The sequence below is a fragment of the Anastrepha obliqua genome, chromosome 1 (assembly GCF_027943255.1).
Source record: "Anastrepha obliqua isolate idAnaObli1 chromosome 1, idAnaObli1_1.0, whole genome shotgun sequence".
Taxonomy (NCBI): Eukaryota; Metazoa; Arthropoda; class Insecta; order Diptera; family Tephritidae; genus Anastrepha; species Anastrepha obliqua.
The window spans coordinates 110,981,027-111,053,115 of NC_072892.1; the positions used below are offsets into that span (position 1 = coordinate 110,981,027).

The 72,089-nt window shown below is 37.1% G+C and overlaps 2 protein-coding genes across 2 annotated transcripts; one reads left to right on the forward strand and one right to left on the reverse strand.

The window, feature by feature from the left end:
- The first annotated feature begins 782 nt into the window (after positions 1 to 782).
- LOC129236162 (uncharacterized) lies at positions 783 to 2,107 on the forward strand. Its single transcript, XM_054870394.1, has 2 exons — positions 783 to 850; positions 1,597 to 2,107. Exons 1-2 carry the CDS (start codon positions 827 to 829, stop codon positions 2,083 to 2,085), a joined length of 513 nt encoding a protein of 170 aa, XP_054726369.1. The 5' UTR covers positions 783 to 826; the 3' UTR covers positions 2,086 to 2,107.
- Positions 2,108 to 14,052: 11,945 nt separating this feature from the next.
- Positions 14,053 to 53,570, reverse strand: LOC129236489 (ras-associated and pleckstrin homology domains-containing protein 1-like). Its single transcript, XM_054870917.1, has 2 exons — positions 53,337 to 53,570; positions 14,053 to 15,162 (listed from the first exon to the last, which is right to left on the reverse strand). The coding sequence occupies exons 1-2, from the start codon at positions 53,568 to 53,570 to the stop codon at positions 14,053 to 14,055; spliced, it is 1,344 nt and encodes a 447-aa protein (XP_054726892.1).
- Positions 53,571 to 72,089: the final 18,519 nt, after the last annotated feature.

Consider the following 72,089-nt stretch of genomic DNA (forward strand, 5'->3'; position numbering starts at 1 on the left):
ATTTGGTTTCAAGTTTGAGAAATGCGTTTAATTTATTAGCCTTTACGCCGGCGTCCACCTACATATGCACATGCCTGTTCCGAATGAATGCTGAATGCCGTTTTTGAATGTCGTTTACTGACGCGTTGCGGTCGCGTAGAGTTCACTGCAGAGGCAAACAGTCCACTGCCCGACTGTTAAGCGGCCGTCACTTAACCGAGGTGCGCTACGCAAGCGCCGTGTAATACCTACCAATCATTTGCATTTGAAACATCAAATTCTGGGCATTTCCCTTGGCGATGTGCAAACAAATTATGTATTATGTATTTACATACATATGCACATACATATATGGTATGTCTGAATTTACGAGCCACCGTTCACGTTCACTGTCTCATTTCACCCAAAACCGGATCTGTGGGTTTTACTTTGAATTCCTTTTTTGCTTTCTTTTGGGTTCTGTGATGCCGAGAGGTTGATCGATTTTGGTGATGATGATGGTACATATTTTATTAATTTTTTCTTTATTCCTTTTTTGTGTTTACTTCACAACACACTCGACTCCCAGCTGAGTGTATATGTGTGTGTATGCGCTGCTTGTGTGGATATTTTAGTGTGGACTAATGCGAATTTTCGTTCAAAAGTTAAAAGACACCGGAATCTGCAGTTAGATGAGACATCGTTCTGGCAGCATCAACAACTCAAGCAACAAACGAGCGTTTAACAGGCGCTTAGTGAGAAAAATAAAGTGACAGTGAAAACAAATAAATATTGAAAGGATTTAAGTAAAAAGAGTTTTGTAAAATTTGTACAGCAAACTGTAGCTACATTAATATTGTGGAAAAAGATGCAGAATATTTTAGTGAAAATGGTAATTTTTTAAAGATTTTTATGTCCGAGTGTTAGAAGCAATGCGTTGAAGAAATTTATTGATTTCATCAAATAGTAAATCATAAAAATTTGATGTGAAAAACATTTTAGAATTGAATATATGAGTTGAGTTAGTAAAGAGGCAAATTGAGTCGAGTACAGATGTGTGTGGAAAAAAAGATTGCATCAAAAATTTTTACATACATTTTTTGTTCACAATGTTCTAGGAATATTTTTTACTGAATTAGCACAATATTTTGAGGGCTTTTAATTGCAGTTAATTCAGTTAAATAGGACGATTATATAATTCACATTTTGATGCTCATAGTTATCCATAGATGATGGCCATAGAAGCCATAGCTACAATTCTATTTGTTGAAATTAAAACAGAAAAAAGAACTAAATAAATAAATAAAATGTTTTGCAATAAGAGAAACAATAATTTCTAACATAATAATACGTTTGTAAAAAAATATAATAAAATTTCTTAAAATTTTTAGATTTCTTAAACTTTTCAAATCTTTTTTATTTTTATTGTTTTTTTTTTTAAATACAAAATTTCCTATACATACATAAATTCGCTTAAATTGCCCTTTATTTTTAATATTGAATATAAAGTGGTTACCTGCCATTTTATAATACAATATTTTTTTTTTTTTGAATAAAATTTGATAACACAATTTACCTCTATTTTGCCATCCATTTAACTACGAATTTTACACTACAATTTTACTTTATAATTTACAGCTTACCGCGGCAGCCCTACTCTGCCTATCAGCGCTCACAACCACGGCCAGTCCTCTGTACTATAAATTCAGTAAATACGGAAGAATTAATATTGACCCTTTGCTCGCTTCCGCTTCCGATAATGTGCCAATGGTGCAAAGCAATAACTATGACATGGTTATGGCCGATGAAAATTACCCCATGGAATCAATGCACTATCAGAATTTCGAAAGTTTTTCCGAACCGAAAATGGCGGAAGATTCCGATTTCAACATGGACGAAGCACAGTTTCTACCCAAAAACACCCCTTTGCGTGCACCACAATCCCTATCGAAACAAGAGCGCGAAATTCGCCAACTCGTCGAAGTGGCTGACCCCAAATTGGAGAAGAAGAAGATGCTGAAGTTAAAAAAAGGCTCCTCAGTACCGCGTGGACCAGATGCTTATCCATGGGATCAGTTTGATTACGATCTGTATAGCGTAAATCCGGCAAATCAAAAGAAATATTAGTTTGCTCTTTGCGCACGGACTCTTCTTTTACGTTTTTGTTGTTTAGTTATTTATGTTCATGTGATATTTTCTAATATGTAGAAGTTAAATATATTATTTATTGAAAAAAAAATTAATTAATATGCTGAAAGTTTGTTTGCTTACGCTTCATTTGTCTAATGCCAGTTTGCCAGAATGCTGCAAATAGAAGAAAGTTTGGAATTTCAGCAAAATAGATGCGCAATAAAGTTTGTAAACATTTGGGCACACACAAACATACATACAGATAAACGACCGCATAAATTAATTGCAAAGGAATTTTAAAAACAAAATTAGCGACTATGACTAGAGTCCGCGACAAACGGTAGCACATTCATATTTTTACCGGTTCTGACTATTTTAATTTTTTTGTTTTGAATGCTCATTGGTTTTTTGTTTTTAAGTATAGCTCGAAGTCTAATAAAAACCATATAAATCCAATTTCTAGCTTTATACGAAAATTCGAAAAATTTCATAAAATTTTCATCACGCGGTTTTTAACTAGAATTTCTAGAAACATTACTGGTATGCAGTTTTATAGCTAATTAAATTTTAGTCTAATAAAGTGCAAATTTGAAGTTGTTGAAAAACCCTATTGATTTTTTTCTTGACGGTGTCGCATATTTTTTCATATAAAAATATTTCTTGCATTTGTCATATGGAGGAAAATTTTTCGTCGTCAGGGAAAAAAATGATAAAAATTTGATCGTTTTGACGCCGAGTGTACATATTCCAATATATTGGCGCCTGTGATTAGCCAGCCGGTCACAATGCAATAAAAAATCTGTGAGGTATTTAAGTGGCTTTCACAAGAAAAAAATATAAAAATCATTAAAATTAGGAATATGACACATACTTACGCACGTATGAATCTAAAATGAAACTAGTGGCCGGTTCTAAATTCAAAACATCATTAATTATAATCGCATTACGTGTCACGTCAATAACGAAACCGAGCGAATAAAAGTAAGGGATAACCAATAATTTGACAGCAAATACGTCAACGATCTATTAACCAGCTCAAACTAATTAGAACTGATCAAAGATAAAAAACCCGATTTGGTAATTGTTTACGAGCACAAAGGAATTCCAAATAACGGAATAAAAAGAGAAGGTTCGATAAAAATGTGTGAATTAACAAGTAAAATAATACCAGTAGCAGTGTGACTCATAAATCTTTGAAAGGTGCTCCGGTAGATGGACGAACAATCTTCGCTAAGTTGTGGTATTCGACTTGGTGTTGTTTTATATACAAATTGCGAGGGGTATATAGCAAATAGTAGTTTAAAGCCATTTACAAATGGCATAAATGTACTCGAAAACTGACTATTGCATGTCAGGAGAGCGATCGAGATTTTAATACTTTTGCTATTATGTAGATGGTTTTTTTAATTTCATAAAAGAAGTTGCCGAAAAAAGTCTCTTTTTACGCCATATTTTTATACCCAAACATTAAATTAGTTTCTTCTTGCTTAAAAATATTATGTGATAAGTGGCCGTCATCAGATTTGATAGAAATTTCGTCTCTTTTCATGCCATTTTACTTCAAGTTCATGAAAAAGTCCGTTGGACGATTTCTGGACGAATGTTGTTGTTGAAGGCCTAGAGCGAATGTATTATAAATTATATACGTACAGGCCCTTTAAGCAAGCGCGCATAATGTCGTGTGGAACTATCCACTCGGATGTTTTTGAGGGCCAACTAAAATCCAAAAATCGAGAAATCAAACAGTCTGCAACAGTCGATGGTGTTCGATATGCATGAAAAAACACCTCGTTTGGAGGGAAAATATTTACACGCACAGCATAAACAGCGGGAGGAGCTCGGTCAAATATGTTACCTAATAGAGGATGTGAGCGTCAATTACTTATATTTATAGTACTAATAATAACATTGGCTTAGTTTCTTAAAAAATTTGTATTTTCATAGGTAATTAATAATTGACCCTTAACGCCCGAGAGCTTTTTTTGTAATACTCGCTCATAAGACGACGGAAAATTAGGTGAAATTCTAAAACGTTTATAAAGATGAAAATTAAACTAAACATTTAAACTGATTTATTTAGATATGAGTTCAATATATTTACTTAATTTAATGAAATTAATTTTTAAAATTAAAAAAAAATTTATATTTTTCGAAGCAATTGCCAATGTGTAGTGATGGATTTGCGGGACATGTTGAACAATATGTGGTTGTTCGTTTACGGCTGCTTCCAAGCCGAGGAATATGCAATTTCCTATCAAGTCGATTTTCAGTTTCAGAGGTATTACGTTTCTCTTGGGGTTGAATTGTTCTTCGAATTTCTCCTCTTAATTAAAGAATTAATAAACATTGATGGAATGGTTGCAATTTTCAAAACAAAATTTTAATTTTATTTGTTTGATAGATATTTTCTATGGATATAGAGGAGGAGGTAAATGGAATTGCAATGGAATAGGTCAAGTTACATTTACACAAACGTGAAAAATGACGAAACACTTATCAAATTCATGAAAGATATCTTCAATTTCGATTGTGCATCAGACGTTAATAAGTCAACAACACTAAGAGGCACCATCATCGATTTGCCTTTTTCAAGACACTTTACACTCGAAACACTCCCTTTCATTTCCTACTTTTTCTATCATCGTCCTATTCTCAACAGAGAAATGGTTCATTACCATGCACACAGGAAGAAGGCATATGCAAATACAAGTATGTGAATTTATATACCTACATATGCGCATATACATACGTATACATACATATATATGCTCACTCAAGTAACGCGGGGGCCGATTGTGCTCTTTGTCGTTCGTTCCGCGCTCTCGCTTGCAGTTCATTTAAGGTAACGGCAATGAGCATGGTAACGACAAATGAGCAAGGTAACGACAAATGAGCAAGGTATCGACAAATGAGCAAGGTAACGACACATTTTTTCGTGCGTGCAACCGGCTAAATCGAATTATAAGACGTTATCACGTCAAAATTCACCTTCTAAAATTGGTGAAGGAACAAATTTATAAATTTTTTCTAATAAAAGCTATGAAAATTTGAATGCAAACTTTTAACTTTTAACTTTAAATTAAAATATGCCTAATTACGAGCTTAATGTTTTTTTATTGAAGGTGATAACCGTTGATGCACAGCAAAGTTCTACAGAAAATCCAATAGAGCTTCAACAAATAGGGATTTTTGAATCACTTGCTGAACATTTCATATGCAAGTAGATAGAATAAAACGTCAACCTCGCTAACAAATTTTGGAACTGCATGAATTAGTTAAAGAAATGGTGGTTGATTAATACATTGTTTCTATATTTTAGACTCGGTTTGATTATCCGTAAACGAGAAGATTTATAAATCTTTACCATGGGAATAAAGAAGGTACTTTTTATTATTATAATTGATTGGATGTTTGTGCACTGCGATCTGAATAGATCTATTGTGCAGCCATGTTGTCTACTCGAACAGTTTTAGGCTATTAATAAATTCTAAAACTTCTGCAGGCTTAATTTCTACCAGGTAATTTAGTCTGCGTCGTACCACTGCTGGACAGTCGCATAGAACGTGTTCTGCTGTTTCTTGTGCCTCTTTGCAGAGTCTACAGTAATCGTTTTCTATCGCACATATCTTCTTTAATGTGCTAATTAAGCTTACCGTGCCCTCTTAGAAGTTCAGAGTAAAGTTTTATGTCCTTTCCGCTTAGGTTAAGAATTGCTTCTGCCTTTATCCGTTCTGGATCTTTGAGTCTTTTCGATTGCCGCATGCCTGATTGGGTTCTCCAGTAATTGATTAGGCCTAATTGTTCCTGCTCACGTAGAAGGCACTTTTGAAGAAGGTACTTACGAGTATAGTGACTGACCTATTTCAATAATTTTTTATTTGTTACTTTGAACTAATCAGGCATTCACAAGTATTGAAGCTTCTTTTTCAAATTTCGATGCAGTCAAATAGGAACAGTATTTACTGCATCTCAACAAAGGGGGAGGGATTTTAACAACAGGCTCATTTAATTCTACTACTAGTGAAATACTAGGAGCATTGGGGAAACTAATTGGCTATGAGCAGTGGGCTAAATGTGAACTCAAACAAGACGCAATTAATGTTGTTTACAACTAAAATCAATATTCCTCAGTTTAGACTATCATCAATCACTGGGATTGAAAATCCTCTTACAGACACAGCGACATAGCTGGAGGCACAATGTAGAAAAGCGGATAGAAATAGCTTATGTAGCTCATTACACTTGCAAAAGGTTATCAGCAGAAACCGGTGTTTAAAGCCTAAACTCGCACTGCCATAGTAAGAGCGATTATGTCATGTGGAGCATTAGTATGCTGGCCTGCATTAAATAAATAGAACAACGTTAGGCGGCTAAAACGCATACAGCGAGCAGCCTGCGCAGAAGTAATGTGTCCAGCAGAGGCACTTAATGTCATGCTTTATCTGTTAGGAATATATGTACTTACAATCTTGACTAATAGCAACGAATAAAGCCTTTAGAATAAAATAATGTGGTTGCTGGAATACTAGGATGTTTGGACATAGTGATATCTTAGACAGCTAAAGGTTTACTAGCAACTCATCTGATTTTTTCTCCACGCAAAATAAATGGGATTTGAGTTCTGTAGTCAAAGATACTATATACAATGGCGGCGTCGGCGCCGGTGTATATACGAAAGTCCTCGAAACTTCCAAGTCTTTTCGCCTGGCGAATTGGAGGAGTATTTTTCAAGCAGAAGTTCTCGGTATAAGGGTAGCGTGCAGGATAATTAAAAACCATCCACAACAGCTATCAGATAGTCAAGCACCCATCTTAACTTTAAAGTCACCTACAACCAATTCAAAAATCAAAAATTCTCGGTGGCTAACTTGAAAGAAATTGCAGAAAAGAAAATATACGATATACGCAGATTCCTAGTCATGTCAAAAAGTTTCGACTAATAAAAAGAAGTGGTTCTACAAGTGATGCATCAAATCGCCTTTTTTGTGCTAGTTGGTCTGGACTGTGTCACTCAGACAACACCTCCACCACCACCGCCACCACCATAGGAACCTCAGAGGTTAATCCAAAATATCGAATTTGGACGATTTTTTTTCTAATTACAGAGATATTCATTTTTTGTGTTTTTAAAGTATCAGGTCAGTCCATAAGTTTGTGCGTCTTTTAAAGGTTGTTTTAAAATTAATAAAAAAGATGTATTAATCAATAATATATTTTCCTTCATTATTTACAATGTCTTCCCAACGTTTCGGCAAAATTTTAATTCCCTGCTCAAAAAATTGTTTGTCCTTGGAGCCAAAATACGTTTCGATATCCCTTTTTATAACTTCTTTTGAGTTCTTGTTACTCATATGGGATTGAAGTCCACGGAAAAGGAGATAATCACAAGGTGCAATATCCGAAGAGTATGGTGGATGCGGCATTAGCTCCCATCCGAGCTCGTTCAGCTTGCCTAATGTTTGCCTTGCGGTATGAGGTCTTGCGTTGTCGTGGTGAAACAAAACTTTGCCTCATTCAGGTTTGATAGCTGATGGGTATAATAATCAGCAGTTATCATCTGGTTTGGTTCCAGAAGTTCATAATAAACAATACAGGCCATGTCCCACCAAATAGACAGGAGAATCTTTTTGGGGTGAAGGCCATCTCTAGGGGTCAGTTGTGGTGTTTCAGCTTTATCTAACCATTGGCGTTTGCGAACAGGATTATTGTAAAGGACCCATTTTTCATCACCAGTAACGATACGGATCAAAAAAATTTCATTTTCAAGCCGTTGTAGCAGCAAAACACACATTCACTCTGTGCTGAAGATTGGCGACGGAAAGTCTATGCGGAACCCATTTTCCCAGTTTTGAAACCTTTCCCAACTGAACTAGGTGCCTGTGAACTGTTCCACGCGATGAATTTAACCTCTGAGCTTTCATATCGGCTGTGAAATTTGGCTCAGCTTCCACGAGTTCGAGTAAGGTGTCGGAGTTAAAGACTTCAGGACGACCAGCGCGCGGGGCATCCTCCACGTCGCAGTTATCATTTCGGAATTTTGAAAACCACTTTTGCGCAGTCCTTACACTCACGGTATCCTCTCCGTGAACAGTGTTTATTTCTGCAGCAGCAGTTGTTGCATTTTTACCACTTTTATAAAAAAAATACAAAATATGCCTCTTATACGCGTTCGAAGTTTTCATTTTATTTTTTAACAACACATGCTTCCATCCGGGATTAAAATAACTTGTTGAATGCATAATATATCAAAGAAAATATAAGTAGTTCCGTTTTATTCCGCGAATAGTTTTTTGTATGCAAAAATCGTACAAAAGTGAAATTATGGGTAAAATACGCACGAACTTATGGACTGACCTGATATAACGCTGTATGAGAAGTAAGCGTGGTTGCTGCCTGATTTCGCCCATTTCCAATATCATTGGTACCTTTCACAAAAGTAATTTATGCGCCCAGTTTCGTTCAGAAAATTTCTATTTTTATGCTCAATGTATTGAAAAATTGCCAGGAGAGAAACCCCTAGGTAATGACTAATTATAACCATTTTTGAAATATAAAAACTAAACTAGATTAAACAAAACATGCATACAAAATTTCATTTTCGTAGGAGCACTCCTATTTTTTTGTTATAAAATGTATTAAATCACACCACTGCACAGTGGGAGAAATGGTCAATCTAGCGGCGCTTTAGCGAAATTTTTAAATTCAGAATTCTCCAAATTTTGTTTGTTTTATTGAAAATTTATTTCCTAACGGGGTCTTTTCCAGTTTCCTTTTTGGTTTTGTTCCAAATATTCGCATATCTGTGAGCTTTCGAATTTAACACATGTTTTAACAACTGCAATATTTACTATTTACCTATTTTTAAGTGCAATTTTGTTGAACTGAAAAACTTATATATAAAATTTTTTAATAAGATTTGCGACTTAAATATTATAATTTGGTATTTGTTAAATAAAAAAAAAGTAATTGTGGTCTTTTAATATATGTTTTAGATCTTTACACTGGAAAAAGAAATTGTCCTATATCAAAGTGTTTTTATATATGTAATCCAATGTTCCGTAGAAAATAAGCGTGGTGGATTCGATGGGATTCGATTCAGTGTTTGTATAATTCGTTAAAATATGTTGTGGTCTACGTCTTGTCAAAAAATTGGCTGCAAGTATTTGCAAGTTACTGATTTTTTTCCTTTTTTAGATACTATGGCAGAGTCTAAACGCACCCTTTTTTTAATATGGCACAGTGAAGCAGTACCAACCAAAAAAATTTCTAATGGTTGAAAATCATATATTTTCTAAAGTCATTGATCGCTCAAAGTATAGTGAAGAGCAAACTTGCAAAATTCAAAAACATTTAAGAAATTTCATAAGCAAACTTGTAGAAAAGTGGAAAGAATGTCATAGGGTTATGTCAGTGTTCGAAGAGCGAAATAAGAAATAGTTGGATGAAAATATAATTTTTTCTAAGCCAACTATTGATCACCGTATACAAAAACCTTTCTCAGATTGTACAATGAAAACCCAAAAAAAAAAAAAAAAATTGCATCAATTGTTAACGAAACACCTAACCAAGAGTTAATGGTAGCGGCAAGCGTAAGTCTTTACAAAGCTGGAAAAAGAAATGCTTCACAGGTTGTTTCAAAATTGTTTGCAGAAAATTCGACGGCTTCGAAAATGCTTAAGTCTGTAAACTCTGAACAAAAAACCCCAATTCCGTATACACCTGAGGAAGCTTTATCTCTTTATATTGATGGCGGATACTCAAAAAGGTCGTACAAAATAATGCAATATGGTGCCAAAGAACGAAACGGCAATATTTATCCAATCTACGATATTTTACCTAAGGCTAAAACAGAGTGTTACCCCAGTGACATACACGTAACTGAACTTTCAGCGGAAGTTGCCCTGCAAAGTCTTGTAGACCATACTGTTGCAGGTATAGTACAAGAATTTTCAAAATCTTTTTATGACAGCATAAAAGCAATATTTAAATAGGGCCGTGACGGCAGCAGTGGTCGGTTAGTGCTTCTGATTGTGAAATAACTGATGAGTATTTATTTGCTGTATGTATTGTGCCTTTACAAATTAAAAAAAGAGACGCTGTTCTATGGCAAAATAACAGGCCTTCTTCAACTTGGTTCTGCAGACCAATTAAAATAATTTTTGAAAAAGAGTCAGCGGAGTTAGTTAAGGTTGAGATAGATAATATTAAAAGGCAAATTGTAAGCATGGTTCCGACAAAGTTGAGTTTTTTCGAAGTAGTACATGAATTCCATTTAACAATGATTGATGGGAAAGTTTTTAACACTTTAGCGGGCTCATCATCGCTGGCCTGTGGAATTTGTGGAGCAACACCAAAATTGATGAATAATCTAAATAATGTTCAATTGAGACAACCACAGGAGCACTTGTATGAGTACGGATTGTCAACACTTCATGCTTGGATACGGTGCTTTGAGTGTATAATTCATATCGCCTATAGAATACCCATACAAAATTTGCAAATTCGTGAAGAAAATAAAGAAATCGCTCAGCAAACCAAAAGAAAGATTCAACTTGAGCTAAAAGAAAAAATGGGTATATTGGTGGACATTCCCACGAAAGGATCAGACAATACAAACACTGGGAATACTGCAAGAATATTTTTCCAGCATCCAATTTTAGCCTCACAGCAGTGGTCGCCAACCTTTTCAATGTGTTGAGCTACTTTCAAGATTTTGAAATAAACAGCGAGCTACTTGCACAAGCCAACATAAATTAAATAATACACAGTTATACTCGACATACTATACATGTATTTATTTTACTAATATACGTTCTATATATTATATAATAAACTTATGACTTATAGTGCTTATACTTATGCATAACTACATCCATGTTCACTCCTATCAATCGTAACAAAATTTTTTGCAGTCATAATGGCAAATCACAAGCGACTTAAAAAAACAACAAAACAGTAATAGTACATTATTACAATATATAAATAAAATATGGGCAGATAAAAAGAGCATATTTAATGAGAAGGTTGCCATTCTGACTCATCGATAATTTTTTTAATATTTGCAGTATAATTTGATACAGTCATTCGAATACAGTTACCCAAATGTATATCTGTAAGCCGATTGCGGTATTTATTTTTAATAAATTTCATATTGGAAAAAGGAGATTCACACAAATAAGTTGAACTGAATAACGCTTTCACTTTCAACGCAACACGACATAAAACTGAATACTTATCTTTACTTACTAAAGTCCATATACATTTTGTATTTGAACCTAAAGATTTTAAAGTCAAGTCACTTTGAAAAGCAATCAGTTCCATTTCTTCCACAGCAATGTCTTCGCCAAAGTTGTTCATAACATAAGTTGCAAACTGTTGTATATCAATGTCCATGAAGGGTGAAACAACAAATTGCGTCACTAAAGCAATTTTGCTGAAATCCTTGAAACGATTTTTGAAGTTTTCCTTCAAGTTAGAAACTATTTCCATATGATATTTAGTGTCATAGGGCTCTAATAGATTTTTGGATATCTTTTCGGAAAGAATAGGAAAATGCTTAGTATCGCGGTTTTTTAGGTTTTGTTCCCAAAATTCAAGTTTTGTGATAAATGCATTTATATCAGAAATCATTTCTTTATCCCTGCCTTGAAGCTGCAAGTTAAGCTTATTTAATTTCTCTGTAATGTCCACAAGAAAACCAAAATCTCTGAGCCAAGTCGAATTTTCCATTTCAGGAATCGGTTCATCGCGTTCTTTGAAAAATTGGAGTATAGCAGGCAGGACATCATTAAAACGTTTGAGCACTCGTCATCTGCTTAACCATCGTACTTCAGAGTGAAGAAGTAGCTCTCCGTATTGACAGTCAATTTCATCAGCCAAGGTTTTAAATAATCTTCTTTGTAACGCTTGAGCTCTAATCTTGTTCACAATTTTCACCACCAGTTTCATAGCTTTGTTCAATTGTGGAAAACTTTCATCCTTATGACATAGCGCCACGAGCCCCTTATCACAACCCACCATAGCTGGAGCACCGTCAGTTGTCAGGCCTACCATTTTTCATATTGGAGTTTTCTCAGAAGAGATGAGATTTTTTAAATGAGAAAACAGCTCTAGCCCAGTAATATGCCCTTTGAGTGGAATAAACTTCAAAAGATCTTCTTTAATTGTAAAATCACTAAAAGCCATCCTGACAAATATGGCCATCTGTGAGGTGTCAACTACATCTGTTGATTCATCCAGTTGCAGTGAAAAATAAATACAGTTATATAAGTCACTTCTTAACTGTAAAAAAATATCATAAAATATCATTGCTCATTACTTCTATTCGCCTCATCACTGTATTAGCAGAAAGTTGCATAGATTTTATAGCAGACACTATTTCGTATTTATTTCTAAAGTTGGCGAATAAAGAATCTGCAGCTTCCAAAAATGCTTGTTTTATGATTTCCCCGTCTTCATAAGGTTTTTTATTTTGTGCAATTATCTCTGAAACACGATAAGATGCTTCAGTTGCAGCCTTATTTTTGTCGATTGTTTTCAAAAATATTGACTGTTGTCCAATTAACTGGATTTTTAAATGTTTCAGTTTTTCTTTTCTGGTGGCAGAATTTCACGGGAATGCCTTCTCAAAATTCGAATGTACAGTTTTATGATGCGTCTCAATATTTCCTTTTTTAGGAACTGACACAGATGTATTACATAACAAACAAACACTTTTGCCTTTAACTTCTGTGAAGAAGTATTGTTCTTCCCATTCCGAATGGAAATGGTATGTCTTCGCCTTCTTACTACTGCTTGCCATAATGTTTCGAACTCTAACCCAACCGCAACGTGAGCAGCGCGAGCTACCAGAATGGCCTTTGCGAGCTACCGGTAGCTCGCGATCGACGGGTTGGCGACCACTGCTCTACAGTAACTGGCGTAAAAGTAGAACTTATAAAAAGGCTTGGTATAATTTTGCGTACTATGGCTTGTGGGTATGCAGTTAACATAGAGGCTTTTCGCATATATGCTTGGAATGCAGCAGAATTATTTGTTTCCGAATATCCTTGGTTGTATATGCCTCCATCTGTACATAAAATATTAATACACAGATCAGATATTATTGAAAAAGTTTCGCTACCAATAGGAATGATGTCAGAAGAGGCATTTGAGGCAAGAAATAAAGATTTTCGCAGTTACAGACTGAACCATACGCGAAAAACTCAAGGTTGAAAACAATGGAAGACTTAATACACACTCTTTTAGTTTCTTCAGATCCTATTATTACATCTAAGTCTAAAAGCCCCGCCAAGTACTCCAAAAATCACATTGAAATAGATGATGAGGTCAAAAACCTTCTTTTACATATAAATGATCTACCTGACGGCAGTAATTCTGAGAGCTCCGACTCTGAATAGTTTTTTTTCTAATAAAACATAAAAACATAGAAATAAATAATTAACACATATTTTTAGAATAAATTAATGTATTTTTTCATTGTATTTAAGAAGCTATTTAGAAAGCGCCGCTAGATTGACCATTTCTCCCACTGTGCACTGGGGGCGCCGCACAACAAATTAAGATATTCGGCGATAAGTGAATCGATGACATGTTGCGCAACAATGCTGCTAAGCAAATCATGGATGAATCGTATATCACAGATGTTGCGCAACAATGCTTCTAAGCAAATGATGGTTAATTATGTAGCAAATGGCAATGAGTAAAACTGTGGCATACATTTCGGCGGTGGAAGATTTTGACTCACTAACTGATATGTACAATACCTATGCATTTGTATATTATTTACGAAATGTAGAACACGATATATCACAAAAACCTTCAAATTATATTATGCCACTATTTTAAAATTTATTCATAATATCGTAGACACTTTTTAACTTCAAACTTAATGCTAAACAATTAAATAAATGCAGTATGAAAAGAAAAAAAAAACAACTAATTATCTAAATTTATTTTGTGCGCTCAGTTGAATGTGTCGCGTGGTATCACCGCTTCTGTGTATTGGAAGAGTCGACGATTTGGTGGACGATTCTGTGTATTTAGTAGCGGATTACTCTGGCTAAGTGATCCCGAGCCCAGAGCGGTTTGTACGCCGCCTTGAGCAGCCAATGCTCGACACTTATCTGAGATGGGTTGCACGCGCGCACGAGCCGTTAATACAATCTGTTGGTGTCTTGGATCCGTTTGGTCTGCGCTCAGTTGTTGACGTTCGCAATGACCGTCGGGATAACAGGTGTGAATGAGACGCGAATAGGGGCGGGTGTCGCCCACTGGATTTTGCTTTTCGACATAATGACTCAGTTTACCGACTTCTGACTGTGAAATGTAATTGCCCGCCACACCATTCACGGAATTGGCAGCAGGAGGTTGGTATTGTGCGCCCGAGTTGGCTACCCCACTGCTGATACTTAGAGCTTTGTTTTCTTGTGCTGAAGTAAAAGATTGATGCTGTAGTTGACTGCCTTGATTGTAGAATATTTGTGATGATGGTGCTGGTGCTGGCGCTGGCGGTGGTGGTGGTGGTGGTGGTGTCAATGAAATTGGTGGAGTTGGTTGGGAATATTGCTGTGGTAGCAGCGGATTGTAGTTGGGTGTGTAGGGAATGTTGGCACCAGCAGCCACGTTACTATAGTGCTGACCAGGCACACCAGTGAGAGGCTGGTAATATGGATTTGGCTGTATTGGATGTGGTGGGGGCAAGTATTTTTTTGGACCACCTGCGAATTGGTTATTGTCAGTTTGATGAGACAGTGGCCCATTTATAACTGCTGCAACTAGTTTGGCTGGTTCTGAAATTGGTAGCCTACGTTCGAGGTTGAGTTGACTTGACTGAGAGAGTTTCACTTCATAATTTTTGCCTATAGGTCCAAGTGGGCGCACTACAGCTGTCAAGATGGGGACGTGTGTGGGTGCTTGCACAGGCGCACGATTGGCACAAGGCGTCTGTTGCGATGGCGGTGGAACGCCGTATACGGGATGTGGCCAGCTATTTGTATTGAAAGGCGGCTGTCCTGGCTGGAAATTGTGTGCTAGGCACTCGTTGGCGATCGAGGTGAGAAATAGTGCTGCGAACTGCAAACGTAGAGAATTTATGTTTTAATTCTGTTCAACTGATTTTTTTTTAATTATTTAGTTACCAGTGATGTATGATGCATACTGCTTTGAATATGTTGTTGGAAAAAAACGGTTTGTTTTTTGTTGGTACTAAAATAATAACTACCGCTCCGAAATGTACGATGGTTTAGCTTTCGTTGTCTGCTCACAAATGTTGCTGCTGCTGGAATTGAGAAGACGGCTTTGACCATTGACGTTAAGTCAAATATTGGTTTTGTCGTTATTCGTCTTGGTTCAACAATTTCGCATGCTTTTTGTTTTAATAAACAGGTTTGCCTACCAGTATGAGATACGATTTTGTTTAATCAAATTAAGACAAAGCGAAGGCATAAATAAAATACCAAAATATGAGAAACGGCATACGGAAATGTAATGGGAAGAAAATTGACTGGTTGTATTGTAATAAAACAAAGCCATCACTCATAGAAATGAAAATGAAGACAAATAACTTATGGTCATCACGAAAAAGTCTATTGTTGTTGCAATCGAATAACAAGCCGTGTTACCAACAGCTGCCAGATGCGCGCGCCAGAGAGAAATGTAATCTTAGAGTTTGCATGCACGTTTGTGTGTGTGTGTGTGTGTGGTCAAGTCCACAGTAGTCACGCAAGATCTTAAAGATCAACATATTATTATTGAAAGCTGAAGATGCGACAAATGAGTGGAACGGTTGGCTGGTTATGATGAATGAAGTTTGCACTACGACCGCATTCGCGTATCGCTGGAGGCGTAAAGTTGCGCAGCTGTTGACGAGATAGCTGTCGACGAGCTATCAGCCTATCTGTTTATGTGCAGATAGTCGATTGTATTGCAAGTTGCAAGTACAAAGAAAGTGTTATGTAAAACTAATAGAAAAGTAGGTCTAAGTTCGTGTGGAAGCCAGCTTATTATACACATTCGATGAATGTTGCCCAAAGTGTTTAAACAATCGCATAAATTCATTTGAGGAAAATTTTGTGCATATAATAGCATCTAGAAATAATAAAACATGGCAATACTACAAAAATAATAATGAATATTTATACTGAGTCTCTTTAGGTTAGCTTAGATTGAGATGTCGTTCCTAAACGGGCGCTCTTGGACTCTATGCGCTTTGGGAAGCCGCGAGGAATTACGAATTACTTCTGTTTCCTAAAATCAAACCGCCCTCAAAATATGTTTCTTTAAGTTCACAGTATTCACGAAACTGATATCTTCAAGTATTTAAAAAAATATCTATCGAGTGTTTGATAATGTCAAACAAAAGCAGAGAAAGTCTTTTTTAAAATTGTTGGACTGGGTGATTATTGCGAGGAGCCTTTTCGTGGCAGAAATGCACTCGAAGGTTTATCATTGCCTGTCGAGGTGCGACCGCTTTTCTATCAGTTGGTGTTTCAAACCCACAAGGGGTTACGAACTCGAATCCACCGAATGGTGCTCGCCGCAAACTTTTTTGTCAAAGGCGGAGACAGTTTTAGGTAGAGCAAAATGTGGAGACATTTATGCAAGTTGTATTCAAAGTAGCCAAGACTTTTTAAAAGCAAAGACAACAAAAACCCAGGATGGCATTTAAGATGTCGTTACAATTTTTTGAAAGGTTTTTACGTTTACAAAACATTGTCCGTTCATGGGACCTTCATATCTGTTGGTAAAAGTAAAAAGGTAAAGGTAGGCATCGTAGCCGAATAGGTGTGTAACTATCATTCGGGAGTGTATAGGTTCGGGTCTACATAAAACAGCAAAATGATAGAAAAAGTTTTTTCTCATAGTGGTGGCCCCTCGGCAGGGAATAGCAATCATCCGGGTACATTTCGGCCATGAAAAAGCTCCTCATAAAAAAACCATTTTGCGTTCGGAGCCGGCTTGAAATTATAGGTTCTCGAATTGGTGGAACAACAACAAGACGCACGCCACAAATTGCACGAGGAGCTCGACCAAAACCCTAACAGAAGTGTAAGGGCGAATTATTTACTTATTACGTAAAGTAAAAGTCACAAAAGCGTCAAATCAGATGGATAAAAACAAGGCTTGATTGCTAAAATCCGAATTGCGAAAAGTCAAAAAATCATCAAGAGTGTGGATTAAGGAGATGTTATCTTTTTGTGCAACAAATAAAAGAGTTTTTCCATATAAAATTTATAATATAACGACTAAAAAGAATTGAAACGAGAAAAATTATTAATTTTTTGATGCAACTAATTTAAATTATTGTATAAGAATTTAAATAAAAATATTGCCTAATCTTAGTTGAATTGATAACTAGTGTTGATGGAATTAGCGGTGATCAGGGATTTGGTACAAACAATCATCAATAAGAATGTGGTTTACTGATGGCTCCAAAATGTAAGACGGCAGTGCCGAGGTTTGAATGGTCGGACAACATTTCAAAAAGGCAATGGGAAAAACGACTTCCATTTTTCAAGCGGAGGTCCACGTTTTAGAGCTATTTGCCAGAGAATGTCTTCATAGAGGCACGCGTAGTGTCAATATACTCATTCTCTCTAACATCCCAGCAGCTCTAAAATCGCTTTTTAGCTTCTCATTCCAATCAAGGTTGGTCTGGGAATGTTTTACAATTTTCGAAATTCTAGCATCAAGAAACTGTGTTACTCTCATGTGGGTACCGGGACATAAGGGGAACGAAGGGAATGAAATTATACTTTAATGAAAAAGGGTGTAAATGCTCCCATAGGTCTTTACAGGAGCGGGAACAACGAGGCTCAATCGAGTACTATCGAAACTACTCATTGATCTGGAATATATAAACCTAGTGGCAACCCTAAACCTCAGCAGAAAAGACTTAAAATTCTACACTGAACTACTAACAGGACATAGTAAATTCAGTTACCCCATGAAAAAATTGGTGAGGCCGAAAATGATTCTTGTAGACTCTGTAAAGAGGCACAAGAAACAACAGAAGATATTCTATGCGACTGCTTTGGACCTAGCAGTGGCACGACGCAAAATAAATTATCCGGAAAGTGGGGTTAGACATCCAAATCTCCTGGTAGAAATTAAGCCTACAGCAGTTTAAGGCCGGCCGCCGTAGCCGAATGGATTGTTGCATGACTACCATTCGCAATTCATAGAGAGAACGTCGGTTCGAATCTCGGTGAAACACCAAAATTAAGAAAAACATTTTTCTAATAGCGGTCGCCCCTCGGCAGGCAATGGCAAATATCCGAGTGTATTTCTGCCATGAAAAAGCTCCTCATAAAAATATTTGCCGTTCGGAGTGGGCTTGAAACTGTAGGTCCCTCCATTTGTGGAACAACATAAAGACGTACGCCACAAATAGGAGAAGGAGTTCGGCCAAACACCCAAAACGGGTGTACGCGCCAATTATGTACATATATATATATATAGTTTAAGGGTTTATTAAAAGTCTACAACTGTTTGAGTAGGCTTCATGGCTGCAAAATATATTGTTTTAGGTCGCAGTGCATAAATAGCCATTATAATAATTTTAATTATGGTATTTCACCATCGTTCATGCACCGTTTTGATGCAAGCTAAATAATGAAGAAATATACATATATAAGCCAAAAGTTCTGCTTATCTTAATAACTGTACCTGAATTTAAATATCGTGTAAGGTACAACATATGTAAATATGCAGAAAATGTATCAAATAATTTCCTACAGGGTTATGAAATTTTTATACTAATGCGTACGCAGACATACAGCTGTGATCAAAATAATAGGAGTGGGTGTAATAAATATTTTTTATACGATTGGAAATAAAATTTGATCATGAAACAGCACGGACCCCCAGAAATCGCCTGCCAAATCCAGGAATAATAATAAAAATTATAGTAATTGTAAGGCAGGAAGTTGCAATTTCGCTAATTATCGCGTTGCCATTCATTCATTTCAGTTCGCAATTTGATTGCGCACGATCATAATAATAGGAGTGTGGATTTAAAGTTAACAAAAATGTGTGGAAAATGGAAATTAATCAAATAAATTAGAGCTGCTTCCAATACATCGAAAAATTTATGCTCTTTCTTAGTTTCCTATGTATGAGAACGCGTAGTCAACAGTAGGACAGCCAAAGCATGGAACATCTTAATAAACAAAGCCTTGCAAAATCAACGTAAAACATCCAAAAAATGTTCAAGAAACCTTGGGATGCTCTGAACAAATGATTGCAAAAAACTCGAGAAATATGGAGTTAATGGCTGTGACTACCATCACGACCGTGGATGGTCACAAGACTACAGATAAAGTAATAATTCATAGATGGTTGCGAGAATCAAATTTACTGGAAGTTTGGCAACAGTTCCCTTGCTTTCTAGGAAACATGGCTGCGCTCCTTAAGTGTGCATGTGAACACAAAAATAAGTCGTTTTCGAAATGACGTTGCATATTGCGAACGGACGATAGTGATATTGTATTATATGGTAGTATGTAGTAGTATATGGTATGGAGTCTTAAAATATCTGCGTCGTGTCCCTCTAATAAGAAGGGAGTAAAGAGGGTGCTTAGATTGGAGGTACCTTTTCCAATAGGGGTTCTTTGACAGATCTCATGTCACTACTTTTAAACTAAATACATAATTTTTCTCAATACTAATTGACATTTCATCATGGAAAGATTTACGCCTCAACAACATTTACAAATCATACATAAATCATACAAATTGTATTACGAAAATTGACGCTCTGTGAAAAGTGCTCGTCGCGCGCTCTGGCCAACTTATAATAATGAGTGATGAGGCCCATTTTTAGCTTAATGGCTACGTCGATAAGCGAAAATGCCTTATCTGGGCTAAAGAGCAACCCGAAGTCTTTCAAGAACAGCTATTACATCCATGGAAAACAATCGTCCTATGGACTGTAGGAATCATCGGCCCTTATTTCCTCAAAGGCAAGGCTGGACCAATGTAATAGTGTGTGGCGAATGTCCGTGATCTCCACAATATTGGCCATACAGCAGGTGAAACAATGGAATTATTGCGTCGTCGTTTCGGTAAGAAATTTATGTCTCTTCTCGGACCTTTGGATTGACCCCAAGATTGTGTGATATCACTCTTTTGGACTTTTGTTTGTGGGGGTATGTAACGTCTAAATACTTTGTAAATAAACCAGCTTCGATTGAGGCATTGGAAGCGAACATTACTAAAGTGATTCACGAGATACCGACCGAAGTCCTCCAGCGAGTCATTCAAAATTGGTTTTTACGGATGACCGAATTACGGCGCACTTGCGGACAACATTTGAAAGGAATTATCTATAAAAAAAAAGTCATGAATGGTTCTGCACAAAAATAATAAAGGTTGCTCAATCAGTAAGTTAAGTAAATACACATGACGTTAATTCGAAACATATCAATAAATCTATAAATACCTAAATATTTTGAGATCAATCGAGCTAGGTGATGATGTCATCTGCTCCCAACCCCGTAGAAAACCTATACACAAACGTAAGAAAAGGTGTTGTGGAACATAAAGCTTTAAATAATAATGATTTATGGGAAGTAAACCAATAAACAAGTTGTGAAATCTCCCTTCTTCAAGCCTCGCAGATGTATAGGTGGTAAAACACGAAGGATATGCCAGGAAATAATTAAGGGGATACCTGTAAACGGCCATATTTTCACTGATTTCATTAAAATTATTTAAAATGAATGTCAATATATTTTTTTCAAAATTCGCATACAGTTTATTTATATTTTAAAATAATATAAATTTTTTTTTTGTTTTAAGCATTTAAAATAGCGGATGCACACTCAAAAAAAATTTTCGAAAACTTGTAAATTCACATAGAAAATAATATCGCAAAAAAGATGCGTGCAAAATTTCAGGGAGATCGGTCAATAACTTTTCGAGTTATCGCGTACGCCAATTCGAAAAATATAGTTTTGAGAAAAACGCGTCTATAGTTTAAATACAACGTAACTAATATCTCTCCCAGCGCTCGAACGCAAAGAATAGAGTCGTCACAGTTGACGTTCTATAATATAAGAAATACCTAAATTTACGTTCTTAAATTTTTTTTACATATTCTTGAAAGATTATACTAACATTTTATGAGAAAAAAAATGTTTCTCGAAGTTTTACAGGTATCTGTCCCCTTAATAAATACATTTTTGTTGTTGGTTGGGCCACGCACTTTCCGAGCAGCGCTTCAATTCTTACGAAGAAGCCAGAAAATGGCTCGATGATTGGTTTGCGGCCAAAGACGGACAATTTTTTTCGCGTGGCATCCACAAATTGCCTGAGAGATGGGAAAAATGTGTCGCTAGTGACGGCTATTATTTTGAAGATTAAATTTGTAACCATTTTTTGTTATTAAAAGTTTGAAATTGAAAAACAAAGTCTCATTTCATAGGTATCTACCGTACCATTAACAATTTCAGCGGCCTGGCTTGTATTTTCGCCTTTATAAAAGAAAAACTGTAAAATGTACCGAGTTTTCTCTTTGCTGACTTCCACTGTTAACACACTGTAACTCACAACCGAATGGAACAAGCAAAAGATTTTTTTTAGTGTGAAATTCTACTTTCAAAACGAGCGTAAACTTTAAATTATTAGATCGATACTTTACGAGATATCGATTACTACAGCCATCTACCGGGAAAATAATGGTAATAATATTTGACACTTGTGAACTAGACAGTATACAAACAGAAAAGCAATGGAGCTGGAAAAGCTCAAAATAAAGATTTTCATCATTAAAAATAATTTTTTTATTTAGTAAAAAAGTTATATTAAAAAAAGATTGGATTATTAATTTTGCGCCACCTGTATTAAATAACTATACCATCGAAACTTCATACTTTTTAATCAGAATTTTTAGAAAAATTTCGAGTATTCAGTTTTATAGCCCATTAAATTTTGGTATAGTAGAATTCACGTTTTAAGAGGCTAAAGAAACGCGTTGATTTAAACAATTTTTGTTTTTGGTGACAACTCTTGCGGTTTTTTCATATAAAGAGTGCAATTTATAAAAGCTTAAAACTTGCGCTTACTTCACTAAATTTTCACGAGCCATTTTACTGCGCATCCGAGAATTTTCTAAAAATTCAGATTGAAAAGTCTGAAGTTTAGGCGACAATTAGTTGAATTTTACTAAATTTTGTATAAAGTTTGTTTAAAAAATTAATAGCATTAAATAAAAAAATTACACACAAAATTCTAGCTCGACCATTTTTGTTAATATTGAAAAAAAAAAAAAAAATCGTGCGTAAATACAATATTCCACTTTTTTTTGGACCACTCCTATTAATTTGACCGCAATAGTACATCTGCATAAGCAAATTTATGCGATGAGCCTTGGTTATCATGATAATGCCACCTAAAAGCCACAATCGTCGGCAGACTGCTGTGAGGAGACAATAAAATGCTTAGTAAATATGAACATAACAACAACAAGTGATTCCAGATAACTTTAAATGCCAGCTACAAGGTTAAAAATGTATTTGAACATAAATATAAATTTGGCATTATGTCTAAGCCATAAAAATGTAATAAATAAAGTAGCAGTCGGCATGAGGTATGCCACATTTATTAACTAAACAAACTGATATTTTTTTACTATTTGAACTATGCGCGACGCGCAATAGTGACGTACTGTGACGACAACAGCAATTTGTTTTTTATTGTACCTACACGTATACATTCACATTATGTCTTGATCGTTTTTGCTTTCTTTACTTTGAAGCACTTCTTTCACTTTTCGAGCGCTTCCCGCCTTTCATTTCTGCCTACCTATACTTAGCAGCTGAAATGAGTAAATTTCGTTCAATGGGAAGTTTGTGTAGTTACTTAAAAGCTTACCGATGCGGTGGCGCTTCTGGCATTATCAACCTAAATTGAACAATAAATGATACAGTGAGGCCTCGATATGACCAATCTTCTTATGATGAGAAACTTCATACTATGTAATGCTCTGATTGGTGTATTCGTTGCGAAATGAGATTCATTTTTGCGAAGATTTGCATATAAAAATTGGTCCATATACAAGTATATTATAAGGAGTGAGTATAGAAAGCTTTTGTGAAGCAAAATTTCACAAATTTGTAATATTGTAATATTATAAATTTGGAGTAAAGTTATAGAAAGCGAGATCGCCATAAAAGTAATTCTGTAATCTTAGGTGCGCGACTACCATTCGAAATTCGGAGTACGTTGGTTCGAATCTCCCGGAAACACCAAAATGAATAAAAGGTTTTTCTAAAAGCGGTCGCCCCTCGGCAGACAATGGCAAACTTTCGAGTGTATTTCTGCTTTGAAAAAGCTCCTCATAAAAAATATCAGCCGCCCATCAAGACGCACGCCACAAATAGGAGAAGCTCGGCCAAACACCCAAAAAAAGTGCAAGCGCCAATTTTATATATATATAATCTTGTCTGCAAGGTGGCGCAAAATTAATAATTCAATTTTTTACTACATAAAAAAAATGATTTTGAGTTATCGTTATTTTGAACCTTACTTATCTGTTTGTATACTGCAGCTATCTATTACACAAGTGTCAAATATGAACGACGCCATCTTCCGATAAGGTGATTACATTTACCCCACCTTGTACAAGAAATTATCACCACCTGGCGAGTTCTGAATGAGTTGATATTTAGAGTCTCATTTTATATACCGAAAATATCATTCAGAAGCATGTTTATACTGAAATATTCACACCAAACCCTCGCCACATACAACATCTGCTCTTCAACAAATATCCTTAGAGTTATTGAAAGGGCTGAGTGTCTGGGGCTTGATAGGATAGGGTGCTAAATGGGGGTTGAAACCCAGAACATACATTGGTTCGTATCAGTGGTAGTTAGGCCAATTCCTACCATCCAGGACTATGGCAATGCGCTTGAGAAGGATGTGAACGTTAAAACAGTTGACACGGTTCAAACACTCAGATCTCACGGTTCAAACACCCATAACCAGTGCAATGTGAATCACATCATCGAAAGTATTATATTCGACATTAAACCTCCTTCCAGTGGATCTGCAGACAAGAAATATCGTTCGTAGTGGGGCAATAGTTTGAACACCTTAGGTCAATGGTCAAACACGGGCTACAGCCACTGTAAAATCCCAGTTGGCATTTTCGGTGAACTATGCATTTCTGCCTACAGTTCCCATAACAACATTCACAACACTCCTATTCTAAATCAGAGAAAAGATGGCTCAAAGCTCAAGGACAGGGTGGGCGGAGGTGTATATTCCGAATATCTGGGGATCATTTTAATTTTCGGCTTCCCTACTACTGCATTGTTTTTCACGCTGAACTGATGATAAAAATAAAATCCGTGGGACTGGTGATGCGGAACCGGGAGATGAAACCTACATTTTCACTGACATCCAGGCGGCGATAAAATCCCTCTCAACGAGATGGCTGAGTCATTTCATCTAAAGATAACAATGGTAGATAACATTATGATATTGCGAGGGTAACTGTAGGGCCGGTGAACTTTGTAAACTACTTAGTTTTGAGGAAATACGAGTAGTAAGAGCAGCGAACGAAAGATGGTGTAATAAAACCACCTACAGAATAGGTCGATAATTATGGCCGACTCTCAACGCTAAACACTTGGAATCTCTGCTAAGCCAAAATAGGCGTAGTCCTAATACACTGATTTCCGTTCGGGACACGGCCTAATAGGCAAACACATGATTTGGTACATGATTTATGCAGAAGCTGTCTAGATGAGGTAGATGAAGAGACGCGCCTCTTGTGTCATTACCCTGCTCTATACAGACGTAGATTTACCAATTTATGTAGGTAATGTTTCAGTGAATTGGAAGGTTTCAGTATTGTGGAAATCAGGGATCTTCTAAAACTAAAAAAAAAAACACGAAATAAATGGCGTGAAATGTATTTCAATTTTCCTTAATTTCTTTATATAAAGAAGCTCCCGAAGTAGTGAAACATTGGTTCATGACCAGACCGTTAGCTAGAGTTGTATTTTTCATTGATTTGCTGTACATATTTGAATATACCTCGAAAATTTATGGAGCTTCCTCTATAAAACATATTTTTTATACTCTTCAGCATATTCTTCAAAACTGACCCAAAAAAAAATATTTTCGAAAAGTTTTGAACCAAAAAATTTAATTTTCTCTCAAATAATTTTTTGAATCTATATTTGACCCCAAAATTAAAAACAATCTAAAAACGTTAAAAAGAAAATAATTTTCAACATGTATCAATATTTCTTAATAAGTATTATTACATTCTTTTCTAAATTTTGTCCAGTTTACTGCTTATTATACTCAAGTCTACAAATAAACCAACTTTTAGAAGAATTGACGACAGAGTTCAAAATCCACGGAATTGCTCGCATACCCCTCCAATTTGTTATACCAAGGTTTCACTGTATACACACACCCGAACCCACACATAAGTATGCGTTAATATTTAATGAGTGTTACCTTTGCTTTTTGATTTATGATTGTGTGTATTTATGTAGGTTACGTTTTTTCACAATTGGAACAAAAGTCTCGAGAGAAATGTTAAAAGTGGCGAAACCATAAAAAACTACGAGGTACACATTTTTAATTTTGATGAAGATGCATGAATTGTGATATGGCAATTGGAGAAGAAAGCAATTTGATGAATTGCTATTGCCTCGCACCATAAGCAAGCAAGCGGATAACACCAATTCCTATGGAGTTACCTGTTATGGGCTACAGCTAAATCAGTGATGCAAGAAAATTAATGAGCTGCTGCAGTATATTAAGTAGTAGTTTGTAAACAAAATTAAATTGAGGTTTGTGTATAAGTATTTTGGGGCTAATTTAGTATAATTTAAAATCAAACAAAGTATTTGAAGTGGAAGAAAAACATAAATATTATTAACATTCCGAATAAGTGGGCTAGCCTTTTTTGATTTAAATTGTAAATTAGCTAGATTGCTTGTTAAGGTAGGTCCGAGAATTTTATTAGCTACACTGCGAGACACTGACTTGCCATCGCAGAAATTGTAGAGGGAAATCTACAACAGAATTTACTAACAGATTTTTAAGAGCAAAGTGGTGGCTCTCAGGTGGGATTCTCGCTCAGAGATGTACTCTGAATCTTTTAACGTCGCGGTGCTTAATCGCCTCAAAAAACTAACAAAGTTGTGATTCTGCGTCTAATTCTAACACACAGATTTTTGTAAGCTCAGTGTTTGAAATTTGATTTGATTGATAATTTTCTTTAAATATTATATTGTGTTATTTGTGTTGTGTTATTAGATTTGTATATAGAAAAGGTAAAACTGATAAATGCATAAATATTTTCGAAAGCAAAATAATATCCTGAAATATATTTGAAATACAAGGTGGCGCAAAATTAATTACCCTATCTGACACTCAAAATGATTTTTTCGTATTTATTGAAAAAGTTATTTATTTTTCCAAAAATCTATTTTTTTTACAGATTATTATTCTTCTTTATAGTTTTAGGCGTATTTCTGTGCAAGTCGATTGTAAAAATTCCTCATAGATACAAAATTATGGTAGAAAATTTAGTTGACCGACCGACGACAGTTTGATGCCCACAGGTAGCTGTCCTTCGTTTAAGGCAACTGGTCGTTAGTACTCGTATTTAAACGAAACTACTTTTTCTGACACGGATTTTTGATATTTTTATTAAAAAATTTCGCAAACATAATTAAAGTGTGACATTTATGACGTAGAGCGCATAGTTTTTTCTAAAATGCCGTAAACTGCAAAATTTTACGAAATTCAAAAATCCGACTCGACACACTATAGGTTAGGTTATGTTGATCTGGCTGGCTGAAAGCCATCACATAGACCTATTGATCCTTAGTGTTACCAGATGTAGCTAGACCCTTACGTTTCTTTGTATATAGTAGACATCTTCTAATACGTCTGCGTCTTTTGCGAATCTAAGTAAACTTTGGAGCTCTATCCCCGAGATATTTTCTAACTTCTCATATTGTAAAGCTCTTAAGCAATCCAATCTGGTTCTAGCTAATGTAGGACAGGAACATAGAAGATGTCGTTTGAGCCTTAGACCATTGACTCAAGAGGCCAGTATATCAATTTTGTCCATCCAGCATTATTTTGGGCTTGATAGCTGCTCCAAAAGAGCTTAATTCGCTATCATTGCGCAAGGGTGTTTGGCCAAAAACTCAACGAATGTATTCGACCAAGCACTGCACACTCCTGGCATGGCCTCGTGTAACTTTTTCTGTTCCCGCAGCTAAAATTATCTCTTCGATGAAGGCATTTTGAATCATTTGAGGTCATAAAACAAAAGTTTTTTTTTAAATTCGACTAAAATAAAAGAGAAGCTGGGTCTTCCAGTGACAACAAGAGGCATCGCTCACATTTTACGTAACACAGATTACGTCAAGTAGAAAAAACCACTATGCAAGCCTTTGCTAAAAACGCGTCATAGACAAGCGCGAGGAACCTGTGGGGGTGCACGTCGCGCAAAATTTATGGACGAGCTTAAATTGGATATTTAGGAGGATTGGGAAGATTTGGATCGTACTTTGCTGCAAAATTTAGTTAAATCAAGACCAAAACGCAGTTCTGATAATGCTAAATAAGGGTGGGGTTAAGGTAGTAGCATACGCCGATGGCTTGGTCCTGATGGTATCGGGACTGTTTTCCTCAGTCATGGCTGAGGAAGGAAACGTCACTGGCTGTACTCAGTCACTGGGCTGTCACTTGTGGCCTCCGAGTCAACTCTGACAAAACGGAGATGGTGCTATTTATCAGAAAATATAAACCTCCACCCTCTCGACTTCTCAAAGTAAACAATCCTGTTCTCCAGTTTTCATCGGATGTTTGGTATCTTGAAGTGATACTTGACTTCAAACTCTATTGGAAACTAAAACCGGGTAAAGAAACCTTTTACTATGTTAAAAATCTATGTTCGGTAAAAAATGGAGACTCAAGCCACAGGTCGTGCTTTTGATGTACAACGCAGTGGTTTTTCCAATTTTAACGTATGGATGCCTGGTTTGGTGGGAAACTCAGCGGAAGGGCTATAATATCACTAAAATCGGGAGAGTGCAAAGGACTGCATGCATTGGCATCATCGGAGCATGTACAACTTGTCGTTTTGCACTTACTTCCCATCGACTTTTCCGTTATTTCCATCGCAGCTCAAAGTGCAATCAGGTTAAAGGAGCTTGGCCTCTGGAGGCAATCTCCCAAGGGACATGGTAGCATTTTTGGGGAGTTAACACCGCATTTCTCCGAACTTCGAACGTATCTCTCTATCCGCAAGCTAGAGTTTGAGGTTTGTGCTAGGACAATCTTTCTAAATAGGCAGAATTGGATCGAGGGGAAGATCTGCACCGAAGCTTGCACCTTCACTGAAGGGTCCAAGATAGAATCGGGAGTCGGAGCAGGGGTTTTCTCTAAATCAGCCAATTTGCCTATCTCCTTTAAACTGCCGAACACTGCTAGTATTTTTCAAGCAGAAGCCTTTGCGATCCTGCTGGTATGCAAAATGCTTAGGGAACGCTGGAGCGAAGGAGATATTAACAATTCTCCGACAGTCAAGCCGCTATTAAGGCTCTGACGATTCCATGGTGCAGAACCAAACTTGTAAACTTCTGTAAGGAGGAGATCAAATCTCTTGGGTGTGCAGGTAACATTTCTCTGATCTGGGTTTCAGGACATAAGTAGATAGAGGGAAATAAAATTACTGATCAGCTTGCCAGGAAGGGGACCTCCGATTCGGTCGTCGGCATCCGCCTGACAGTTGTTAAAGGAGAACTGCACAAATTATTTCTCAGGAAAGCGCAGAAAACATGGAGCCCCATTTCTTCATGTGCTATTTCAAAAACCCTTTGGCCCCAATACGATATACGAAGGACTCAGAAAGTCTTTGAACTCCTTACCATTCAATTTCCAAACTCGTACCTATGTTTACCGGTCACTGAACGATTGGCATACACGCGGAAAAGCTAGGGTTACCATTTAACCGCCATTGCAGAAGCTGTGGGGACCTTTCAGAGAAGAAGACTGTAGAGCATTTTCTCTGTAAATGACCGAGTTTCGCGGCTCCTTTTTCTGACAGCCTGGGGCAGTGCACCAACATAAATCACATCAAAATTCGCCATTACGTTAACAACTCTGGCTGACTGTAGATATCTACCTGCCTGTTGGAGGTCTCATAGTGGTACTAAAACGGCGCTTTAGTCCTACTTGAAGAGTGCCAGACTGGCACTTCAACCATTTCACCTACCTACCCACCTATCACAGTGTAAGCACTAATGCACACCTACAGCAAGGGTGGAGTCAACCAAGCCTGTCTCCATTTTGTAATACCTCAGTCAGCCTTTTGCCCTGGACTAGCTAGTTAGCTTTTTACCCTGGATCTCTACTAATCGATCTTTAAGATTCCAACATTTCTATAAATTTCTGAAGGATTCCAATCTTTTATGACGTATATGAACCAGCAATGGTTCATCAGCCAGGTTTAAGCCTCCATTGATTGTGCTGGGCTTCTTTGTGTTTATTAAAAAATTAATTGTTATTTTGCTTATAAAACAAATATTCATTTAAGCTTTTGAAAAATAAAAATAAATAAAGTAACTATGCTCGCTGATTTCTATACCTGCTGATTTGTTATTGTTTTGCTTGCTACTATTTCGTAAATACTTTGCCTTAATGATAGCGCAGTTCATGCACGATATTTGGGCATAAAACTGCAGTGATTTTTCTCACAAACAAACTGAGGCCTTCAAGCAGTTACTGGTTTCAAATTAAAATAAGTAGTTAAGCTTACTAGGCTTTAAATTTTTATGGATTTACAAGTATAAGCTTGTCAACATTTGTTGTCGTTGGGCTTCGGCATAACTCTAATCTTGTGTCAAATATCAACGAAGCAGTAGCAAACACCAACAGGAAAAAGTATAGCGTGCTTTGTTTTGGTGCGAGAAAATTGTTTGTAATTGATTGTAATTATTTTAGTCACAATAGTATGCAACTTTATGGGTATGAAGTACTGTTATGTAAATTATAAAATGTATTTCAAAATCGTTTCTCAGTTGGTTGAATACTTACAAGAGTACGTTATCATGGACCCCATGTTTCCAAATTCATGTGACCACAAAAAAATACAACTATTTTCATGATATTTAGTTTTGCTTTTCTGCTACTTAAATCACCCTGTATTAGCGCCAAAACCGACTGATATTCTTAACAAAGTTAATCCATAGCAAACACTTGGCAGCTATTGATACTCTGCACGGACGCCATTACCGCGACAGAGTTGCATAGACTTTGAAGCTGGACGACCATATACTTAAATAATTAAGCTGCAGCACTAGTTGTTGCATTACGCTCCAAATATGCGGCAAGGCTAAGGCCCTGTCTGCTGTTGCCGCTAATACTGCAGCTGAAGTGAGGAAGCGCATACAAACTAAACGCTAAGTCGAGGCTTAGGCAGTCGCTAACACTTGAACGCCATTGCCTTTGTGCCGGAAAGGTGTTTGGCGAGGCGAAGTGTAGGGCTAGCAGACTTGTTGAGTGGGTGGTGGTACGCATGGGTTGCTATCAAGTGTGCGGTGAAGGGTAACTGGCTGTCTGTAAATTGCAAGGAGCTGCGGCAACAGCAGCAGGAAAGGAGGGAGCGGGTAGCAACACTTAAATGGCTTCCTGCAATTGCGCCGAGCTTAAGCAAAAAAAGCCTAAAAAGCAAGTAGCCAAACACTCAGGCAGCGCTACTAACCATAAACCCACTGTGAGGTAACTTGTAGAGAGCTGAGAGCTTGGCTTCTGTTTCTGTCTGCAGTTCCTACATATAGAATACATACATATTTACACGCATATGTATGTACGTGCTCATTCATTCTCCTTTCGGTCTTTCTTTCATACCTTCCTACTTTACATTGCCTTTTAAGTCTTTTTATCGTTTGTATTTTCCGAGCGCTTTGTTCTCTGCTTTCTTCGGCACATTTCAACAAATGCAAGCACACACCCATTCATCTTAGTCCCATAGTTAGTAAAGCCTTTTAATGGCACATATGCGATTATGTGCCGCTCAAAATAAAGTAAGTAACTCAGAGTTAGGGCATTTATGTGGGTGGCGTGCCCATTATGCAATTGAATACCCAACTGTACGCTCTTCCTCCTTTGCTGGAGTTAAGATGTCGAGCAGATTTTTCACGCTAAGGCTTTACATTCTGCACTTAAAACAATGCTGCTCCAAGTAACTCTTGGCATTTTGCTGATTTTTCATTCATCTTTGTTGTATTGTTGTTGCTTTATTTGAGTAAAATTTTTTGCGCCTCTGTTGTTTTATTTTTGTATATGGCAAAAATTAATATTATTTTCATTATGCTTCCAACAAGTGCATGATTGCCATTGAGTATATTTTGTGTGTGTGTGTGTGTGTTTATACATATGGGCGCAAATATAATCGACCACCGCAAGTACATATACATACATATTTATACACATATACATGCACTTTCACGAGTCATTCAACTTTTAGCTTCAATAGTGTCTGCTGCCACTAAGCGCGAAAAGCGCGAAATAATAAATAGAAGCTTAGAGTAAATAAGGCCTTTTCTGCTGTACTGAAGTACTGTAGGCTGCATATATGTATGTGTACATATATGTGTGTAAGTACGAGTACTAATACTAATTATACATTTTAATTTCCCTCGCTAATATGCAGTATCAACATTTAATAAATTTGCAATGTGCACTCAACTAATCAACTTAATAGATTTTTCGTTAAGCAGTAAGGACTGAAATTGCAGAGTTGTTTATATTTACATTAAGTAACCCATTAAGACCATTCATTCTGAAGAGTTACCGTTATATAGGGTAAAGAGCACTTATTTTGCAGTTTGCGTTCAACAAATATTTTATTTGAAAAGTTATGGAGCTTAATTACACTGGTTAACAATTTTGACTTTTTTATTATTAGTTTTATTTTATTATTATTATTTACTATCGCGCCGGCATACAAATATTTAAATTCCATTGGGGTCGATTTACAGATTTTGAACGAGTCGTCGTCAGATGTTCATCATGCAGGCTTCGTCTCCATGTTTTTTTCGGCTGCCCTCTTCGGAAAGAGCCATGCGTATTCCAGCCTAGGGACATTCCACTGATGTCAGTCGCAGGTTTAGGGATTGTAGGGCCTATCCATTTTCACTTTCGTTCGCGTATTTCGACTCAACCGGCCTATGTTCGCATCGAGTAAGGAGCTAATTATTAGAAATTGAGTTGTTTGGCCACCATATGCGCAGTATGGCTTTTAAACAGCGGTTTATAAAAGTTTGGAATCATCCGCATGCCACTTTTTAAGCTGAAAACAAGAGGAGTTTCTCCGGCATGGAATTAATAATGCAAATTACTTTTCTTAAATTTTGAGAAAAAATCGGCTGCGCGCTTAATACTAAAAAAAAATTTCAACAGGGAGGCGCAAAATTATTCATCTAATTTTTTTAATAACTTTTTTTATTAAATAAAAATATTTATTTACGCACTTGATTGGTTGTCTACTATTACTTCAAAACTGTCTAATATGATTGACGTTGGACATCATTGGTAAAAATTAGAAATCTTCCGATGGGGCTATAAATTTTGCTCTCAAACCTTTCAAGAGATATAAAGGTCAACGCGGGAAATTCAGAAAACATTTAGTGTAGAGTGGTACCGCCTGCTGATAAAGAAACACAGTTTTAGCGTACTTATTGCTTTCTGATAGATAATAGAGAGCAGTAAGGATGAGTCGAAAAGTCTCATGTAGGCTCAGAGATTCTATTTTCAATGACTCTGTTGTATAGTCCGACTGAATTTGAATAATGGCCGATGTTATATTGATCTTGAGAACTTCGGTCGCTTGCGGTTTATTGGTTGACTGCGGTCCGTTTTCAAATAATTCTAAAGAAAAAGTGTAGCCGGATCAAATCGCTTGATCTTGTTGGAACATTCATGGTATACAAATTATTTATAATAAAGTTGTATCATTTGCCCATGCTGTTCAATCGTCTATTCCTAGATGATCTAGCATCTGTGGTTAAAAATAAACAACAGAGTTTGCAGACGCTGCCCATCAGATAGCAGCTTAAGAGCTTTAACAAAAAAAAAAAATATTCATAATATTCATACGGGATTCCAAGATTTCAGTGTTTTTTAACACAAGAAAAAGTCACTCATAACTTTGTACGGTGTAGGGATATCAGTCCCGGGAATACGGGAATAAAGTATTGTATTTTTTGAGTCCGGAAAATTTCAAAATTTGTGGCTAATAATTGCGGGACTTGTAATTTCTTATGATAAATAAATCTTCTTTTATAGCAAAAAAAGCAATATTAGCTTTAATTTTTTTTGTTTCTTCTTAAACAGGTTGGGCCATATAGCGTTTGCTTTTTGAACCACCTATTTTTTTGAGAATCGTAACAAAAATGACATGTCAAATGTGTTCATAATTTACTTAAAGGTTCGACATTTACGAAATGGGACGCTATACGCTTGAACAAAATTGGGAAATATTGGAAACCTATATCCAAAGTGGTGAGTTTTCTTCTTCTTTTCTGATTGATGATGACATGGACGACATTTGGTTGTCACACTGCCAAAGTTATACTCGAACTTTTGACTACCGTTTCTGAAAACCGAATAATCAGCCGAAATTCCGATATCAATTGGCCGCCTCGGACCTGTGATTTAAGTCCGTTGGAATATTTTTTGTGGAGAGTCGTTAAGGACAAATGCTATACGAACCATCCAGAGACGATTGATGCTTTAAAACACGAAATCGAAGTTGCCATTCATGAATCTGGAGCCCAAACAATCGAAAATGTGCTTAAAAATTGGGTTGATCGAATGGCCTACCGTAAAGCCAGTCGTCGCTGTCATTTGAACGATATTATTTTTCATTCATAAATGACAATGTCCAGTCTTCAAAATAAAAAACAGTTTGAAAAAATATTGATTAGTTTTTTTTTATAGCCGATTCAAAAAGCAAATTTTACATGGCCCACCCTATATAAAAAAATTCGAGCATTCAGCCTTAACAACCGCGCTCTTAGTTCTGCCTTCTCCAAATTGGATAGAGAGGCACAGCGAATGCGTCTGGTGGTGAACGAGGACAAAACGAAGTACTTTCTGTCATCAAATAAGCAGTCGGCGCACTCGTGTATCGGCACCCACATCGCTCTACAAGGCACAGAAGCGCGGACGATAACAATATCCGAAAAAGAGTCTCTTGGAGTGCTTGAGGGAAAGATTATGCGCAAAATGTTTGGACATTTGCACGTTGACGACGGCGAATATCGCAGGCGATGGAACGATGAGCTGTATGACCTTTACGACGATATAGCCATAGCGCAGCGAATAAAGATCCAGTGGCTACGTTGGCTGGATCATGTCGTACGAATGGATACAAACGCTTCGGCTCTGAAAGTATTTGATGCGGTACCAGCTGGTGATAACAGAGGAAGAGGAAGGCCTCCTCTGCGTTGGAAGGATCAGGTGGAGAAGGACTTGTCATCACTTGGTGTGTCCAACTGACGCCGGTTAGCACGAGAAAGAAACGACTGGTCCGCTTTGTTAAACTCGGCCAAAATCGCGTAGGCGAAGAAGATATCCCGGGATTAGTCCCGTAGTACCGGGATTTTTGTAAGGAAATTCCAGATTTCCCAAACAATATGCATAATTTTGTTCCAGTTAACTGGTTGCAAAATAATGAGTACCTGAACCCCAGTGCTGATCCGGGAATTTTTATAACAAAATCCCGAAAATGTCGGGATCGTAAAAATCGAAAAAATGTACATCCTTAGTACAGTGCTGACTTCTCGCCTGATAAGGTACAGCAATAATCTCAGCGCACCGCACTTCCAATTTCTTGCAGCGCTCTCATAAACCGCAGCGGCTTTACATACCGAATATCGTGGTAAATTTTCTCACACTGTACAAATGCATCGTTTCGATTTGAACTGGTGCAGCAAAAATATTTCCATTTACAATTGCGAACAATTGCACCCGTTACCATATTTAATTTTCCATCTAATGCAAGGACGTGCTTTATCAGCTGCATTCATTCGCGGCACGCACTCATGCACGCATGCACTTTGTCTACTGCCAATGTCTGCCACAATGTCTGTGCTGTCACCGATTTAACCCTGAATTATCATGTGGGCATACATTGAAATGAGAAAATACAAATGCAACAAACGTCACTCCAATGTTTGAATGAATGGTAGTGCAAGAGCGGAGAGGGAGCGGAGTGACTGAGGAGCGAATAAAAGAGCAAGGCGTTGGGGGCACGCATATGGTGAGAAATGAATGAAATTCCACGCACGCATTCACATCTTACCCCACTTTCAACCACTATTACAAATATACAACTAGGAATTGCGTGAGAAAAGGTTGTGTATACGCCGTGTTGGCCACTTTTACGCGTCTGCTGTAGCATTGATAAGAATGCGTATGCATAAAAGAGTGAAAACGTACACACAAATATACTCGTATATATGTATAGTACGCAGTTGTATGTTAAGTGTGCGTATTTAATGCTTGACTTTTAAACATACATACATATATACACTCTCGTACATAGTCGGATATGTGCGTGCACTTAACATCTTTGCTATTTGCTTAAGGACGTGCGTGAGTGCAGTCTTTGCATGTCGTATAATTTCTTTGAAATGTCTGCGCCAATGCTTCTCGCCAGCGTAAATGTCAAGTTGGATAGGAGCTCCTTTAAATGCAGTTTGTTCTGTGATATTGCAACGTGTGTGCTATAGATGGTGGTTGTTTTTGTTTTTGTTTTATGCGTTAAGTGCTCTAAGTCGGCTTATTTTACAATTAAAAATATGTTCAACGGCACAACGACTTAGAGACGACAACAACGCGTCGCCATACGTCATTTGCATTGTCTCAAGTGGTGAAGAAAAACTACTTCAATGAGAAAGCGAACATAGAGAAGTATCAAGGACAGATGTGACATACATACATTTGTAAGTAATAATGTGTGTTTAAGATTTATTCTATTTGAGTTGCGAGTATGTGAAAATATTGTGGTTAAGAAAGTTAGACATTTATTTCATCAATTAAGTGTAAAAAAGTAAGAATCTGATATTATTTTGTTTAAAAAAGAGTATTTGTCTTTTTTTTAGAGTATTTATCATTCTTGAGTATTGAGTTAGATTTTTTGGGAGGGAAAATCGAAAATAAATAAAGGATTTATATACTTCAAGCTGATGCCCTCAGCTTTCCTTTCATATAAAATTAAATACATTAAATAAAATATCTACTTATCAACATTAAATTTTTGGAATTGAAAGTAAAATAATTACTGCTTATTTGAGTTTGTTAAATGCTTTCCTCTACCAAATATTTTTAGTTTTTTATTAGCGGTAGCGCAATGGCATAAGCGCATACTTACTTGGAAACAACTTTCAAATAATTGGCATTGGGAGAAACAGTCAGTACGAAAATCGAAAGTCTGTTCGACGAGAAACAAATGGGAAATTGAAATCGTTTGCATTTCAATAGGCAAGTTGTGGGTTTAATTCGAAATCGTGAAACTAAAACTAATTCTGTTTTGGCGCAACCAACCAAAATAGTTGCTTCAATAATACGCAAACGTGTTCCAGTTACAACCTATGATTTAAATGTTTAAATTTCGTAAAATTATTATCTCAACTTCAATGTTTAATGTGATTTGGTGTGCTTTTAGTTTTGAAGCTTTTAGGCTTTCAGGCTCAAAGCCATGAGCTCCTCATTTCTATAGCAATTTCCGTTTAATGCGTTTTCAAGAATTAGATACATATTTTATGTTGTAAGGCAATTCCAATACTTCTTGGGTTAAAAAATAAGTGGCATCGCAGAAAATATTTTTTAATTAAAACGTTCTTAATCATAATTTGCGTCATACTCACATTCCAATACTTAATTCATCCGTAATTTCGCTTTAAGTGCTAAGTGGCAACACCATACACAAATAATGTTGACCAAAGCTTTGCTCATTCTTCGCTACACATGTTGTTTATTACCCATACCCCAAGCTGGAATTAAATTTTGTTACTAACTTAAATTTATTTTTTTTAATTAGATGGCAACGCTGTTTAAAAATATTTTTCTATTAAAGCTAGCTTAACGTTACATTGTGTATATACATAACATTTTTACAACTAATATATTTTTTAAAATAATTTCTTATTTTTCTAAAAATATGTGGCAGCACTAGATAAAAATATTTTTAATTAAAGCTTGTTTAGGCAACTTTCATTTGATAACCACATTTTATACTGAAATTAAATTTGTGATAAATTGCTATTCATGCAATTCAAACCATGTGGCAACACTAGCTAAAAATATTTTTTATTAAAGCTTATTTACATTTCTTACATTCAATAGGAAAATCTTAGTATTCAAATAAAATTTTGTAATGAAAATAAAATTTGCAATAAAATTAAGGTGGCAACGCCATAAAAAACCTTATTATCGAAATCGATTTTTCTTAAAAATATTTTCCTTGATACCCATGTCAGTTATTTTTTTAAATCGGATGAGGTGACCATTTGAGTTCTTGGGTGTCAAAAATGCATTGGAAATCAGTCTAATACAAAGGAAATTTTTAAACTAAAATCGGTTCATAAATATGATTTTTTGGAACATTTCCATCCCATCAGCATCCACCAGGCATAATTTTAGCATTTCTCTTTGGGTTGTTAAAAAATCCTAAACGTATGAGCCAACTTAGACAGCAAAGACGATATCTCAGAATATCTCGATCCCAATGCCATCTAAAATAGCAAAAAATGTATATATGTATGTATACGACGCGCCATAACTTAGAAATTATTTGACCAATTCGCTTCTCACAAACTGCCTTGCATGGGCCTATCATATTCACGCAACATATTCAATGAAATGTATAGTATATAGCCAACGGCGGTGGGCTATAGCGGCTGCACATCTTTGAGTCATAATTTGTTAATTTCTATACGAGTTGTGGAGGTAATCGCCTCCGGCGAATTTGCCTTGATTTTCAATAGGGTTGGCATAAGGCGACTGTGAAGGCCAATCCAACACTTCAATCCCATTTTGATACACCTTTGGCTTCGATGATTAGGATCGTGGATGGTCAGACTTACTAACATTTTCGGAGCTCACTGCAATAATGCTTTTCGGTGAATTAGGATCGTGAAAACTGCATTCCATTTAGCGGCGAAGTACTTTTTCGGGAAGCAGCCCCAAACATGAACCTTAACTGAATGCCTAACAGTTCATTGAAGTAGCTGTTTATCAGCAGTACACCAGGACCTCTGTATGCAACATTCGCCCAAAAGAAGGATTCGTCGGCGTTTATTACGTAGCCAGCAATGTCTTTTTTCAATATGTGATAAGGAGAGCAGCGATTTTTTCAATGTGCTTCAGAATTTCAGGTTTTCTGCACGTAAACGTCCTTGATATATATTGGGCCTTTAGGTCATTTACAGAGGAACATTATACTGTGAAACTTTCATGCGAAAATTTGTGGTTTGCGCGCTCCTGTATCTCATACTTTAAACTCATTTATCTCGAAACGAGAGGCTACAGTCATACTGATTAAAGATTTTTTTTTTTTGGTTTTTGTGTTTCAGATAATATAAATAGAATGGTCAAAATGGACAACACCATCCAGATCCAATTTTTCCGGAGGGTCAACTTCAGTATATACTACAGTTAAGTGTAGAAGCGTGTTTAGAGTTCCACCATTAAAAAAATGCTTCTAGGGGCATCATTTTTGCAATACACGTTATGTTCAGGGTCCGACACTCGAAGTGTAACCAACGGGCATCAGCTGTCTGTTAGCAGCTAAATGACAGTCCAGAATATTGTTTACAAACGCGCGGAACCATTTGGCCGAGAGTAAACGCGAAAAAAGAAAATCTGTAATGGATGTCAAACGTAATTGTGTGATTGCATTATATTTGGCTGGAAAATCACAACCAGCGATTATTCGTGAACACCTCAAAGTAAATAAAGTTTTTGTTTATCGAACCATTACTCGTTAAAATGAAACTGGTTGGATCGCGAAACGTCATGGAGGTGGTCATCAGAATACTGCAACGTCCCGTGAAATGGTTCAAAAAGTCAAGACTTAAGCGAAATCCCCGATGAATACTGAAAAATAAGGAGGTTGCTTTGAAGCCGTGGGCAGACAAACAATTCGTTGGCAGACAGTGGATGTTTCAACAGGACTCGGCACCGTTCAAAACCACCGGGTCCTCTCAAGATATAAAGGTGCTAAATGATGGTATTGAGTTGAAATTGTATCAAAACAAAGTGGCGCAAAATGAATCATCAATTTTTTTTTTTAAATAACTTTTTTACTAAATAAAAAAATAATAATAATTTTGAGTGATGGAAATCTTTATTTTGGACTTTAGGCGTTGCATTGTCTCTTTGTTTGTATATTGCAGCTTTTTAGTTCACGAGTGTCATTTGCAAAAATTATAAATCTTCCGATAGGGTGATTAATTTTGCGCCACTTTGTATTATTCAGACAAACTTCTTACTAGATAACTTGACGTATTAAATATTCGAATTCTAATTAATTTCATTCCCTTCGATTCTCCATAGGCTTATGTAGATATGAAACTCATACGGACGTTCAACACTGACCTCTGTCTCAGGTGGCATTCATGTTAATTCCTACTGCCTAGTGCACCAGCTGCCTGTTCTCTTAACCATCATTTTCTCGCAATAACTTAAATAAATATACTCGTCGAGTGTTATATATCGGAGTTAGCTTGTGAATCGAAGTGATTTGTGTGAAATAAAATGTAAAAAACACGGAGCATTTAACTTTATACCTTATATCGAAGTGCAAGTACCAAAGCTGCATTCAAATTAATATTTAAGTATACACACGAACATTAGAAATTCTGCTTTCCACAGTGCGCTAGTAATTTCCGCAGCATCAACAATTCGATGAGAAAGCCCATTGCCGATGCAAATGACATCAAGTGGGAGATTTTCATCGATTGATTAAAAAAAAAGACTAAAATTGATATTTCATTGAAGTAAATATATGTACTTATACCTCCTGCCACATTGGTAAACGGTGACGGGACGCATTATCCCTATGTTGACTCTTATAATTATATTCCACTGCAGCGCTAAGTCGCAAGGATGAACTCCGCTCTGCTGTGGCAGGATGAATATGCATGAATTTCTAACTGCCCCAGACTGCGGAACAACCGCATATTCAAGCAGTTATATATACACAAAACATATATACAAAAATAGAAATTAAAAAATCTTCAAACAGAGAAGTCAGAGTAGCAACTGTTAACTAAGGTTTGGGTTTGAAATGCTCCTTAATGGCTTACATATGCGTGTGAATGTGTGTGTGTGCGCGAGTGTATGAATGTGGAAGTCTGCTATGACAAACAAAGTACAAATAAAAAATCGCAATAAAACACACAAAACATAATAAAAATGTTTTAAAAATAAAATATGAAAAAAATAAAAATTGTAATCGAGCACATCTCAGGGCGAGTGCAAGTTTGCCCCTTTTTGCTGCATGGTGTTGCATGCTTCCACTGCAAATAAGTTGCATAAGTGTGCGCCTATGAGACATAAAACATCAGACAGTAACACACACACCTTCACATATAAACACACACACGCTGTTATTGCACATTCAGCAAATTCAGAGTAGATGGTGCGGTGCCTGTCTGGCGTTGGGGGTGGCGGCGCGTTTGGATGCGTTGCTGTGTGAATTGTGAAGAGAAGACATTTGGGCTCTCGAGTCGCTCGTCTTTGGTGACGTTGCACGTGCAACTGCACATCAACAGTAACAGCAACAACAAACAGAATACAATACCGTCTGCAGGCATACAGCTGTAGATGTGATGTGTGTGGTGTGCTGGGAGGGGTGTGTGATTGTGTTGCATTCGAGTATTATATGCCATCATAAGAGTATTGCGACATAAGAATGAACTGCTTTGTTTTTGTAGTATTTTTTTGGGCCTCTCTTTTGATTAATTTTGCATTTTTATTTTCGGTCACACACTTTTTAAGGACTATCACACATATGCATACAATTTTATGCACTCATCTTCAGTACATACATACACATATATATACTATGCACACACACACATGTACACATGATGGCTTGGCAAATATTTACAGGGTTGAGCTATTTGAATTGCATAAATTTTATAAGAATTCGGGACAAGTGACAGCAAGGCTTTCTGAATAAGAAATTGAGAACGTCCATATAGCATATCGTCTCAATACCAGGGTTTGACAATCGCACAACACTCGAGCAGACTTAATAATTCGATTTACGAAAGAAAACAAAATTCCAACGAGAAATTAATAATAATAATATTTGGTTTCCTACGGACTTGCGAACTTATTTGCTTCATCCAACACTCTTAGTTACTTTTTAGTGCACTGCGAACTCCGGTATTGTCTATTTTGCTTGAACCCGAACCTATAATTGGAGGCTTTTAATGAATTTGTTCCATAGTATTATTGGATTTTGATTTTTTGGGGATTTCTTATTTCTTATTTGTCATAGAGGTGTCATAAAACGTTGAAAACCGAATTGTGGGACTTGCTTTCCAGCTCGCCGCACTAAAAATCCACCCCTGCTGCGTTTCCCTTTGTCTGTGAAACTACCGCTAGGTATTGCTTACCTTAGGAGTAGTGGCCTTTTCCCTTTCTGCGAAAATTTGAAGCAACTTTAAGGGGGGACGCCACTGTGAAAATTCAAAGAAATCGATTTTTTTGCATAAATTGCTAGTATAACTACTCAAAAATATGTGGTAAAAATTCTAAAGTGAAATTCGCATTATTTCCGATTCTATACGCACTTAAGTGAGCGCCCGTCGGTTCGGCCTCGTAGCGCTTACGATGCGATATTTTATTTCAAACGAAACGCGTTTTTCCCGAAACGACTTTTTTTGATACGGTGGCAACGATTTCTCGAAGACTAATGAACCGATTTTAATTTTGTGTTTTTCAAAATGTTTGTTATCCCCTAGGCTGTCGTTGTATGTAGCCGAATTTCAAAATTTTGGAAATAACTATTTTTTGTGCATGTTGAAAATCAAAAAAATGGAAGAAACACAAATCGAAATTCAAATCACCACCATTTGGTCAAAAAAAAAAAAAAAAATGGCTACGTACAACGATAGCCACTCTTGTGTAAATTAATAAAATGTTTGGTTTTTTGATTTCAGATGATTATTCATTGCTGTATCGCTGCCACCAGATGACGTCATTTTTTTTAACTCGTTACGTTTACTTACATAAATTTGTCAATTTTCAATATTTTTTAATAAAAATTTACATCAACATAGTTTAATACATATATACAATAATATAATAAATTGCCTTTTGTCGGATCCTCAAATAATCATTCCTACTTACAATAAAAATTCTCAAAAATCGACTATTTTTTGACCCCCCACAGTGGCGTTCCCCCTTCAGAGGATTTTATTTGCTACATTGCAAACAGCAGACTAGTTTTCTTTTAACTCAAGCATAATATCAACCAGGTTGTTAACCTTAAGTGGCTTCCCTACCTTATTGTTACGTTTTCAATAATGCCTTTTTCACAAACGGTGCATACCCCAAATTATTTAAATAAGATTTGAATATTCCGTGTCATGTCAATATTTGGGTAAGGTGGAAATCCACTTCTACTTCGCCTGTCTAGCCAACTTCGTACAGAAGGAATTAGGCGATAGGTCCTGCGTCCGTTGAGTGATTCGCTTTACCGATTCTGCCACTTGCGCCAACAACTCTCAACTTTCAAAGGGAGGTAGCTACAATCAGAGAACCAGTTGATGGATGTTCTTTACTGAATAATCGTAAAGTAAGTGAACAGTTATTTTGACAGCTAAGCGTCGGCCAGAGCCTTGATCTTGCTAATAGTGCGCTCGATAATGATCAGAGAATATCTGACTTTCATTTCCATCACATACAAATATTTATACATCAAACTCACGTAGGTTCTTCATCACAAGAATATTTCAGGAAACTGCTTCACAGATAAGCTGGTATGCAATGGACCGGAGAGGTAGTTTCTTCACTCAAAGAGAGAATATGGGTTCGCTTGGGTACCTTTGGCCTGCTACTAAAAAGATGAGTCACGTGCAAGCGTTGGAAGAATAAGGATGTAAGTCTGTTTTGTAATCTTTTTGCCTGTGGATCCAGCGAACTCTTAGACTTATCCAACTGTGCTGGGTGTAGTGAACGGGCATCGGTTGTTAGGCGTCCACGTGGTGAGGCTTGACACTACTTTGAGTTAGCGGGCTAGAGGATGTGGTAGAATCAGTTGAGCACTTATGCCTTAGTTGCACTGCTATGAGTGGTTACAATTAAAAAAGAAATATATCACTAGGAATTATTGACAACTTTAGATAAGTTTCAAACTTTGTGGAAATTCAGAAAAAAAAATCAAAAAAATTTCATAAAAATTTCATACTTTTTCTGTTCTGGTATTTCTGGTAAACTTTAAAAAAAGTTCAAGTACGCAGTGTTATATCCCATTGAATTTTGGTATAAAAAGGTGGATGTTTCAAGTGGCTTAAAGATTGCGTTGATTTTTGGCAATTTTTGGTTTTTTTTGCCGTTGGCACGCCTATCATAGTTCCACAATCTTTTCGTGTTAGTAATAATACAAATCTAGTACGACTGTGATCGGCATGTTTATACTTGATCTTCGCATTCTTGCTAGCGGGCATACTCTCCCATCTTCTCCTACATTTTCTGATCATGTTTTTGAACAGTTCGTCACTTAATGTTGGTTGCCACTGCGAGCCAAATCTGATCAAAGTTCGATTCCTGTAGTTTTGCTATTGCTCAGAAACACGTTCTTGTTTTTGGTCAACCGTGAGCAATAGCGGCACCCTCTTTGAAAAGAGTTAACCCACGCAACCTAGCTTTTCGATCATTCAAAACAATTTTGTGGATTTTTTGATGTTTTCTGGTGTTACCGAGTCATTTGGACGTCCACTGCGTTGGGCGACATCGGTGTCTCTAAGATCATGTTTGAAGTCAGAAAATAATCGCTTTATTGCTATTTCCGTTGGAGTGGAGTTCCCATAACACTTTTCAACCCTTTACTTCGCTTGAACGGGGTTTTCCATCAACAAGCAATGTAAAATTAAAACACGAAATTTATTTTTGATCCATTGTTCCCAAAATAACAAAAGTAGCGTCACTCTTAGCACAATAACTTATGAGCTAATTAATGGAACATCATGAATAGCTGCCGTTTCAAGGTTAGTATTAACTGAAAAAGAGGTGAATGCCATCTATGTGTTAGGCCGGGCCTTTTCATGCTTTAAAAGTTGCCAACATGTTTGGAGTTGGTCCCAGTAGTACCACAAGCTGGATCTGCTGCCTTTCTTATTGCGAAAACCTCAGCCTGGAAACACTGCAGTGATCTCGAAGCTTATATGTTAACCTTAGGTCGAATTCTGGACAGTATATCCCAGCACCTACTCCACTAGTCATTTAAAACCGCCCGTGTAAACGTTAAGTGTATCGCTATGCTTTTTTTATTCTTTTCATATAGATTTCTCATCAATTCTTAAATATAGTTTAATTCTCCACACAGTGTTTACATAGTGAATCCATAAAAAGATATCCTTTTGCCAGGCTTTTCAGTAAGAAACTTTAAATTGTCCTATCACTGCGGAGTTGAATAGCACCCGTGGCTGCACTTTTGTCTACAAAAAATACTTACATATCTTATTTTAATGAGAGCTACACACTTTCGCCTACACAAATTTTCCATAGACCTTTTGGCCCATGTATATGGCGAATAAGGGTTGATGCCATATTTATGAGCTGCTCTTCAGCAGAAGTAAATTCAAAATTGATTGCCGCATATCCTTTAATACAGCCATTTTAAAACTACAAAATCAAATAATTAAGCCTCATAGCTTAGTGTAATACGAAACATGTGTTTGCAAACTAATTTCCTCAATCCAAATTAAACTTTGGCATAACTACTTACCTCAGCTGCTACATATTCTCGCACCATATTTCATCCTTCATCCACATGACTTTTCTCACCATTCGAAAAAGACACACGCCTTCTACTCGCAATTGAAATACTTTCACGTTCTCGTGAAAGCACTTTAAATGTAACCGAACTTTGAATTTGATGTAAGGTAGACACCTTAAACCCCTCTACCCCTTAAAGCGGCTAACACGCTACCACTTTTAGCTTCTCTAAAATGTTTCCGCCTATTTCCATTTTGGGGCAATAACACAAAACATATAAAAAATAGGTGAAAAAGCAGGTCTACAAAAACAAAAGAAAAATCTGAAAAAAAAACAAACAACAACAAAGGAGTTTGTGACGCTAAGCATGTTGCTGTATCACTGCTTTACATACTTCACTGCTTACCAGGCGCCTTCCTCTGTTTTGCGTTCTCTGTCGCCTCTTGTAGGCTACTGGTCTCCTTAGCGTCATGGTGCCTTAGACGTCAAGCTCTGTAAATACATACATACATATAGAAAGTCAGTGTGGCAGTCATCTGCAGCTAAAATGGATGCGTTGCGCTGTTTATCTAAGTTGTCGACATCTCCTCTAAGCTTTGACGCTCGTATTGTTGTTGTTGTTTTTGTCAGGCATACATGAATTTAAGTTTTTGCTGCGCTATGTTGTTTCCGCTCATCTGCAACGCCATCAGCCATATGAAAATCCAAATCTTTGCCAATCATAAGTCGACGTCATTTGTCGCTCAACGTTATCATCGTCGCCTTCGTCATCATAACAGTCGTCGCACTGGTTTGGTCGTCATCAGATTTTACATTAACTTCGCCAACGTCGTCAGCAATTTGTTTGCAGCCTATTTGTGTAGCTACCAGGCCTTTGCTCTGCATTCGCTAAACTTTGCCATTACGTTTGCTGCAAGTAAATAAATCCTTGGCGAAGAAGCAGAGAAACGAGGACGATGCGGTTGCATATGTTGTGAGTTAAGCCAGCAAAAACAGTTTTGTCGCTGATGTTGGTTGGTTTGTTGGCTGGTTGGTTGGTTGTGTTGACGTGCTCACGCGTTGTATCCCAGTCGTTGAGTCAGCTGTTATTCTTGCCAGTGACATTTTTTTGCCGTTGCTGTTTGCACTGTTGTTGGTATTGCTTTGTATATGTAGGTGTTTATGCTGGTGTTGGTGTTGGTGTAACTGGTGGTGTTGTTGCATATGTGTGACGTTGCTGATGACGTTGGATTTTTGGTATGCGAAGCGTGTTGTTGTTGCTGTTGCTGTTTTTGTGCATTTCTCGTTTTCTTCTCAATTTACACTCGAAAGTATCTGCATATAAATGTATGCATGGGTATATGGAAGTAATATATGCATGGTGTTACTTGGCATGCACCCTATACACGATCTTACTGAAAAACTAAGCACCAACTTTTTCGATGCCATCCCAGACCCAGAATAATAATTATTTGATGAATGGGATTTAAAAGTGTCATCGCAATTTCCGAAAAAAATATGAAAGCCCATTCGTAATAATTGCACAGAAAGAAATCTTTTTAAGTTATCGATAACTACAAAGTAAATCACCCAATTTTCTTTTTGAACAACTTTTTTACTAATGAAAAAAAATATAATTTTAAATTTTGCGTTCTAAACTAACGGTATTATACAACAAACAAGGTGAGTCGCGTAGATAACTTAAAACTACAACAACAAATCTGCTTAAAAAATCTACTTACTCGAAAAATATTGATGGCCAGTGAAAAGATTTTTATAATTTCAGTCTCAATATAACAGCTTTTGAAAACTTAAAACAACTTATTTCGTTCATAAATTTTATACAAAGGTTTTTAAATTTGAGTTTCTAAATAAAAATTTCTGAAGACCTAATTTTTTCGCACTTATTATTATAAGCGGCCTCGGTAGTGTAGCGTAAGTGCACTAGTCTGCCATCCCAGAGGTTGTGGGTTCAAATCCGACGTCAAAACACGGTCGTCGCACTTTCCCAAATTTACCTACTTTCCCTTTTTCTACAAAAAAAAAACAAAAAACACATCTCATTCCTCACCCCCAAAAACTTATCCTTCTCATCCTTATTCCCGCACAATAATCAACGCATTATTTGCATTGTGGATGCTAAACAAGCAAAAACAAAGAAAACACACAGTTACACATTGCAGCAGTGGCGTCAGCAAGAGAAAGCGGGCAATCGCGGTAATAGCGGAGACACACCAAATTTAGCAAACTTCTCAACCATCTGTGCGATCCTTCGGGCAGAAAAATGTGAAACGCAGATGGCGCTCCAAGCAGCAAGAAGGCGTTGTTCCTAAGCAACGACAGGTGAGCATTACCATTATTTAGGACTGGTTGCGATAGGCTAATCACCTACCCCGTCAGAAATCAAAATAGATTAACGAAACCAACGCAAGACTGAGTCTTGTCGAGGCCCCATGCTCCCGAGAGGAATGAACAAGGAAAATAAAATTTGTTATAATGAAGCTTCTTATATAAGTTTAGACTCAAATAATAGTTAACAAGGATTTACATTTTTTTCTTACTTATAAATATAATTATTGATGGACTTCTATTATTTTTCTTATTATAATTATTTCTCTGCAAAGGAGATGCCTTTTGGATGACATTGAAGGTTCTATTTATTTAGCATATTTGAATTGATCTCCCTATCTACACATACACTATATTTTTTCATAACTTTTTAGGCTAAAGTGGCTCCACTCGTCAGCCTTGAATTCAAACGTAGAGCCTTCTTAACAGTGATACTTTGGACTGAGTAGAGTCTTTTTTTCCTTTCTTTATTTATAAACATAATTAGGCAAGTTTATGAAAGAGGGTTTTGAGCAAGCTGAATGATTTTAAAAATACATATTTATACATTTTATTGAATCCTAGCAGAGCTCGTGTGATGAGCGCATTAAAGAACTCTTATAAAACTAATATAATTTGCAAAATAATATTATACAATTACAAAACGCTTTATAAGAAATGTTAATAGAAATCTTTCCAGAGAATGAGGGGCAATCCTTAGCATAACGTATGGTGTCGAAGGCGAAGCATAAAGGGTATACAAATCTTCTAGATTGCAGGGATTTGAAATTGGTAGGGAATCATTTTTAGCAAAATGGGGGAATATATTTATTCCTGCCACTCCATAGTGAAGCACAACTGAGGTATCTGCTAATTCTGTAGGCGCGTAATATTGAATGCAGATTATATTTCTAGTTCTGAAGTGAAACATAGTTTCTATAATACAAACAGAGTGTAGTTTTCAGCCCAACAGTGCATTACTTGAATAGTTTGACAGGAAAAAATCGGCTCCATCTGTGGAGTGTAAAGTTGTAGGTTGTTCTGATCTTACCATACTCAGCCCATCCCAATTCCGATAAGCCAAGGATATGTAAATTATAATTTGAGCACTCTTTGCATAGTTACGCTAGTTTCGAGTTTCCCCAAAAGAGTTCTGACATTTCAAGTTCCCATTCAGGTCCCATATTGGGGCTACCAGCTTAGGCCTGCAGACCGGCTGTACTGTTTTAAAGGCCACCACTAACCTGGCTCCAGGCCGCCACCTACCTGGCGAATTTTCGAGCTGCTAAAAGGGCCACAAAACTTAGAGTTGTCGTTTTTGAAAGTTACACCGTTGACATCTTTGTTCATCTGCTGCAATCGTTTTCTGACAAAGGAACACAAATATATTGTGGTCGATAAGAGTAGATACCCTAAGCCAGGCTTATCCCACGAGTCAACATGGTTTTTCAAGATGTGGCGCATGGAAATAGAGGCCGAGTGCTAGGTTTTGGTGGAGAACCTGGTCCTTTCAACGACCGCGTGCAATACATGGTCCGACTGCTTACGCAATAAGGTGCTATCTCTACCTTCTATCCTACATTCCAGTATGGAGGAATGGGGATATGAAAATTAATGATATCCAAAGTCAATGAAATCTTCTAAACGTGTTCCATTCGATTAATATGACAGGAATATGGCAGGTCTCCAAATGACACACATAGAACCACTTCCAAGTATAAGGACTTGAAAATTCAGCACCATTACACCTAGCGTGGTATAAGATTTTAAAATGGTGAGATTAATATTGTTGGTAAAAGTGAACTTTGCATGGATAATTATTCGTAAGTTCATAGTTTGCCGTGAATGATAATTTTGTGCGCCGAAAAGTAATACTAAGTATAGGCAATAGTAGCGCAAAGTCGCTAGAAACAAAATACAATTAAGAATATGTGTAATGACTAAGTGCTCATTTATTATAAACAAATTAGTGGGGAAATTAATTTCAAATTAGTATTAAGATATATATTTCCAAGCCTATCAAATATTTGTGCACTAATAAAAAATTCACCGAAGATGAATACACGAATATTATTAGATTACTTACATTTTGTCAAGACATCCATGAAAATATTGAAATTTCACACTCTCTGTTGGATGATTACAATCACCACCAAAAATATCCAAAATTGCGAAATTGCGAATTCTTACGGGTTCAAAATTTCGGTAATGAATTTTAATAATGTTTATATGGCTCTGGAGTGAAATCAGGCTCAGTTTAGCAAATTGTAGGTTTTCTACTTAACCTCTCTAAACGAAAGTAAGATCCTACGAACTGTGACAGCTGTCACAACCACACAAACCTGAACTTGCAAGGTCCTGCATAAAGCTATACAACCTTTGAGGTCGAGTCGGTTTCTCCATCAACGGTTTTCGGTTGACTTGATTATTTTAATTTTCTCAAAATAATATATATTAACACAGGCCGACAACAATTTTCTTTTGTTTTTCGTAGGGATAACCGATTTAGAGATATTTAAATTTATAAATTTCTCAATACTCAAAGAGCTACTAAGGACGATGCAAATTATAATTGGTATCTTTAGTGACAGCCACGCTGCTCTAAGGGCCTTAGAAATAGCTTGCACCTCTTTAAAACTTGTTCACGGATATAAGTTGTGTTTTAAGGTGGAATAAGCTTGAACTTATGTTGTTGCCAGGACACTGTGATATTCAAGGCTACGAACCAGGCAATGAATTGGCGAACTTTGGTTCCTCGGTGTGTCCAATTGAAATTTCAGGTCGACTGTGGGTAGAGTCGAGGACATCAAGACTTTCAGTAATAAATCTCATGGTAACCTTTAAAACAACCAAGTGTTTAATGAAAAATTCTGACTGGGTGGAAGCAAAATCCCTTCTTCCACAGAGGGGGAGTGAGCTACGGGTTCGGATAGGACTAATTAAGGGTGACGACATACGGTCACCATAGCCATCATCAACATTCCGCTGCGTACATTTGGTTTGGCGGATGAAGATAGTACAAAACATTTTCACTGTCACTATCCGGCTTGCGCCAGATTTGGAGTGTACATTTTTGACTCGTATGTATTGAGAATGGACGAGCTACATTCTCTTTCCCTTAACGAACTGCTAAGATCAATAAAGATTGGGGAATTTCCAGAGGAGTATTGAATCTCCACCTCGCTTGTCTCAGCTTATCTTTTAATTCCTATTACTTGGCCTTAAGCTCAATGAGCAATACTGCGTGAGTACTTGAAAAAAAAAATCCGGCCAATCACAATTCCACTCCATTCCAAGGTCTTCGCTGATATCAAACAGTCGATTAAAATTTAACGACATTTTAAAGAAGAAGACTTGTACTTTGAGGAGCTATACATGACTTTTCTAGAAAAAAGAAAACCGCGATGCTACATAACCTCACATATATAAAGGCCCAAATCGTATCTCAAAAACTGAGGTCCCAGACTTAAACTGTGAGACTTCAAGAGCAATCGAAACAAGAATACTTGTACTTTAAGTGCTGCGTATGGGTTTTATTATAGAAAAATAAGAGATCGTGATGCTACATAACCTCAAAGTCTCTCGTCGGCCGCCGTAGTCGAATGGATTGGTGCGTGACTACCATTCGGAATTCAGAGAGAACGTTGGAAGAAAAAGTTTTTTCTAAAGCGGTTGCCCTTCGGCAGGCAATGGCAAACCTCCGAGTGTATTTCTGCCATGAAAAAGCTCCTCATAAAAAATATCTGCCGTTCGGAGTCGGCTTAAAACTGTAGGTTCGTCCATTTGTGGAAGAACATCAACACGCACACCACAAATAAGAGGAGGAGCTCGGCCAAACACGCAAAAAGGGTGTACATACCCAAAAAAGGTGTACACTCAAACGTCAAGTTTTTTTCTGCATTTCAGTTGACATTTTTCAATTTCAGACTAACTCAATTTGAGCAAGATAAACAATGGAAAGATAAACAATCGAGCAACGCGTTAAAGTTATTCTGGCTTATTATGAAAACGGGCGTTCAAATCAAAATGCATATCGCGCACTTTATCTTCAGTGATGAGGCACATTTTCACCTCAGTGGATTCGTCAATAAGCAAAATTGCCGCATTTGGGCGAAGGATAATCCAAGAGTGATTGCCGAAAAACCAATGCACCCACAAAGAGTGACTGTTTGGTGCGGATTATGGGGCGTAGGCATCATTGGGCCGTATTTTTTCCAAAATGAGACTGGTCAGGCAGTTACAGTGAATAGTGTTCGCTATCGGGAGATGATAACGAACTTTTTATAGCCCGAATTGGAAGATATGGATGTGGACGGTAATGTGGATTCAATAGGACGGTGCCACTTGTCAGCTAATGAAACAATGGCTCTTTTGCCCGAAAAATTTGATGGCCGAATAATCTCACGTCGCGGCGATGTGAATTGGCCGCCAAGATCATGCCATTTGAAACCGTTGGACATCTTTCTTTGGGGTTATTTGAAAGAAAAGGTGTACATCGATATGCCAGCCACAATTCAAGAGCTAAAGAATGAGATAATTCGGCACATTAACGGCATAGAACCTCAATTATGCCTCAGCGTCATCGAAAATTTGGACCATCGGAAGCAGGTGTGTTGCGGCAGCCCCTTGGCCAATATTTTGTTCCGTGCGTAATTGAGCTTTACTAGTATTATCATAATAAAGAGAAATGAGAATAGTTTCCTAAAAAAATTGTATTTCATTCAAAATCAACACCGGCCTTTGAAACTTAACTACCTTTTATATATATGTAGTTGAATGTTGTTTATTAGGAGGTTGCACGTTTGCTTTTGTAGTTGCAAGCTCCAGTGCAATTTAAGTTTTGATTCTATTCCGATAATTTGTGTGTATTGTGAACTAATTCCCCGTTTATTTTTGAGTTTCGTTATTAAATTTTGCACTTTTCCTTTTGACACTTCACCTTTGAACCTTTTTCGATGCCTCTTACGCGTACGTTACAAGTCATACAAACAAACTGCATAGCTCGTTGAATATGGAAATATTGAAAATAAATAATTGAAATGCCTACAAAGTTAGTGGTTCGAGTGCCACAATCCGCTTGCCACATGTAGGGTGCTTTGCTAACAAGCGATTCGTGTTGTATTTAATAATTCTGCCAACCACTCACTTTTTCCTTGCACCGCCGTTACCGTTACCGCTAACGCTACTGCATCGCTTTTATTTTTATTTTGCTTTTGGTTTAATTTTTATTTGTTTGCTGGTCGGCCGGTGTTTTTATTTTCATTCATGCTCTTTTTGTTTTGTTTTTATTGCCAGCCAAGCACTTCATTTGCTTCACAAGTCATTCATGTTTCAATGACGTCGTCGTCGACGTTCGCATTCGGTGTTGGCTGCGCTGAGTTGGTGCCTGTTGTTGTGGTCTCTTTAAAGGCAGCCATACATATATATGTATGTATGCGTGCAAAGCTGCCACTCATACACGCGCGCGCTCATACCGACCGTCTCGTACACCTCGATAAAAATGCACTCTACGTGCAATTTGCAAGAGCCCATTTGCAGAGCGCGCAAACTTGCCCCGCTCCCTTGTTTGTTAGGGCTGCTCGCCTTTCATTCATTACACTCAACCCCGTTTTTCTGAAGCGTACGCTATTTGTTTAGGCGCACTTTGTCATTGCAGAGCGGTAACTGTGGCCATTGAATTGCTGCGGCTCTTACCGTATTACCGTACGAGCCCCTATTCCACCATTTTATAGTTGTTGTGGTATCACTTACAACCTGATACGAATAAGCGTGTAGCCAATATTGCCACCTTTTTTATATTGCCGTGCCGTGTGCCTAGTTATTTGTGACTGACTGCATCGCATCGATGTATGAGTGAGCTCATGTGATATGTATGTATGTAAATATGTGTGGGTGTGTGTGGGAATATAGCTCGCCCGCCACATTTGTTTTACCGGCAGCGCGCTGCATACACCTTCTTGTCGCTCACGCTGCGCAAACTTTAAAGCGGAATCAGCCGGTGCTAACGTTGACGTTGGCGTTGGCGTTGGCTTTGTGGCAGACTTGCTGCCACCAGCTTTCTGGCTCCGCGGCAGGCAACCGGCCGGTCTGCCACACAGTTTGCCGGCGTGCTTCGCATACTTTGGTTGCATTTTTTTCGCATAGTCGTCATCATCGTTCATCTTCATAGTCGTTATCAACACCGGCGTGCTAAGCTTTCATAGAACTAACAAAAAACAACAAACGTTCCACAAGCCGCACATATCCGCTTTCTCATTCGCAAAATCGCAATTGCATTTGAGTTCGTGTTTTGCGCCGTGCGTCTTATTTTGTTTTTCGAATCGCTTTCGGTTGCCATTTTTTTGGCTTTAGCGCGGTTTGACTTTGTGGTCGCTTTACTTATGTGTGTCTGTATGTATTAGGATAAGCGTGAGCGCGTGAGTTTGTATTACCACATGCTGAATGCCACATGCCACATACGTATAACATCATCCTGTAATCAAGTTGTCTCCAAGTTTTGATTTATAGTCGTACTTCGTTCGCGCGCGCGATTGCTGGGCCAAAGGCTGGCTACATCTGCTTCTTCATTTTTCGTGTATAAACCTGTATTATTTCCCGCAGTGCTCGTTTTGTTGTTATTAACTTTGTTTTGGTTCATTTGTGGCATTTGTTGAGCTTTCGAAAAAATACTGCAGTGTTTTTTTAAGTGAATTCGAGTGAACAGGTCACAACCGCTGGACGTTTGTATCAAAACCAAAATCTTACGTAAAACAGCAAAAAAAAAAAGTCAAGCAAAAACAAAAAAAAAAATTGTGCCTTCAAGTTGCTCAGGTTGTATGTTATACCCTCAATGTAACCAGGATTAAATTAATCGGAAGTAAATTTCTTAAAATCTTAGGCCACGGAAATCTTTAAAGAAAATACAATACAATAACAAATAGTTTTCGAGTAAGGACGACGTTGAACTGAAATAAAACAAGCTGTATGTGAGGTTTTAAGAAAAACTTAAAACTTAACTTATTTTTTTATTTTATTTGTAAAGATCTCATCATTTAAATACCCGCCGGGGCCACGCACAGCGGCTCAGGCTCGACAACCATTGAAAGGTGTGGCCGCTGCATAAATCTGGCTGAAATTGATAACCAAAATTATTTTGACTTTCAGGATATCGGCGAAGAACAGGTAGTTCAGAAAATCGCACAAAATTAGTTTATCGAAGTCAAATCGCACAGAGAAAAAAAAACCCACATAAGCGTTAATGCAAAACTTCCAACGCGCCATTCGCTATGTGCCACTTAGCGCGATTCTGATTAAACCAGAAGTCTTCTACGTCTATATTTTCTAATTTGGGTTAAAATTAATGTATTATGATCACTCCATAGTTGTCGTCACTGACGGTTATGCCCTCCGCCACGGTGGTTTCGGGGAAGTACGGGCAGGCTCGATATCCGCACCAAGCAATTTACACCTAAAGCAATTCGTGTGAGTTGGACTCGTTCAGTAATGCAGTAATTTTATTTATTAATCTCAAAGTCATCCATACGAAAATGCTTCTCGCCGCTAAACATGTTTTTTCGACAAAAAGTGGCATTGCGACGCAATCGCTTCGAAGTCCCGTCAGCTAACAAACTGCAGTAAATTGTATCTTGGCCGTATACAGACCAAAGGTCCGATACAAAAACTGAGAAGTTGAATTTTGTCAAAAGCCGAATTCTTGCTTCTGTCGATCACTAAATAAAGTATATATTCATACGCATGAACTCCCATAATTAAGGGCTAGATTTTTTTCGTTAATTTTTTATAAAAATGAATGAATTATTCTATAACGAAAACCTTATAAACAACTCTTAAATCAGCGATAAACACTTTTCATAATTTATGCTGTTCAAAATTATATTCTTTAGATTTTTTTAAAATTATGATATTTTCTACGGCCGCCTTCATTTCACTGTCCCCTGTAACTCCTTATTTAAATATAGAAAAAATTGCTAGGAGCCAAGTCTGGACTATAGAGGGGGTGACCAATTTCATAAATCTTTACAACAATCCAATCAGCGCTGCTTTCGTTACTTAATACAAACTCCTTATTTTATTTCTAAATATTCATTTAACATTTTTCCAATTTATTCTTTGCTAATCTGTGGTTCTTCTTCTACATGTCGCACTTTTATCTTCCAACTATCAGTTTCGGCTTTTTAGGTACTTTCCACGGCTACTACCGTCACTGGGCGACTAGGCAACAGTACTCTCTTCGCTGAGTCCGTTGTATTTACTTTGCATTTTTATAAGAAGTTTTAGAACATTTTACAAACGCATGACGTTTCTTCAATAATTTATGTATTTCGACACTTTTTCTTTTTAACAGGGAATTCAAAGTGTCCAGGAAGCCTTTGTGCGTTATGCTTTGTATTCTTTGAACTTCACTGATCCAATTCCATCCTATAAAAGTCGGTGCTTGCTTATTATTCTAAAAACACTCTATATTAAAAGGACTATTTTCTTCCTCACTTTCGTTTTCGATTTGATAAGTGAAACGATTGACTCCGCATCGCTAATAAAAAAATTAATTTCAATATTTCTCAGTGCTCCGATTTCTAGAACTTTGAGAGAACTTAAATTGCTATCAAATTATATTGGTCTAGGTTTTTATTCCACACAATATCATTTTAAAATGCTACTAAATGAATTGCTTAACCAGATTCTAAGTATTCTCTAATATTATTTCTCTGTAAACTATAAGAAATGTTACATTTTCTTTCATTCATTAACAATTGTTTTTCATAGGCTGCAAGAAATACCGAGTTTTTAGATTAATAAATGAATAAATAAAGAAATAAATGAATAAATCCAGCGCGGAGCACCAGTTTTCAAGAACTCCCATTTTCCATTTACATGGCGTTGTTCTTGTTCCAGGAGTAACTGCTAATTAATCAATTTATTGTTATAGTGTTATTTATATCAATTAGTGTTTCAGTAATGAGACGATGGGTCATCGCTAAGTACCTCAAGTCATATGATTATCAGAAATATCTCGTGTGTTCTGGAATGGAAGCGAAAAAAACATTTTTTTTTTGGAATTTTGTTGTCCTTAGGTTGTGTTATATTTAAATCAACGTAGCTCTTATCAACACTAGGTACTTCATGTTCATCGAGGTTCTTGGAAAAAATAAATTTTCTTTTCGCATTTTTTTAACATTTAAGATGACTAGCAAATTGCTGCATTTCTCAAGCGGCTTATGAAATATTAAATTGAAAGTATGCAGCGCGTGTATACTATAGCTACTGTATATAGCACGAGGGACTTCCTATAAGAGAGACTCATTCCAAATATCGAAATTCATTTTATTTATAAAAAAGTGCCCGTCCGATAACATCGGAGAGTATTAAATGTAATAGAGAGTATCAGGGAAGGCAAGGAAGACAGGAAATTCACAGAGTTCAGGACAAAGACAGGCTAAAAAATTTATCCTTTAGCCAGAAGATCATTAAATAGGTCTCATGAACGCTACACAGAGCATTGTAGTCGTTGCTATCATTTCAAGAAACTAAAATTACTAGAAACAAGCCTCTGCCGTTTTTGAGCACAGGATGATGAAACTCGGCCGCCGAAGCCGAATCAGTTGGCTCGTGACTACTATTCGAAATTCAGAGAGAACGTAGGTTCGAATCTCGGTGGAAGATATAAATAAAGAAACCTTTTTTTCTAAGAGCGGTCGCCCCTCGGCAGGCAACGGCAAACCTCCGAGTGTATTCCTGCCATGAAAAAGCTAATAATAAAAAATATTTGCCTTTCGGAATCGGCTTGAAACTGTAGGTTCCTCCATTTGTGGAACAACATCAAATCGCACGCCACAAATTGGAGATCAAACACATAAAAAGGGTGTACGCGCTAATTATATAGGGTTTTCCAAACAGAGGTGTTATTTTGATATCCCAAGAAAAATGCAATTTTTTTAATATAAATAATCAGATGTTTATTTCATTATGAAGAGGAAGGTATGCCGTTGATAGTGCAAAATAACATCAGGCAAATGACCACAACGACCACGCTAACAGGACAATATCCTTTTCATGAAATTTTGCAAAACCGAATTGCAAAGTGGCTGCCCTATGTCCTTGATAGCCTCACGAATTGCATTTTTGAGGTCTTGAATCGACCCTGGGCTGTTGGCGTAGACCTTCTCTTCCACGTGGCCCCAAAGAAAAAAGTCACAAGGTGTTAAATCACAAGATCTCGGTGGCCAATTTTGATCACTTCTTCGAGAGCAAACACGGTCCGAAAACTTTTCCCGTAAAAGATCAATGGTTTCGTTACTTGTGTGGCACGTAGCGCCGTCTTGTTGAAAATAAACGTTGTCCAGATCAATACCATCCAATTCCGGCCATAAAAAATCATTAATCATCTCTCGATTGCGCAATCCATTCCCCAATAACACCTGTTATTGGAAAACCCCCCATATATACAAGTATATACAATATGATGAAACTCCAGAGTACGTTAAGGGGACCGATACCTGTAAACGGCCATATTTTCCCTGATTTTCATACAAATTATTTAAAATGAAGAAATCAATATATTTTTTTCAAAATTGGCATACAGTTTATTTATACAATAAAATAATCTGAAATTTTTTTTTATTTGAATCATTTAAAATGGCGGATGTACACTCAATTCTTCCAGGAAAGTCGCAGCAGGGCTTCTCAATTGGCGGGCATATATAGGGTGGGCCATGTAAAATTTCCTTTTTGAATCGGCTATAAAAAAAAACTAATTAATATTTTTTCAAACTTTTTTTTATTTTGAAGATTGGACATTGTCATTTATGAATGAAAAAAAATATCGTTCAAATGACTGCCAGACTGGCTTTACAGTAGGCCATTCGATCAACCCAATTTTTAAGCACATTTTCGATTGTTTGGGCTCCAATTTCATGAATGGCAACTTCGATTTCGCGTTTTAAAACATCAATCGTCTCTGGATGGTTCGCATAGCATTTGCCTTTAACGGCTCCCCACAAAAAATAGTCCAGCTCCGAGGCGGCGAATTGATTTCGGAATTTCGGCTGATTGTTCGGTTTTCAAAAACGGTAGCCAAAAGTTCGAATGTAACTTTGGCAGTGTGACAAGTTGCACCGTCCTGTTGAAACCAAATGTCGTCCATGTCATCCTCTTCAATTTTTGGAAACAACTCGTTGAGCATGTCACGGTAACGCTCGCCATTTACTGTAACCGCGCTCGCTCAATTTCGAAAAAAATGGCCCGATGATGCCGCCAGATCAAAAACCGCTCCAAACAGTGACTCGTTGTGGATGCATTTGCTTCTCTACAGTAACGTGTGGATTTTCTGAGCCCCAAATCCGACAATTTTGCTTATTGACGTAGCCACCGATGTGAAAATCAGAAAAGAAGAATCACCACTTTGGAAATAGGTTTTCAATATTTCCCAATTTTTTTCAAGCATATAGCGTCCCATTTCGTAAATGTCAAACCTTTAAGTAAATTATGAACACATTTGACATGCCATTTGTGTTACCATTCTCAAAAAAATAGGTGGTTTAAAAAGCAAACGCTATATGGCCCACCCTGTAGTATCGGCGTCAGTGACCTGAATACAAAAAACCATTTTTTTTGTTTATTAATGTCATAATTTCGATATGAATTTAAAAAAATGAAAAAAAAATTTGCGAAATAAAATGCTTAAGAAATGAATTTTGTGGCGAATTTTCCTACTATTTTTGCTTCGAAAAAAGAAGTGTGCAAAATTTCAGGGAGATCGGTCAAAAACTTTTCGAGTTACCGTGTACGCCAATTCGAAAAGCATAGTTTTGAGAGAAACGCGTCTAAAGTTTAAAAACAACGTAACTAATATCTCTCCCAGCGCTCGAACGCAAAGAATAGAGTCGTCACGGTTGACGATCTTTAATATAAGAAATACATAAATTTACGTTCTAAAAATTTTTTCACATATTCTTGAAGGATTATATTAACATTTTATGAGAAAAAAAATGTTTCTCGAAGTTTTACAGGTATCTGTCCCCTTAACTGCTAATGTGCAGCGCTCGTGAGGCGAGGACTCGAATGCCTAGATAGTGCGACTCTAAATCCATTGGTGATATGGCACAAAAATCCTCAACTCAAACTCATTAGTAGTTTCCCAAGCTTGCGGTCAAGCACATTAGACGACAGCAGTCGTCGCATTTCATTATGGCCCAATAATAATAATAATAATAAGTACTCAGTTCTTAATATTTCCCCCGTTTTAGCTAAATTCTATTTGAATAAATGAAGTAAAATTGTATACGTGATGCAGAATCTACTGTTTAATAATAGATTTTTTTATAGAATGGCTACTTAAAAAACTCGGCTTTAATTAATCCGCTTAGCGAGGTTGTAGGTGAAAACCTTGTTGCTTGTAGATAGGTGAAAACCTACATGTAATGTTTTGAGAAATTATTGCGTCTGCTTCAAAAAATAGAAGCTCAAAAAACAGCGACGTTGTCACGTTGCAAAATTGATTTCGAGCAAATTGCTCCCAAGTGCTGTGAAACGACTTTTTAGATTATCACATTCTGAAATAGAGTTAATTTTAAACGGAGAAAGGGAGAAAAGTAGGGACTGCTGAAAATTGAAAAATCTCATCCATATTTTGATTTAGCTTCTTTTGTCCTAGGTTCGCGATGATGTTGCCAAAAATCAAAAGATACTTCGATGCCCTACTATTTAAAATTTTTTTTTTCTCAGCTATTTTAGCTTTAGAATAATCTTACCACTACCAGCGAATGTATGATTTTACTCATTTCTAAGAGAGCTTAATTAATATGCCACCGAGAACATAATTACACAATGCAATCGCTAAGCATAAAGTACTTAGTCACAGGCAAGTCCAAGTACAAAAAGTGCTCAGTACTTGAAAGAAGAATTCAAGCATATAAAGGGTCTTTCAAAAGCCGCGCCTAGATGTTGTTTTAGATTAAAATTTGCAAAGATTTAGTTTCTTTTGTAAGTGCTACTTGAAGTGTGCCCGTGGTACTCTTGCTGTCTAAGTTTCACTATTTCTATTCCAAGTACAGCTAACAATCTCTCATTTTAGCTGCATTCCATAATTCTGCTGCGCTACATATGCCTGTCTAATACCTTTTATTTAAAAAAATGTGGTATTTGGTGTTTCTCATTATGTGTCGAAGATAAGCTGCCTTGCGACATTTTATTGTGTGTTGAAGTTCATGGTCTCAATTTACTAAGCGTAGAACCTTTATGTTAGAAACCAGATCGATGCACGGAATTTTCAAAATTCGTCTAAAAATTCACATTTCGAAGGCCTAGAGTCTGTTCTTGTCAGCGACTTTGAGTATCCAACACCCCATGCCATATAAGAGCACCCACCACACCTAGCACTTCACAAAACGAACTTTAAGATTCATATCCAAGTCAAGGCAGCATAAGACCTTTCTAAACTTACATAATGTATAAGTAGATCTACCCATTTCCAATTTTAATTCTTATTTGGGCTGATGTATGCTAATTTCCATTAAGCCAGCATCCAAAGTATTTGAAGTTTGAAACTTTTTCCATCTGCACATTGTGAACCATCAGTGCATGATTAGCGCCTGCGCCTGCGGGACTCCTACTGACGTGCATGAATTTTGTTTTATACATATATATATATTATATATAATTGGCGCGTACACCCTTTTTGGGTGTTTGGTCGAGTTCCTCCTCCTATTTGTGGTGTGCGTCTTGATGTTGTTCCACAAATGGAGGGAGCTACAGTTTTAAGCTGACTCCGGACGGCAGATATTTTTATGAGGAGCTTTTTTATTGGAAGAAATACACTCGGAGGTTTGCCTTTGCCTGTCGAGGGCCGACCGCTATTAGAAAAATGTTTTTCTTAATTTTGGTGTTTCACTGAGATTCGAATCGACGTGCTCTCTGTGAATTCCGAATGGTAGTCACGCACCAACCCATTCGGCCACGGCGGCCGCTGAATTTTGTTTTATTGATAATATTAAGATCGTAATTTTTGCAGTCATGAAAAACATTATTTAGTGTAGTTTGCAAACCATTCAAGTTGTCTGCTAAAAGTGTAGTATCGTCGGTGTATTTAATATTATTTATAATGCGAACTTTTATGCTCTTATGTTAATCCGAAAGAGCTTCTTGAAAGATTTTCGCAGTACAAATGCTGAAAGGGAGAGGTGATAATATACATCCTTGCTTAACCCGTTTAATAATGGGAATTTCTTGCGAATTTTCGGTGTCAACATTAATTTTCCCCACATTCATTAATTTTAACGCCGTGCTCTATCGTGAAACAATGCGCCTCTGTCTACTTATAAATGTCAAAGATGACATAAAGAAGGGCATCGGAATTATTGACTACTGAAATCTGGGCATCTCTTTTGAAAGTCTCTTTATTTACTCCAATTTACTTGTATTGGAACATCTCTTTTGAGTGCGCTGGTATACTTGGTACTCTTTAAAGCTCAAATAAACTAAGGCGCAAACGAAATGGCTTCGAAGCTCAGCAGATACTTCTGCTTATCTGGGATCCCACACTCTCCCTAAGCTAATTAATAGCAGCACCGAAAATGCAGAGCTGTGTTGTTATTTGTGTTGCTATTTCGCCAAGCCTTTTATTTCTGCCGGAAAAAATTAAAGTCACATTTTAAAGCATATTTTTGACTGAATAAATGAAAGTCAAATTTTAAGAGGTTATATTCAGCTTTTTCCATACAGTTGGAAAAATAAAAAAAATAAAATAAAAGGAATGCGAGCTTCCTATAGTAGGGGACTTGGTGATCTGAAGCCCTTCGAGAATTTTTGTCTGTGACTTTTTTATTTCTCAGAAATGGTAACTGTTTTGGTTTTTGCAAAAATGTATTTTATTTTTATAATTTAATAGTGCTTCAGAAAGTTTTACTTAGTTTTTTTTCAACGTTAACAGATTACTGATTTGAAGCTAGAAATGTAAAGGAAGAGCTTGAAAAAAAATTATAAAAAACGTTTTAAAAACAATTCAGTTGTCAAGTGACTATATTCGATTGAATTAATGTTTTGAATTTACACCTTCAAAGGTATCACAGAAATCAACTTAAAAATCATCGATTAGTGTCGCCCTAACTGAATACTTTATAGAGTAAAAAAGAACAAAACAAAGACCAAAAAACGAAAGATTCCCTTCATAAGTGGTATAACAAATCAAAGACAATTTTTCATCAAGAATCAGCATAACGATTCATAGTGCGAATCTCTTGTGGACAATCGGAAATACATAGAAGCGATTCCATTTGCAGCTATCAACAGGATTCTTGCCATTTTTCGAATATTAGGCGTTTTTACTTGCCACTACCAGCTGTTGAACTGAACATTGTTCGCCATTAGAGGGCGCCGCCTACGACAATAGCTGTGATTTTTCACGCCGTTCTACACGCCATTTTCGTGCGTGTTTTGACGCGGCGCAACTTGCATCACCTCCTCGTTTCCGTTTCCGCTCTGTCGACGCGCGTTAAGACTTTAAGTTTGCAAATTGTGTATTTTGTTAGTGCGTTTTGCGGCGACGTGTGTTTGTGCGCTCGTGGCCCAAATTGCCTTTAGGCGTGCAACTCAATTGTAAATCAAATGTGTTAATCACCGGCTCACTGACATTTCGCGCCTCGTTTCTCGTTGATTGCGCCTGCTACACTGCTACATCTACATATACGGTGATTTTCGCGAGCGCTGCCCATATCAACACGCACACATGTATAAGTACGTACATGTGTTGTTGCTCCTTCCCCTCCTTGCCATCGCTATTAAGTTATGTCCTTTTTTCGTGTTACTGCCATAGTGTACATGGATTAGTTGCACAATATAAGCTACGACAACAATAACAACAACAACGACAACTACTACTACAACTTTAACTGCCCAACGACAAATGTAACAATAATAATAAAAGCAACATACAGCAGCCACCTTGGAAAGCCGTTCTACGTTAATTTATGTTTTAGTCATTACTGGTTTTGTTTAAGTGTGAGTGTATGTGTGTTAGTCGACATTGTTGGACACATGTAGTTTGTTGTTTGGTTTGTGTTATAACAGCAAAGTGTTGCATCAGTCCGGTAAATTGAATTGCAAATACAAGAAATTTGTGTTATTGCGGTAGTCGAGGCGAATTGCTCCAGCAAGAGGATTTATTTATATTGTCAAGCGGATTTAGGATTTGGTCTATGTTGTTTTAGGTAAGTAATTTAAATAATACATAGGCTTAAATATTTTCTTAAGTGTGCATTGACTATATAAAATGTAAAAAGAAAAAAACACAAATTCATAAGAAAACAGGGGACCTACACTATTCGGTGCAGTACATATTTTTGAACATTCTCCGCTAGATGATTTACTGACGAAAACACGATTTAATGGCGACATTACGTTACAAAAAACAGCTCTTTGATAGTTTTGGTTTTGGCCATGCTATTGCAATCCTTGCACGGAAAATACTAGTTGTTAGTTGCAAATTAGAGTACTACCGGCTTAGTTTTCAACTCGACGAGTTCGTACTCTATCTATTTTCTATGTTACCACGTGGCACTCTAAGCAAGGAGATGACCTACGAAATGCCACATGTCTGATCATGTTCGTAAACTGTCGGTTAAAGTGCCAGATGTTACTAGTCAAAACAAAAAAAAAAGAACTAGTTTTGAGAAAAACGCGTCTAAAGTTTGAATACATAACTATACCTCTCCCAGCGCTCGAACGCAAAGAATAGAGTCGTCACGGTTGACGATCTATAATATAAGAAATACATAAATTTACGTTCTAAAAATTTTTCACATATTCTTGAAGGATTATATTAACATTTTATGAAAAAAAAAAAATTCTCGAAGTTTTACAGGTATCTGTCCCCTTAACTGCTAATGTGCAGCGCTCGTGAGACGAGGACTCCAATGCCTAGATAGTGCGGCTCTAAATCCACTGGTGATGTGGAACAAAAAGCCTCAACTCAAATTCATTAGTAGTTTCCCAAGCTTGCAGTCAAGCACATTAGACGACATCTTACAAAGAGAGAATATAAGAAAATAGTACGGAAAGCCAAACTTGAATCCTATAGAAATTTCTGCAGTATCGTCGAAGAAATGAGGGAGACAACGAGACTTTGTAAGGTCCTTTACCTAAACCGCTCAGTAAGCCTGGATTCCATTCGAAAACCTGATGGTTCATACACCATTTCCAAATCGGAAACCTTTAATGCTCTACTCGAAACCCATTTTCCGGGTAGTAGAACTCTCTCTTAAGTAGAGAGTGGCATGAAGATTATCTTTCCAAAGCAAAGGAGGCCTTCCTCTTCCTCTGCTACCACCAGCTGGTACCGCAACGAATACTTTCAAAGCCGCAGCGCCTGTATCCATTCGGACGACATGACTCAGCCAACGTAGCCGCTAGATCTTTATTCGCTCCGATGATATCCGCTTCTACTTCCTTCGTCTTTTTGGATCCATTCGTAAAGAAATTGTATGCGCGGTAATCGGATTAAAAACCCTTCTGCGAGCTATTTTGTTCTATTATAAAACCAGGTCCATACCAAAGTTTGTTTGTGCAATAACGTAGTCTGAACTTCTGTTTATGTCCTTTATGCTACTGTGACCTTCAGTTACATTTATTAATAAACCCTAAAAATATTAAAAAAAAAACATTAACAAAATATAATTTAAGGCTTAAAAATTTAATTTAATTGCTGCGATAATTTTTGCGAATAATTAGAGAATACAATGGATTCCAGCGTTTGTAAAAAAGCTTATATGTTTGTCAGGTCAGTCCATAAGCTCTTGCGTTTTTTGAAGGTGGTTTTAAAATTAATAAAAAGGATGTTTAAAGTATTTATTAATCAATAATATATTTTCCTTTGTTATTTACAATGTCTTCCCAACGCTTAGGCAAATTTTTATTTTCCTGCTCAAACAATTTTTGTCCTTGGAGCCAAAATACGCTTCGATATCTCTTTTTATATCTTCTTTTGAGGAGTAGTTCTTGTTACTCATATGGAATTGAAGTCCACGGAAAAGGTGATAACCACAAGGTGCACAAGGTGTATCTGGAGAGTATGGTGGATGCGGCATTTGCTCCCATCCGAGCTCGATCAGCTTGCCTAATGTTTGCCTTGCGGTATGAGGTCTTGCGTTGTCGTGGAGAAACAAAACTTTGCGCCTATTCACTAAAGACGGTCGATTTTTGTTAAGTGCCTCAATCGGGTTTGATAGCTGATGGGAATAGTAATCAGCAGTTATCGTCTGGTTTGGTTCCAGAAGTTCATAATAAACAACACCGGCCTTATCCCACCAAATAGATAGGAGAATCTTCTTGTGGTGAAGGCCATCTCTAGGGGTCGGTTCTGGTGTTTCATCTTTATCTAACCATTGGCGTTTGCGAACAGGATTATTGTAAAGGACACATTTTTCATCACCAGTAACGATACGCTTCAAAAAACTTTCATTTTCAAGCCGTTGCAGCAGCTGAGAACACACATTCACTCTCTGCTGAAGGTTGGCAACGGAAAGTCTATGCGGAACCCATTTTCCCAGCTTTGAAAACTTTCCCAACTGAACCAGATGCCTGTGAACTGTTCCATGCGATGAATTCAACCTCTGGCTTAACCTTGGCTCAGCTTCCACGAGTTCGAGCGGAAGCGTCGGAGTTAAAGACTTCACGACGACCAGCGCGCGGGGCATCCTCCCACACTCACGGTATCCTCTCCGTGAACAATGTTTATTTCTGCAGCAGCAGTTGTTGCATTTTCACCACTTTAATAAAAAAATACAAAATATGCCTCTTATACGCGTTCGAAGATTTCATTTTATTTTTTAATAACACGTGCTTTTATCCGCGTTTAAAATCACTTGTTGAATGCACAATGTATCAAAGAAAATATAAACTTATGGACTGACCTGATATATAAAGTTAACACTTACACCTATTTTGGATGTTTGGCCGAGCTCCTCCTAATTTGTAATTTGTGTTTCTATAAATGAAGATGTATATCGCCCCCAAAAGCCAGATGGATTTTCGTGAGAAGTTTTTTCACTCCGAAATTTGCCATTGCCTGCCGAGGGACGACCGCTATCAGAAACAATGTTTCTATCATTTGGTATTTCATGCTTGGAGTTTTAAGCACGAGTGCCATGCTGGTCACGCAGCAAGCCATTTGGCCACGGCCGCCGCAAAAAAAAATTTAGTGTGGCAAAAATAGTGAAAATTACGCTGTTATTCAAGTGTATAAAAACAATCCATACCTAAATGGTGCGAAATAATTATTTCTTTGGTCATTTAAAGCTTAAAGTGAGTGGTGTAACAACATTACAACCCAGTGCTTCTAACCTTATTGATTTGTGGTGGAAGACTAAATACACGGTGGCGCAAAATTAATCAATCAAATTGGTTTGTTTCGAAAAACTTTTCGACTAAAAACAGGTCTATTTTGACCTTTACGCGCTTTATTGCTTGTCTTTTTGTATACTGCAGCTCTCTAGTTCACAAGAGTCAAATATGTATGATTGACGAACACCGGCATGCCGGATAGGGTGATTCATTTTGCGGCATCTTATATAAATTTAAAAAATTTTCATACAAATATTAATATAATTAATTGTCGTTTGATAGACTTGGACATAGCGCTATCCAAATCAATGTGCGAGTATTCAGCAGTATCTTTTTTTTTGTTCCTTGTTCACTCTTCTCGGGAGCATAGGGCCTCGACAAGACTTGTCGTTCATTAATCTATTTGATTTCTGGCAGGAAAGGTGAGTAGCCTGTCGCTACCAGTCCTAAATAATGGGAATGCTCTCCTGTCGTTGCTTAGGAACAACGTCTTCTTTACTGCTTGGAGCGCCATCTGTGTTTTACATTTTTCTGCCAGGACGATACCACAGATGGTTGAGGACTTCGCTAAATTTAGTGTGCCTGCGCTATTACGGCGATTTCCCGCTTTCTCTTGTGTAACTGTGTGTTTTTCTTTGTTTTTGCAGTATCTATTTACACATAATCCTCTAATCGTGGTAGTGCATTAGTGCTCCTATAGACGAGTCTCAATCTTTCTTATTAAAAAAAAAATTAACTAATTTATTCCAACATCATGTCATTTTACTACTGGTATTATTCTAGTCCACGACGAACTAATATGTTTTCTTCTATTAATACCAGCAGGGATACTATAGCGCGTAGATTATTAGTACAAGTGCCGAAAAGCTGGCCAAAAATATTTGTATTGCCTTTATCGCAGATTCCGGTAGGACATCCGTCTAATAAAATGGTTTGTTCACGAAAATGTTCGTTAATGGCGATAAGCCCCTAAAAATGGGCGTGCCAATTTTAAAATTTACACCCGTCAAGAAGAAAAACCCTCTCACTCCTTGTGACTATAAATATTGAAACTCAACTTGTTAAATTAAATTTTTACTAATTTTCTATAAAAAATATAGCTCATTCTTTAACAAAACCCAAATCTAGGTTACAAACTTTTACGATTATCTCCGGAATAAATAATTTAATAAATTTATATAAAGAGCCCATAATAAAATCTACGTTGTATTAACTAACATCCGTCGACAAAAAAAGTCACAGACCCTTTGGGTTAACAAATTTTGACCTTTAATTTATTTAATTTTCAGTAATGCTCAATAAAAACACAGTTCATTATTTAGTACGTAAGAGGCATATGCAACTAAGTTCTATAGGGTTGTTCAATAGGTGCGCTTCAACTTTTTTCCGATAGGGAGGGGGACGACGCAATATTTTTTATTTTTCGCTTGTCATTTGTAAACTTCATTAGTATACATTTCATCATGGAACGCTACACACTTGAGCAACGATTGCAAATTGTGCAAATTTTTTATGAAAATAATCGTTCTGTTGCTGCTACTTTAAGAGCATTACGGCCATTTTACGGTCCATTTAACAAGCCGTCCCGTTTTGGGGTTATGTGAAGTCATTGGTCTACAGTAACAAGCCGGCGACGATTTGTGAGCTCAGAGCCAATATTGAACGCGAAATTGCTGGAATTTCGGCCGATTTATGCAAAAGAGTGGTCGAAAATTGGGTTCAACGATTCGACTTCGTAAAACGTGCACGCGGTGGTCATGTAAAAGAAATCGTATTTCATACTTAAATGTATATGTTCAAACTTGATAATAAAAAAAAATTAGTTAAAAAAGTCAAACCGTTTGTGCTTTATTCAAAAAAGTTCAAAAGTTGAAGCGCTCTTACTGAAAAACCCTATATATTTTGGAAAAACAAAACCTCGGCGCTCCTAAACAAAAAATCAGCGCTAAGTTTAGATTGTAAATTGATAATAAGCGCCTTCGATTCGCGAACTCTCTGTTTGCTTGACGAAACATTTGCATGTAAAAACAATAACAAAGTTATCGAAAAAGATTCGCCGCTAGTAAGTCTTGGTATTCCTCTTAAAACTGGTAAAACTCACTATTTCCAATGCTGCCAACTCTCTTTCAAGAATGTTTCATTAAACCACGTTCATACAGACACACCTTTGTTGCTTCAACATTGCGAACCCTCTTTTGGTGTTGATCGTCGTATTCACACACCTTGCAACTGTTAGTTTTTAGTCTGCAGCATTGAGAAGAATGAGAACACAAAGGGTGTTGACAGAGCGCTACCATCAGTAGTAACAGATGAAATTTTTGGCAGCTCTTTTCCAGTGCCATCAACATACGTATGTTTATTTATACCAGCTGCTTCATATATTCGCCACTCGCGTCACGAATCGAAGGCGTCTAATAAACATATAATGCAGTTATTAAGCCAATTTGGTATTCAACCAAGAATGATATAATGCACAGATACGTCCATAATGAAGTTATGCATAGAGATCTGCAAATATCTATAGTCAAAGCCGAAATGGAGAGCAGTAGAACAAAATATATAAGTATAGAAAAACTCGAAAATCATCGGAGTCTATTGGCAAACGCTGTATGCGGTACAATAAAGCAATCGCCCTTGCCAATACAACATATACTAGCATTTTAAAAAGCGACGCTTCTCCAACTTCTTCTTCTCTTGGCTCAGTCCCAGGACTAGAGGTTAAAACTCTAGGCTTTTAAAAACTTATTTTCAGGCTGAATTTTTAAGCAAATTTAATGCTAAAGGAAAAAGAGTAGTCCATATGGGCGGAAAAGTACCGGGCATACCACATAGATGGCATTAGTCTTATTGCGTTTACCTCTTTTTCAGTTGGTACTAACCTTAACAAGACAGCAGTTAAAATTTCATGATTCTATTCATTACGATATGAAGTGTTACCAACTTCACACTACTTGTATCTGTAAAACAGCTCATGCCATCAACGTCAAAATTGTTCTAATGACAGTTCAATACATTATTTATAAGCCATGAAAAGCATTTGCGTCTCAGTTTTGTTGAATTTTGAATTTTTGCTGAATCACAACCAGCCATTGTTCGTGAGCTCAGTCACCTCTAAGTGAATAAAATGTTTGTGTATCGCACTATAAAATGTTACAATGATACTCGTAGCATTGCAAAACGCTATGGAGGTGGACCAAAAAAAACCGCAACAACGCCAGAAATGGTTCGGAAAGTGAAGGCTCGACTTGAACGAAATAGACGTCGAAGTGGAAGAAAAATGGCCAAAGAACTGGAAAATGGCCAAAGAACTGGAAAATGGCCAAATAACCAAAAAAAAAAAAGGTCCGTGCGAAAGAGCAAAGAAGTTGTTGCATTCATAAACACTTAAAACGATCGTGTTTACTTGACCGAACGCTCATACGAGAATTTGAGCCTACGTATTGCCACTCGAAGCAATTTCCCATCGCAAGTAATGGTTTGGGCCGCAGTGACCGCTGATGGACGCTCTCCAATCGTTTTTATCGAGCCTGGTGCCTAAGTCAATGCGACTTATTATCGGGAAAATGTTTTAGAAGCTGCTTTAGAGCCGTAGGCACGCAAACATTTCGGTCGTAGACCATGGACGTTCCAACAGGACTCGGCACCGTCTCATAAAGCTCGTGTGAACCAATAATGGTTAAAAAATCATGCTCCACACTTCGTTTCGTCCACACAATGGCTTTCAAATTCGCCAGACGCAAATCCGATGGACTATTCCATCTGGTCCATTTTGGAGAGCAAGGTGAGGGCTAAAAAATATGCCAGTATGGATGCGCTGAAAAAAACGATTATATGAGAATGGGCCAAAATACCTCAAAATCACATTCGTGCAGCATGCAACTAATTTTTTGACCGTTTGAAGGCTATAGTCAAGGCAAAAGGTGGACATATCGAGCTAAAGTGAATATATGTTAAAATTGTAATTATTTTTGAACAATTTTGTCTTTGAAATCAATAAAAACTAATTTCACACAAAAAAGTTATGGTGTTTTGAATAGGTAACACTTCATATCGTTCACCCTGTATTTTGTGAGTTATTGTGCTAACAGTGACGCGACTTTTGTTAGAATTTATTTTTGCACTGATTCTTGATGGGGAAAAATAGCGTTCGAGCGAAGCAATTGCTTGAAAAGTGTTGAAAGGTGCTCGTTGCCTTCGAACGTGGTCTTAGAGACACTGACAATGCACAACGCAGTCGGCGTCCAAATCAGACGGTAACACCAGAAAATATAAAAAAAAACACAAAATCGTTTTGAACTGATAGCTGATATCGTAAAGATATCAAAAGAACGTGTTGGCTTTATATTGCATAGACATTCGACTATGAAAAAGTTCTGTTCAAAGTGGATGCCGCGTTTGCTCGCTATTAATCAAGAACAAGAACGTATTCACCAGATTTGGCTCCCAGCAACTACTGGCTTTTCGCAGACCTAAAAATATGCTCACCGGTAAGAAATTTCTAATGAAGAGGTTATGGCTGAAACTGAGGCCTACAAAAGTGGTATTGAAATGCTAGAGCGCCGCTGGAATGATGGAATGATTGCTTTGTTTTTGATGGAAATAACGTTGATGAATAAAGCTAATTTCGAACAAAAATAGTGTTTTCTTTGTTAGGCCCGGCGCTTTCAGCCCATGCGTTACAACATTTATCATAAAAAAGTAAAAAAATTTAAATAAGAGGGCTCTCACATCAGAGCATGAGAGCCATGATGGCAATAAACATCTGGTAACAGAAAACTGCAGCTCTGAGTCTATATTGAGACGAATATTTAAGTAGTGAAAATACCGGTTAATACTTCCGCTAAGATTTGAATTTCACATAATCCGGACAGCGGCGAAAGTGAAAGTCGAAATTAGTTGAATTAAAAAAACCCAACCTTACTCGAGGCACACTAAAATACACAAAAACTCAGTAGGTACACATTGCGCTGCAATAAATTTCTTGTATGCCAAAATTGCAGCAGCTGCAGACATGAACCATTGATTTTTTAGTGAATATCAAATTTTTTGCTTATTGCAATCTAGCAAGTTGCAATTGAATGGAGTCGTATGGCTTCGCAGCTAACTTCCAATCCATTGTCAATGCTGATATCCCAGTCACATGGGCGCATTGACATTGGCATTGGTATATGCCAGACCAGGCCAACTTGCGTCGCCGCTCACCAGAGCCGGTTTAAATGTATAAAGTAAGCACCAACACGCGACTGTAGCAAATGTGAAAGAAAATGCATTGCTGTTGTTCACAGCAGAGTGGCAATCCTCATTATTATTATTATTGTTGTGCTCATTATTATTTTCGTCATCATTATGTGGATGAG

What these genes read in the sequence shown, in the direction of transcription:
- LOC129236489 (XM_054870917.1), bottom strand. Translation starts at nt 53,570, where the DNA reads ATGAAGATGAACGATGATGACGACTATGCGAAAAAAATGCAACCAAAG. An exon ending in GTGTATGCAGCGCGCTGCCG is followed by an intron (nt 15,163 to 53,336) that starts GTAAAACAAATG and finishes CTACGTTTGCAG; the next exon opens with TTCGCAGCACTATTTCTCAC.
- LOC129236162 (XM_054870394.1), top strand. Translation starts at nt 827, where the DNA reads ATGCAGAATATTTTAGTGAAAATG. An exon ending in AGAATATTTTAGTGAAAATG is followed by an intron (nt 851 to 1,596) that starts GTAATTTTTTAA and finishes TATAATTTACAG; the next exon opens with CTTACCGCGGCAGCCCTACT.